The following is a 72,089-nucleotide window of genomic DNA, read 5'->3' on the forward strand; positions in this document are numbered from 1 at the left end:
AAACCCGGTAAAGCTCCTGGCTTTGATGGCATACTCCCCGAGTTTCTCATCAAATCTGGAAAATATATGAGGACATGGCTAGCAAAATTCTTCACCTCAATGCTAAAAACAGGAAATGTACCTCAAGAGCTTAAACATGCCAAGATAATTGCTCTCCTTAAACCAGGAAAACGTGCAGATCTTGTGCAAAGCTACCATCCAATTGCATTACTTAGTGTTATATATAAACTCTTGGAACGAGTACTGATTAATAGGATTGGCCAAACAATACTTTCGGCGATCCCTGTAGAACAAGCTGGCTTTCGTCCCAACCGAAGTTGCGCAGATCAAGTTTTGGCACTCACATCACATATTGAAGCAGGCTTTCAGAAGATGATGAAAACATCTGTGGCTTTCATTGATTTATCAGCAGCTTATGATACCGTCTGGCGGCAAGGCCTACTCTACAAGCTGATGAAGATCATTCCATGCCAACAAATTACGAAGCTTATTGATAACATGATTGGAAACAGAGGATTTCAGGTTATTATGGGAAACAAAACCAGTGGCCAGAAATTCCTCCAAAATGGTCTCCCCCAAGGTTCTGTTCTAGCCCCACTGCTCTTTAGCCTTTACATTGCTGATATGCCAGAAACTGTCAGCAAAAAGTTTGGATATGCTGATGATTGGGCCATTGCAACTAGGCACACTCACTTCGAACCCATGGAAGAAACTCTAACATCTGATTTGTCTGTGCTTGCAGAGTATTTTCGTAAATGGAGGCTTCGACCTAATGCATCAAAAACAGAGGTGACTTGCTTCCATCTCAACAACAGACAATCCAATAGGACTCTGGAAGTCTACTTTGATGGTACACAACTTACCCACAATAAGGAACCAACATATCTGGGAGTTACGCTAGACAGGACCCTGTCGTTTAAATCACATCTCACAAAAACTGCTGCGAAACTGAGAACAAGAAACAACATCATACAAAAGCTTTGTGGAACCACGTGGGGATCATCCGCCACAACTCTACGGACGTCTGTGTTGAGCTTGGTATATTCTGCGGCGGAGTACTGCGCACCAGTATGGTTGAACAGCGCCCATACTAACAAAGTTGATGTCCAACTTAATAGTACTATGCGCATTATTACAGGAACAATCAGGTCTACTCCCACAATCTGGCTGCCTGTCCTAAGTAACATACCACCTCCTAACCTGCGAAGGAAAGTAGCTTTGATCAGAGAATACAACAAGATCCTAGCAAACCCTGGACTACCGGTACACTCTGACATCTCAGACCTCAAAATCAAACGACTTCATTCGAGACATCCACCTCTTGCAGCCGAGATCAATCACATCGGATTCAACATCACCGATTCCTGGAGGGAAGAATGGATACAAAATGCTCCAGCTACATGCCTGAAAATGCCATGCATCGATAAGACAGTTCCAGGGTTTGATCAACCCCGCAAGGTATGGTCAATGCTCAACCGACTCAGGACGGGACACGGAAGATGTGGGGATTCACTTTTTAAATGGCGAATGCTCTCCTCGCCGCTATGCGACTGTGGTGCACCGCGACAAACTATTAAACACATCAGGGAGGAATGCAGCATCAGAGCATATGGAGGGCCATATGAAGACTTCTTGATGGCAACCCCAAAATGTATTGAGTACATACAAGATCTAGATATTTGTTTGTAGATTGGTTCATTGGTTATTTTTGTTCATTTGTAATAACGTATTTGTATGCCATACGCTAAATAATAATAATAGCCAAACAAAGGCACTGGTCATAGTGAAAAATATTCTAGAACCAAGAAGTGTGCAAGACTTCATTGAGGTGTAGCAGGATCCAGTAAAATCAAGCAACTTCTCCAATGTATCTCATGCCTCCAACCACAATAATACAAAACCACTGGTTCTGAGGTATTTTCACCCTTTTAGTGGAATTAAAAACAGACTCCTGGACTTCATTGAAGAAGCTGATGAAACAGTTATTATCCACAGTTTGATCACGTCTTCACTCGATATGGCTATCCCCAACATCAGCTATAGACAGATGAATACAAGACTGGTTACCTATTAACAGTCATTTCAAAAGTATTAAACAAAGATCATATCTGCAGTTCAGTTGTTTCTGAGAAAACTGTACCTGCAAGGAAATTATAAAATACCATGTACTTTTCTTTAAAAATAAAAATGAAATTGTATAATTCTAAGAATTTTGAGTTATCAGATACAACTCCTAACCATTGTCTTTTACCATGTAATTTAAACACTGGTCTTCCTTTGGTATAGTAAAAGAATTTAATCTTGATTTTGTAAATGAGGACTGCTTGTATGATGAGTTTTTGAGTGCAAAATAATGTTGCAAAAATGGTAAAAAAACAGGAAGTACAGAAGAAAGTTGGTGTTATGATATACAGCTTAGTCTAACTGTATATCTACAGGTTATGGTGGTAAATAAATCTCACATCAGGAACAAATCACAGTTTATTAAAAAGATTAACATTACATGCACAACATATTAATTACATAGCTTCTTCGACCATAGTGACCAAGGAGAATACAGAGACAGAAAACGTACCTAACACTAACAAAAGAATATCTTGAATCAATAACATCACATTCTCCCACACTGATTTAGTGGTAGACAAATCAAAAAGTACAAAAAATACAATAGATAAAATACAGCTAAAATATAGGAAGAAAGAAAAGCACAACAAAATTGACAAACACTTTGGACAATATCTTGTGTAATCACAAATTCAGTTTTCAATTTGCCTGTCACTCCTGGTACTCCTAGATACTCCTCTCAAGGAAGGACTAGATGATTCAGCAACATCTTCAGTTTTAGAGATATAAGTATCCCCATTAAAAATTCAATCCCTTTAACAGTCCTTCCCCCACCCCCACCTAAGTGGATTTTCCAAAAACAAAAAATATACGTTTTTTAAAATTTTTATATGATATTCCAAATATCAATTTTCACGTCTGTAATATCTTCTGTTTTTGAGATATACGCATCCTCATAAAAAAATTATTCAACTATTTTTTCACTTCCTTTCACCCCCGTTAAGTGCCTTTTCCAAAAACGAAAAGAATGTGTGTTTCTGTATTTTTAACCCATTCCAGTCTGGGAATTAATATCCTTAACAAACGTTCTGGACTGGGCATTTCTAAGGATATTTAAAACATTATATCTCTGTACCTGTAGGAGATATTTTCACGATTCGTTTTTCTTTGTGCTTGTTTGAGCATCTAGTTTTGAAAAACGCCTCAAACCATGGTTTCCCAAACCTTCTCCCTGGGGACACTACCATATGCCTTTTCTATATTAATGAAAGTCATAATCAGATCCTTTCCCTATTCCCAGTTCTTTTCCATCAGCTGTCTCATGCTAAAGATTCTTCCACTGCTGAAGCCATATTGTTCCTCTTGTAACTCTTCTTCAATATTTCTTCTTCTTTCTAATACCCTTGCTGAATACTTCTAGCTGAATTGTTCGATGTGTGTAGTGTGAATGAGCTTATTTTCATAAAAATTAGAAATGTATTTGCTAGTTATAGGTTTTCACTATGTTTCCTTCTTTTATTATGCGGCCAGTATCCAGTAATCGGGAGACAGTGGGTTCGAGCCCCACTGTCGGTAGCCCTGAAGATGGTTTTCCGTGGTTTCCCATTTTCACACCAGGCAAATGCCGGGGCTGTACTTTAATTAAGGCCACGGCCACTTCCTTCCAATTCCTAGGCCTTTCCTATCCCATCGTCGCCGTAAGACATATCTTTTTCGGTGCGACGTAAAGCAAATAGCATAAAAATAGCTTCTTTTATTATTACTAGTGTTCATTTTAATATTACTATCATGTTCATTTATATTGTCATGTTGTACATTCTAGAATTATTTCTTTTATTACTATCTCCATATTTGCTATTAGTACTAATATTTGTTGTATTTAAAAAAATTATATGTGTGTTAATTATTTTAAATGTTGTGATTGAGTGTAAGAGAGGGCCTTGAGCCCTAACTTTGCCACGAATAAAGACAAATTACTTACTTTCCAGTATATTAACTAGCTGTGATATAAGTGTGATTCCTCTATAGTTACCACAAACTTTCTTGTCCCCTTTCTTAAACACCGGCATTATTATCCCTTTTTTTTCCAGTCTTCTGGTACACATTTGCATTTCCAAATACACATTTTGTAGTCAGTACAACCATTGCATACCAACAGGTCCAACAACCTTTATCATTTCCACACCGATTTCATCCATCCCTGTTGCTTTTCCCATCTTCATCTTTTGTTCTGCTAACTCCACCTCCAGCATTGTTATATCATCCTCTGCTGTTGAGTCCTCACACTGTATTGCTTCTGTCTCCCCTGTACAGTTGTTCACATTCAATAGCTTATCAAAATACTCCTTATGTCTTCTTTTTATCTGTTCTGGGTGTGTTAACAACTTCCCATCTCCCTTTTTCACTAGTTTTGTGATAACTCTTTCTGTCCTCTTACTTCTTATAAGTTCATACTGCATCCTTTTACTGCCACTTACATCCACTTCCATTTTTTTGTGTAAATTCTTCCCAACTCTTCTTTTCTTCTCCTACCACCTTCTTACATCTCATTTGCTGTTGAGATACTTCCTTTTGCTTTCTTCTGTGTGATTTTGAGATATAAGTATCCCCTTGAACAGAATTCAACTCCTTTACTTATTTTCACACACCCCCGTTAAGTCTCTTTTCCGAAAAGAAAAAATGTGTGTTCCTTTATTTTTAAAGGAGATCCCAAAATATCAATTTTCATGTCTGTAACATCTTTAGCTTTTATAAATATTCTCATACAAATAATTCAACTATTTTTCAATTCTTTCACCCCCTTAAGTGGATTTTTCAGAAAGAAAAAAAAGAGTGTTTCTTTATTTTTAAAGGAGATTCCAAATACCAATTTTCATGTCTGTAACATCTTTAGTTTTTGAGATAGAAGTATCCTTATACAAAGAATTCAACTAATTTTTCAATTCATTCACCCCGCCCCCCTTAAGTGGATTTTCCAAAAACAAAATATTACATTTCTTTACTATGAAAGATGATTCCAAATACAAATTTTCATGTCTGTAACGTCTTCAGTTTTTCAGATAAAAGTATCCCCATTAAAAAATTAATTTTTTCACTTCCTTTCACCCTACTCCGTTAAGTGAGCTTTCCATAAACAATAAATATGTATTTCTTTGTTTATAAAGGAGCTTCCAAATACCAATTTATCACAACTGTAACATCTTCAGTTTTTTAGATATGTGTCCTCATAAAAGGAATTCAACTCCTTTTCACACACAGCCCCCAAGGTGATTTTCACCCCAAAAATGTGTGTTTCTTTATTTTTGAAGGAGATTCCAAATACCAATTTTCATGCCTGTAACAACTCTAGTTTTTAATAGATATAAAAAAACACACACACACACACATCCCCCCTTACTTGGATTTTCCTAAATCAAAGGAATACATGTTTCTTTACTTTTAAAGGAGATTCCAAATACCAATTTTCATTACTGCACCATCTTTAGTTTTTCAGATATAAGTATCCTCATACAAATAATTCAAATCATTTTTCAATTCTTTTATCCCCCCTTAAGTGGATTTTCTGAAAAAATACGTATTTCTTTATATTTAAAGGAGATACCAAATACCAATTTTCACGACTGTAACATCTTCAGTTGTTGAGACATCAGTATCCTAATAAAAATAATTCAAGCCCCTTTTCAGTCCTTTTTACCCCTCCTCCAAGTGTTTTTTTTTTCAAAAATAGAATAATACATGTTGCTTTATTTTTAGAAGAGATTAAAAATACCAATTTACACTCTTTTTTTTTTTTTTTTTTTTTGCTAGTGGCTTTATGTCACACCGACACAGATAGGTCTCATGGCGACGATGGGATAGAAAAGGCCTAGGTGTTGGAAGGAAGCAGCCATGGCCTTAATTAAGGTACAGCACCAGCATTTACCTGGTGTAAAAATGGGAAACCACGGAAAACCATCTTCAGGGCTCCCGACAATGGGATTCAAACCCACTATCTCCCAGATGCAAGCTCACAGCTACGTGCCTCTAACCGCATGGCCAACTCGCCTGGTATGTTAAGTTTTTGAGATATATTGCATATATGCTGATTTTTAAAAAATTCACATACTCTTTTTTAGTTCCCCTTAGTGGATTTTCTGAATACAAATTATCTATGTTTCTTTACTTTTACAGAAGATTCCAAATACCAATCTTTAAGTCTGTAACATGTCTGAGAGATACTGTAGATATAATCTTTCTAAAAATTCACCTCTCTTTGCACTCATGTTCACCCCCACCACCCCCCCCCCCCTCCATTAATTGGATTTTCAAAAAAAACCTGTTTCTTTACTTTTAATGGAGATTTCAAATTCCAATTTTCATGTCTGTAACATCTTCATTTAATGAGATATAAGTATCCTCATAAAAAGTATTCAACCCCTTTTCACCTTTTTTTCATCCCCGTTAATGAAATTTTCCTAAAACAAAAAAAAATGTGTGTTTATTTTGAAAGGAGATTCCAAATACCAATTTTTACATCTGAGAACTTTAAAGTTTTTGAGATACAGGTATACTCATTTAAACCATTCAGGTGGTGGTGGTGATTATTGTTTTAAGAGGAAGTACAACTGGGCAACCATCCTCTATATAACACTAATCAGGGAGAAAAAATGGAAGGGATCCGACACTTCGAAAGATGAAGATATCGGCCAAAGAAAGACAAGGGCCACGAAGGGCGTGAAAATGAAAGACTCCCTAGCCCTCGCAAACCTAATAGCGTCGGGGTCGGAAAAGAACAAGAGTTGACCAAGGGAGGTCGGATAGGATAGATGAAAGTGAGGAGCCTGGCACAAGTAAGTGGAAGCAATGCCAGGACTCGGCTAAGGGCCCCGTGGTCGCCACCCCACGCTCCAAAGTTCAGAGCCCCTGAGGCCCCTTTTAGTCGCCTCTTACGACAGGCAGGGGATACCGTGGGTGTTATTCTACTGCCCCCACCCACAGGGGGGTTAAACCATTCACACCCCCCTTTCACCCCTTTAGCAAAGGGATATCAAAAAATCCTCCCTTAGTGAGCACCTACACTCTATTATAAATGTATCCCCAAAATTTCATTTCTTTATGTCCAGTAGTTTTGGCTCGGCGATGATTAATCAGTCGGTCAGTCAGTCAGTCAGTCAGGGCATTATTTTATATATATATATATATATATATACATTACATGGAATATAATAAAATAGTGGGTAAAATAGATGGACTGGTTTCATGGTTAAGATATGTTGATGATATCTTTGTTATTATCGATCAACAAGATGTACAATCTGATGGATTATTAGAATATTTAAATACTTCCGTGGAATGAGGCATACTAGGGAAATAATAATAATAATGTTATTTGCTTTACATCCCACTAACTACTATTTTAAGGTCTTTGGAGACGCCAAGGTGCCGGAATTTAGTCCCGTGGGAGTTCTTTTACGTGCCAGTAAATCTACCGACACGAGGCCGACGTATTTGAGCACCTTCAAATACCACCGGACTGAGCCAGGATTGAACCTGCCAAGTTGGGGTCAGAAGGCCAGCGCCTCAACCGTCTGAGCCACTCAGCCCGGCTACTAGGGAAATGAGGGGTGCGGTAGTTTCCCGTTGCTTTCCTCATGAGCCATAAATTGCCAAGTCCACTGAAATGCATGCACCAACCGAACTTATGAGCAATATTTTCATACCATTCATAACACAGACTGGCTGGATAAGGAATGGTATTACTAGCATCGCTCATACCTCGGTCACTTTCATATTGTCAAAGCCAAGAACAAATTTATTCTGGCCCATACCAGAAGACATAGTGTAAACACTACAACTTGCCAGCAAAGGCATATACAAGATAATTTTTAATTCAAATAAAATTGTCAGGTATTTACAAATTGACATGCCAAACACGTAAGCAGCAATACACTGGACAATCAGGAAAAAGTTTGGCTATAAGATATAAGGAACATGTTACTGCTGTTAAACATAGAGAGGTATTCAGCAATGGTAGAAAATAATAATAAATTCAAAGACATTAATAGTGACATGGAATTAATACATTCGGCCCAAAAAGGTAAATTCACGAACATTTTGGAAAATTTAGAAATTTATCTTGCACGGAAAAATAATTTTGATCAGAGTTAATTGAAAAATTTACAGATGAAAATCCTTTATGTAACCGAGAGTTTATCATTTAGGGAAGAAAAGAAAAACAAAAAAGATTTGAAGATTTTGAATTTATTTAAGAAGTGATTCTCATTTAACACCATCTTAATACAGTCGAACCTGCCCTATCGGACACCTTTATTCAGCGGACACCTCCCTACACAGATATTTTTCCACGGAACCGATTTTATTTTACATGACACATGTAAAATTTAAGCAGACACCTCAAATTCCAACAGTGGACATCACCATTAGTCGTGTCCACTTGTATTAATACGTTTTAGGACATGTTATTTATTTATACGTATTTTTTTTACAATTTATTTTACATCACACCGACACAGATAGGTCTTATGGCGACGATGGGATAGGAAAGGCTTAGGAGTGGGAAGGAAGTGGCCGTGGCCTTAATTAAGGTACAGCCCCAGCATTTTCCTGGTGGACATGTTCTTTACACAGGGCTATGTCATTCTTTCTCTTAAAATAATTCTGCAAGACAACTAAGACCATGGTATTTACACTGTCCATTGTGCTTTTCCTAAGGACTGTTCACCAGGAACAGGTAAATGACTTCCACAAGACAACTCACTAAAGGTGACAATTCATTTACTTCTAGGGAGATCAGCAGTTCATCTACTAGTATGTCTCCTGAGGGCCAATCTTGTTCAGATTTCTTAAGCCAGTCTGGTTACTCCCATCATTTCATTGTCAATAGTTTATCTGTTTGGCATCCTCTTGAAGCAAGATCCGCAAGGTTTAGGTGGCCAGGAATGTGCTGCCACAATTCAGGCTTAGGGTTAGACTCTGGATTTATTTTACCTGGCTGTTTACAAACAGAGTCCAGTTGTCTTGCTTCTGGATCTATGTCAAAACGGGGAGTGGAGTCTGTTCAGAAATTTAAGTCAGTACCTTTCAAATCAAGTGTGCCTAACATAGACTTACACAACCTACCTCCTACTAGTGCAGCAATCAACTCCTGTCAGGGAATGGTGACTGCCTTAATGGCAGCTACTCTTGCTTCAGCTGTCAGAAGACTTATCTTAACCAAACCATTGACCTCCAATCTTAAGAACATAGTTGCAAGATAAGCTAGTTTACTGGCATCATAGAAGATTTGAACACTTACACTGAAGTTGTCGGTAGCATAGTGGAAGCGACAGGGAGTTCCAACATTTTAAGAAGTAAAAGGCCTTGGTACCATGTCAAAAATTCCATTCTATTATCTGTATCAACCACCTCATTCCACTCTTCCAAAGATTTTTTAGCAACAGTCTGGGAATTAACAATGCTATCTCTAATAGGGTCAAAGATCTTCTGGGCTACTCAAAGAACTGTTCTTTTCATCACCTCACCTAGCAAAAAATTGTCCAATCACTTTAATTTCAATGATAATGTATCAGAAATTGTATTCCAGACTAAACCTAATACCACAACCTTTATGAATCCAGTAAAGCTATTGTGGTTGGACTGCCATCACTTTAATGAATTTACCATTTTCCATTACCTTACAAGCCTCACTGGTGAATTGTTTTAATTCAGATACAGACCCAGTACTAGTTACCAGATTATCTACATAAAGGCTTCATTTCAGTTCCAGCATAAACTCACTGTTGTACAGTGAGGTATGCATTGTTTGACTGACATGATAATCAAGAACTGTTCTTAGGATGAAAGGGCTACATTTCAATCTGAACACCAACTGCTGATGTTGAAAACTTCTAACTTTGGCCCTGTCATCCTTATCCCACCAGATGAAACAAACACTGTCTCTGTCTTCTTGTTGAATACTTATTTGCAGGAATGCTTTTTAATATCCTCTCTTTCTCTCTCTCTCTCTCTCTCTCTCTCTCACAGAAGCATAAAATACCAGATGCATTCTTGTAGTGCTGTTCTCCTTAACAACAGCTTGATGAGGTAAATAGTGTCCATAATTTCCCAGTGCCTGCCGTCGTACTTCTCAATTTCAGTTATCCCCATTTGTTCCCACTCAGCTAAAGCAGCATCGTATGAACTAAACAAATTTTATTCATGTCATTTTCTCCTTGTGGTCAACACATTCAGTGATTTAAGAAACAAACTAACTGACATGCCAAACCTTCACAATTTTCACTGATGAGCAACAAATGGAATGATCAAAGAAATCAGTGCAGCTTTGAATTAATTAATTCATAATTTAAAAAATTTACTTTACATCCCATTAACTACTTTTTACAGTTTTTAGAGACGCCGAGGTGCCAGAATTTAGTCCCTCAGGAGTTCTTTTACGTGCCAGTAAATCTAACGACACAGGGCTGACGTATTTGAGCACCTTCAAATACCACCGGACTGAGCCAGGATTGAACCTGCCAAGTTGGGGTCAGAAGGCAAGCGCCTCAACCGTCTGAGCCATTCAGCCCGGCACTAATGAAGTCAGAGTAAATGGTAGCAATTAATTATGATTATAGTTGTAAAGAGTTTTTGAAATTTGCATGAGAAAACAAAAAATTGCTTAGTTTTGCAATGTCAGTTGACAAATACATGTAGATTAGTACCAACAAATGTACCAACTTGTAAATTCTTATTCAAAAGATAGTGGGTTCAAACCCCACAGTCAGCGGCCCTGAAGATGGTTTCCCATTTTTATATCAGGCAAATACTGAGGATGTACCTTAATTAAGGCTACAGTTGCTTCCTTCCCACTCCTAGCACTTTCCTATCCCATCGTTACCGTAAGATCTATCTGTGCCAGTGTAATGCAAAGCAAATTGTAAAAAAAATAAAAAAAAAATAAAACTGTTCTTCCCCATTACATACTGACTGAACTCCCATGTACTTGAGAATGCTGAAAATGTCTGATAACTAAATAAATGAACCTGTAATTGCACCTTTTATAAGGTTTCATTTAAGATAACCAACTGGTATATAATCAAGTTTCAAGGTGTAACTAACACCTGACTAAGAAGTGTCAGGGAAATTATACAAATGAGGCAGAATAAAAATATATCAATAACTATTGCTATTACAGAGGTAGTGGTGATGGCAAGTGCATGTTTTATTTCTTGTGGAAACAGGAAGGTAGAATTAAGAAAATCTAGTATGGTCCAGTAACTTTTAATGATAATTAAACCACATTTTAAAACTTCTACATTCTTTTGAGTGATGTCAGATGGTGCCATATATGAAAGCATACCAGTTTGTGACTGTCTTAAAAGTGCTTACATTAAAACTCCTTTAACTTTAATTTGAAGGCACCTAGATATGATGGTTCTTGTAGAATAACACTGACTCATAATTCATTCTGAACAGCTAACTTACTACTATGTAATCTTATCTGGCTCAAGATGACAGTCAATATCTTTCTTACACCTTCTGCCATTTGTGCTACAGAATATGGCTTGTTGATTTCAGGCACATGGATAAAGACTGTACATGTATCATCAATGCACAGAGATGTATAATATATAAATTCACACAAATACCTGCAAAGAAAAAGAAAGTAAACATGGTGTGAAGTTTGTTGGAATAATCTACTCTTTAATTATGTTGATGCAAGATTAACATACTAAAATGGAAGTTTACATGAAAGCTGGGGAAGTGAAAAAGAAGCATGTTTCATAAGGCTTTAAGAACTGTGAAGGAGTTTTTAAAAAGAGAAGTCAAATGAAACCCCAAATGGTGAAGGGAAATGAGTACAAATTTAAAGAGAGAACTTCAAAGAAGGTAAATTCTTTTAAACTCTCTTAATAAATGTTATGTGTCATCATGAAACTTGCAAATTCACATACAGTCAAAATAATGTTGACAAGTGAAACAAATATTATTAGTACTTTCATTTAAATAATTTTTAGATTTAGCTGAACATATGTATATTTTTAAAAGTAGGAAGTATGCAAGGTATTCTGATCTTATACACCCAGCTTATCTTACAAATACATGTTCTGTATTGCCCATCAGATATTTTTCAAATCACTTCCTATATAAAATTTGATATTACACACAGTTGTGCAATTTAATTTGACTGGAAAAAATAACTTGAAAAGATTATACAGAGCAGTTTCAGTTGAAGTTATGACAGTTTTTCTTTAGATTATGGAATGATCAAATTTCATATTGAAATGGATACTTTTAATTTAATAATAATAATAATAATAATAATAATAATAATAATAATAATAATAATAATAATAATAATAATAATAATACATTTCTTTTTTGCAGCCAATGGCCAAAAAAAGAATTCACATTTATAATAAATTCACATTATTCATCTTTACAAAAGGCTGTTAGTGATTCGTGCCAACAAGTACAAATCATAGCATGATATCTTTCACAGATCTTGCCACAATGTTCACACAGTTCATGACTGGTTGATGGAACTTGTTGGTTCTACACAACTTATAATGAGAGCCATGTATGGTGAAGCATGTAACCAAGTGTGTGAGCTCATATCCTCTTCCTTGCCAGTCTTTGTACATCATTGTGTCCGTCAAGTAAAATTCATTCCATTGCCCTTAATTTCTCTACAAACTGTAGATAAATTGGCACAGTTGGTAGCAGCAGGTGATAACAGAGGCCCTCTACTTTTAGAACCTACATTTCTAACATAAGTCCTCTGGGTTTCTATAGTGTTAAACAGCACAGCAGTTACCTTAATCCTTAGATTGATTTTTTTAGTAGTGGCAACTATTTATTTTCTAGATACATACAAGGTTCGTTGAAAATATTTAAGAAAAAGCTAGGTAAACAATTATAAATAAATATATTCCAGCGATGTGAAAGTCTTTGGATACCATTAGCACTGCCTAATCTCTGGATGATGCAGAGTGAGTGATCGATTGCCTGCAGAAGGTGAAAAAAGAGTATCCTCCTAATTTGACAGTCCTGTTTCTGTCTGAAAAAGATTGGATGAAATACACACAATGAAGCAAAATGTACAAATCAAATCCAAGAATGCTCTTAGAGAGCCAAGTTTCCACACCATTATAAGTGTCCTTATTGTGTTTTGTATATATTTTCAACCAGTTCATGTAATTTCAGTGTTCCGTGTTCTATGAACACAAGACCGTTAGAGCCAGAAGTGGGAACTTTCTAAGCTCTAAGTTCTGCTTGCCAAGTGTACGTTGCATTTCAAGGTAATGTCTATCAACTCAATGATGTGTTTCCATGCAATCACCTATAGGTACATGGTTTTTCGTTATGATGATTGTTATCAGATTCCCCTTAATTTAATTTTCACTAAGAACTGATGATGACTCCAAGGGAGTCGAAACCGGTCTTCTTATAATTTAATATATTTTTGCAATGTGTTGAATGTTGGAACATCCCTCAAACTCTACATCTCCTTCTGTCTTCATACATCATCTGTTCCAGTACAGTCCCCCCATTTGTGTCCTCTCTCCTCCACATCTGATCTTACAGTCTCTGTCCAGCATTTTCTTGGTCTTCCCTGCGGTCTTCTTCCTGTGAGATTATGGTCAAAATATTTTCTGTCAGGTCTTTCCCTGTTCATTTTCATTTTCCCCGTTCTGCGTTTCTTTATGAAACTGGTAATAGGAACCTCAATACCAGCTACTTTCCTATTCACTTCATTTCTGATCTTGTCCTTTCTGGTAGTTTGGTTCATGGTTCTAATGAATCTCATTTCAGTTTCTTGGATTCTGCTGAAGTCTTTGTTTAGTAGGGTACACGTCTCTAAACCATACGTGAGGACTGGTACGAAGTAAGTGTGGTACATGATTGTTTTCGCTTTTTGTGGTATTTTGCAGTCCCAGAGAAGATTTCTGACTTTACTATAGAAGTCTGATGCTTTCTGTGTCCTGCTGAGTATTTCCTGCCTAAAAGTGTTGTATTTCGAGATTGTGCTACTGAGGTACTTGAAGCAAGAAGCTGATTCTATTTTCACTCCTTCTAGGAATATGTTTGAACTTGTTCCTTCCCTGTTGATGGTCATTTTTACTGTCTTTGTTTTGCTCATCTTCAGTCCAAAATTTTTGAATGTATTGTTCCATTCGTTAAGTTTCTTCTGAACTTCAGCTTTTGTCTCTCCCCATAAAAGCACATCATCAGTAAATACCAGGGTGTTTGGTTCACTGCCCATTTTCTTGATAGATTTTATGACCTTGTCCATTACTATTATGAACAGGAGTGGTGATAGGGCACTTCCTTGTTGGAATACTACACATACTACTTCTCAATACTACACATTATAATCTTATAGATTACTTACGCAACATTATATTTAAAAGTGTACATGTTTTTGCTCAACTGAGCCATCATCAGCACTGGAATGACGTAAAATGGGTATTGCTATTGAATAAAATATAAACAATCTGATATTGATATATATTGTTAGGTTTCTAGTGAGATAACTTAATGTAAAACATGCATACCGGTACACTTATTTATAATCATATATTAAAAAATGTATGACTCATACATGAAAAATTACAATGCCAAATTTTGTCACATGGTGAAGGAAGGGAATTCTATATGAATGTTATGGACTCAAAAAGGTTTTGAAAACTGTAAAATTTCTGACTGAAATGAGTTAATGGTTCATGTTTGTGGGTTACTGTAGTCACGTCCTAGTTCGTGAACCCTGGGCAACGGCTGAGTGGCCTAGTAAGTGGTCCTGAGAGTCGGGATACCAGTTGCTATGGAATGGGAGTGGACATCTCGGACATATTCTGAGTCCTAGCCCTCCTTGTGCTCAGGCGACTAGGACTATACAATCCACCAGTGGTCCATAACCCATTAGAGGAGAGATCCTCACTTGGACTATGTGCAAGTAGGGTAGCATCCTGCTTCATGAATTTACGGAGCTCAGAACATTTTAAGCAAGCCTCGGACCTATGGGAGTAACGGAGTTCCACTTCCATTTGACAGGCGAGGGACTCCTTGGAAACAATTTGGCGAATGAAATGGAATTTGATGGGGAGCTATCAATATTAATGGGGCTTATGGAAGAAAGAAAGTAGAACTGGCTGAGTCAGCAAAGAGGATGCATCTGGATGTGCTAGGAGTAAGTGATATTCGGGTAAGGGGAGATAACGAGGAAGAGATAGGAGATTATAAAGTGTACTTGACGGAAGTTAGAAAGGGAAGGGCAGAGTCTGGGGTAGGGCTGTTTATCAGGAATACCATTACACTCAACATAGTTTCTGTTAGGCACGTAAATGAGCGAATGATGTGGGTAGATTTGTCAGTTGGAGGAATTAGGACTAGAATTATGTCCGTGTATTCACCATGTGAGGGTGCAGATGAGGATAAAGTTGACAAGTTTTATGAAGAACTGAGTGACATCGTGGTCAGGGTCAACAGCAAGGATAGAATAGTGCTAATGGGCGATTTCAATGCGAGAGTTGGGAATAGAACTGAAGGATACGAAAGGGTGATTGGTAAATGTGGGGAAGATATGGAAGCTAATGGGAATGGGAAGCATTTGCTGGACATCTGTGCTAGTATGGGTTTAACTGCTATGAAAACATTCCTCAAGCATAAGGCTATTCACCGCTACATGTGGGAGGCTAGGGGTACCAGGTCCATAATGGACTATATCTTAACAGACTTCGAATTCAGGAAATCTGTTAGGAATGTACGAGTTTTTCGCGGATTTTTCAATGATACAGACTACTATCTGATCTGTAGTGAACTAAGTATCTCTAGGCCTAGGGTAGAGAAAGTGAAATCTGTCTGCAAACGAATAAGGGTAGAAAATCTCCAGGACAAGGAAATTAGACAGAAGTACATTGATATGATTAGTGAGAAGTTTCGAACAGTAGACAGTAAGCAGGTTCAGGATATAGAAAGTGAATGGGTGGCATACAGGGATGCTGTAGTAGAAACAGCAAGGGAATGCCTAGGAACAACTGTGTGTAAAGATGGGAAAAGGTGAACAGCTTGGTGGAATGATGAAGTGAGAGCAGCTTGTAAACGTAAAAAAAAGGCTTATCAGAAATGGCTCCAAACAAGGGCCGAGGCAGACAGGGATTTGTATGTAGATGAAAGAAACAGAGCGAAACAAATAGTTGTTGAATCCAAAAAGAAGTCATGGGAAGATTTTGGTAACAACCTGGAAAGGCTAGGTCAAGCAGCAAGGAAACCTTTCTGGACAGAAATAAAGAATCTTAGGAAGGGAGGGAAAAAGGAAATGAACAGTGTTTTGAGTAATTCGGGTGAACTCATGATAGATCCCAGGGAATCACTGGAGAGGTGGAGAGAATATTTTGAACATCTTCTCAATGTAAAAGGAAATCATCCTGGTGGTGTCGTGAACAGCCAAGCTCATGGGGAGGAGGAAAATGATGTTGGTGAAATTATGCTTGAGGAAGTGGAAAGGATGGTAAATAAACTCAATTGTCATAAGGCAGCAGGAATAGATGAAATTAGACCTGAAATGGTGAAGTATAGTGGGAAGGCAGGAATGAAATGGCTTCATAGAGTAGTAAAATTAGCATGAAGTGTTGGTAAGGTACCTTCAGATTGGGCAAAAGCAGTAATTGCACCTATCTATAAGCAAGGGAATAGGAAGGATTGCAACAACTATCGAGGTATCTCATTGATTAGTATACCAGGCAAAGTATTCACTGGCATCTTGGAAGGGAGGGTGCGATCAGTCGTTGAGAGGAAGTTGGATGAAAACCAGTGTGGTTTCAGACCACAGAGAGGCTGTCAGGATCAGATATTCAGTATGCGCCAGGTAACTGAAAAATGCTACGAGAGGAATAGGCAGTTGTGTTTATGTTTCATAGATCTAGAGAAAGCACATGACAGGGTACCGAGGGAAAAGATGTTCGTCACACTGGGGGACTATGGAATTAAAGGTAGATTATTAAAAGCAATCAAAGGCATTTATGCTGACAATTGGGCTTCAGTGAGAATTGATGGTAAAATGAGTTCTTGGTTCAGGGTACTTACAGGGGTTAGACAAGGCTATAATCTTTCACCTTTGCTGTTCGTAGTTTACATGGATCATCTGCTGAAAGGTATAAAATAGCAGGGAGGGATTCAGTTAGGTGGAAATGTAGTAAGCAGCCTGGCCTATGCTGACGACTTGGTCTTAATGGCAGATTGTGCCGAAAGCCTGCAGTCTAATATCTTGGAACTTGAAAATAGGTGCAATGAGTATGGTATGAAAATTAGCCTCTCGAAGACTAAATTGATGTCAGTAGGTAAGAAATTCAACAGAACTGAATGTCAGATTGGTGATACAAAGCTAGAACTGGTCGATAATTTCAAGTATTTAGGTTGTGTGTTCTCCCAGGATGGTAATATACAAGCGAGATTGAATCAAGGTGTCGTAAAGCTAATGCAGTGAGCTCGCAGTTGCGATCAACAGTATTCTGTAAGAAGGAAGTGAGCTCCCAGACAAAACTATCTTTACATCGGTCTGTTTTCAGACCAACTTTGCTTTACGGGAGCGAAAGCTGGGTGGACTCAGGATATCTTATTCATAAGTTAGAAGTAACAGACATGAAAGTAGCAAGAATGATTGCTGGTACAAACAGGTGGGAACAATGGCAGGAGGGTACTCTGAATGAGGAGATAAAGGCTAATTTAGGAATGAACTCGATGGATGAAGCTGTACGCATAAACTGGCTTTGGTGGTGGGGTCATGTGAGGCGAATGGAGGAGGATAGGTTACCTAGGAGAATAGTGGACTCTGCTATGGAGGGTAAGAGAAGTAGAGGTAGACCAAGACGACAATGGTTAGACTCAGTTTCTAACGATTTAAAGATAAGAGGTATAGAACTAAATGAGGCCACAAGACTAGTTGCAAATCGAGGATTGTGGCGACATTTAGTAAGTTCACAGAGGCTTGGAGACTGAACGCTGAAAGGCATAACAGTCTATAATGATAAGAGACGTTTACTGAAATAGAAATTCCAACTGACCTTCCAGCATCGCATGATAAGCAGGCTTTAACATCATGACTGGTTTTGTTAACTTGTTCCACAACTTGCTGTAGATCAAGTCCAGCTTGTTTCTTTTCACATGAGCCTTGACAACACTCACCATTTCCAGGAAACTTTCCACAAGTATCTGATTTGTAATAACCTGATTTGTGGGCACAAGTTTCAATTGTTAATTCTGATGCCATCCATGACACACCCATATGAATAACTAACTGAAAAACAGAGAGACAAATACAAATTTTTAGTTAAAGATTTGGCACTAGTAAGTATAATTTTTAAAACGATTCAAAGAAATAAAAGGCGATAAAACCATCAACCCATAATTAAAAGACAAAAGACTAACTAATCAAGATGAAGACTCAAAAGAAACATGCAAAGAATGACCTGAAAACAATTACTGTATGGATATTATATCTTAACCAGTAAGAGAGGAAGGGTAGGAATGTTTCATTAAGGTGGCAAGGAGCTCTGAAGAATATTACATCTGAGAAGACAATATATGGACACCCAGTCTGCAAGACATCATTAAAAACTGCCCAAGCCACTCGGGAATAAAATCTGGAACTCCCAAGGCTTAAAGTTAAATGTGTGTTTCATGTCCCTTCAATTATTATGGATTTTAAGAGGTGCTAGGGGTGTCAGATTTTGCTCTGAAAAGGAGTTCCTTATTCTACCAATACATCTGCTGACATAGGTCTCTCACATTTATGCATTCTGCAAACTAACTGCACTGGGATTCTTTACTGTCTTATCAATATGAAGGGGATCGAGGTGTGTGTTGGACGATCGAGATAGATAGAATTGTTGTGTATGTTTTGGACGTAATGGTGACTATCAATAAAAGGATTGTTTACTCCATTTAAATCGCTAGGTACATTGGCACAGTTGGTAAAATCCATTGGTTAAATCCGTAAACTAAACCTTCAGAAGACATTAAAATGGAAAGAAACAGTACTATACCAATTTTCAATGTAAATGAAGATGTCACCAGCCTTCCTTCTAGATGGAAAAAATGGAAACATTCAGTTGAATTGTATATTGCCGCAAGAGGAATAACAGATTCAGCTAGAAAACAGGCAATTTACCTACAGTCGGGTGGAGAAGGCTTGCAAGATATATTTTATTCTATCCCTGAACACATCACTGTTCCTACAGGTGAAGCTGTGCATGAATATACTTTAGAATTGTTAGACAAACATTTTTTACCGAAAAGGAAAACCACTAGTTGAGTGGCATATTATGAAGTCTATGAAATAGGATATTAATGAAACATCTAATGCCTTTATATCTAGGTTGTGTCAACAAGTTGTTAAATGTGATTTTACAGATACCACAACAAAAAAAGAATTGGAAGACGTTTATTTGTGACCAGTTTGTAGAGGGTTGCAAATCAGCTGAAGTTAGAAAGAGAATATTGGAAAAATCCTCTGTCACCCTTGATGATTTGGTTGATATTGGACAGGCTCACGAAATGATGAACATGCAGACATCACATTTTGGTAAGGACAACAGTTCTGAGCAAGAGGTGTATAGTATGTCGAATAGGAAGAAATATGGGACTTCACAAAGAAGTATTTCCAATAGTGGCAAAAACAGTGGTGCTCTGCCGAAAACTAGTCATAATAGTTATAAAAATAGAGGAGAAAGGAAATGTTATCGCTGCGGGGAAACAAATCACTTAGCAAGTGACCTCCAGTGCTCTGAAGCCAGGCTTGTAATTTAACGGGGCACTATCGGAAGTGTCGTAGAACAAAAAGGACATATACATTAGAATCGGGGGAGTCAACTGTTGATGACGAAGTTTCTTACGCGGATGACGTCAAAATATGAATATAAATGGTCCGTTATTGGATATTATAAATTTTCCAGCTAATTCATTCCTGGTTGCCAGCGTTTCGCCCCTGTGTGCTAGGCTGGGCTCATCAGTTGGTACCTAGCACACCTACCAAGACGCATGGCCAGTGCATACCATGGAGGTCACTACGTAGGCTAATTGTAGCTACAAGCAGTGCCAATGCACTATGAGAGACTTTGTTTCAGTACCAAAAATTGACGCCTGCTTGGCCATCAGATGATACAGATGTTGATTCCCTTAGGGAATCTGAAATATTTGTTCCGAATGAGTAAATTTATAATACCAATATAAATGGCCCTGGATGTAGTAGTGATTTAGACTACACTTTTCTTACAAAAAAAAAAAAAAACTGGAGACAAAAGAAAAGACAACTTGTCTATCGTCAGGGGTACCCTTCATTTTTATTACTGACTTGGGATCTACTTGTGATATTATTGACCAAAAAACTTAGAAGGAATTTAAAAGGAAGTAGGTAACCGATAAAGTAAAATGACTAAATAGTTCAAAAATACTTTTCACTTATGGTAGAACCGATTCGTTGGATATTTTAGGAGAGTTCGCGGCGGACATAACGCATTCCAGTAGAAAAATGAGTACAAATGTTGTAGTTATTAAAGGTAGGGGACCACCTATTTTGGGACATTCCTTGGCTACAAAACTAGGAATAGTACAAATTTCTGAGCAGGTTAATCAGACGGTGGTTTCTGACACATTGAAGGTGGGCAAAATAAAGAATTTTCAACTTAAATTACCAATCAACCCGAAAGTCCCACCAGTTATTTAACCTCTGCAGTGGGTGCCATTGGCATTGAAACGAAAAACAGCACAACGTATCCTTGAGCTTGAGCAAAATGACAAGGTTGAAGACGGGTTTCCCCTTTTGTACCAATTCCAAAAGGTGACAGCGTTAGATTGTGTGTCGATATGCGAAAGGCAAATAAAGCGGTACTAAAGGCTAGCCATCCCTTACCAACCATGGAAGACCTACACCCTGAAATTAGTGAAAACAAATACTTTTCAAAGTTGGATGTTAGGTCAGCTTTTCACCATGTGGAATTGAATCTGGACTCATGGGAGATTACCACATTTAGCACACATTTAGGCTAATGTTTGGTTTGAATCAGGCAGCTCCTGAGTTTGAAAAGATAATGGAGCATCTGTTAAGGAACAAGATTCCTACAGGAGTTTACGTATTTATTGATGACATTCTGGTGTATGGGGAAACAAAAGAAATACATGATTCAAGATTAAAAAAGATTCTTGAAGTTTTTTGCGAGCACGGTATTGAACTGCATAAGGAATGTGAATATGGTAAAACTTCAATTAAGTTCTTGGGTCACATCATATCAGCAAATGGCATTAGGCCTACCGAAGACAGAGTGGTGGCTCTGAGGAATTGCAGAAGACCACAAAATGTGTCTGAGCTGAGAGGTTTTCTAGGCTTACTGAACTACGTAAGTAGATTTATTCCTAACACATCGACCATGACAGAACCACTGCGACAGCTTACACATAAATCTGCACAGTTTGCATGGAAATACACCAAGAGGCTTTTAAAAAAATAAGAGAAGTACTTACATCTACCTCAGTTTTAGGATATTTCAACCCGAAGGACGAAATGGTAGTGATGGCAGATGCTGGCCCAAAAGGACTTGGTGCGGTGCTGATACAACGGAACAACGAAGGAATCCCACGCATAATTTGCAATGTTAGTCGCAGCCTGTCGGACGTCGAACAATGGTACTCTCAGATGGAGAAAGAAGTACTTGGGATTGTCTGGCGTGTGAGCGTCTAAGGATTTTTCTGACGGGTAAGCAGTTTTGCCTGTATACGGACCATAAACCACTAGAGGTCATTTTTGAAGCTAGATAAACCCTGCGTGAGAAATGAACGTTGGCTTCTGAGACTCCAATCTTTTGACTTCCAAGTTAAGTATGTAAAGGCGAAAAATAACATAGCAGATCCTTTATCACAGTCAAGTGAGAATTCAATCGGTGAAGCCAATAAGTACAATTATCTGATGCACTTGGCTACGTATTTGGCACCAGTTGCATTATCTTTGGAGGAAATAGATGAAGCTTCAAAAATTGATCCCACTCTAAAAATGGTCCGTTCACATTTACAAACAGGGTGATGGGATTGTAATGACGTTGACCTCCTTCCATTTCGGGCGATGATGTTGCAATTATGAGTCATGGACAATATATTACTGAAAGAAACTAAGTTGGTAATTTCAAAAAATTTACAAACTAGGGTCCTTAGTTTGGCACACGAGGATCATCCGGGAATTTTGGAAATGAAAAACAGACTCAGATGTAAAGTATGGTGGCCCGGAATGGACAAAGTAGCCGAATGGACAGTGAGAACATGTCTGGGTTGTCAGATTACAAGGAAACCCGAGAAGCCCAAAAAAAATATCTCCGACAATAATTCCAAAAAAAGCCTTGGGAACGAATAGCTGCTGATATTTTGGGTCCTTTTCCTAATGGGGTACAACTATTGATCGTGATATATTATTTTAGCCGTTTCATGGAAGTGACAAAACTAAGTAGTACTGACTCTAAAAGCATAATAAAGGCCCTAGATGGTACGTTTGCAACATACAGCTATCCTGAGGTTCTCTCAACAGATAACGGCATACACTTCATCAGCGCAGAGATGGAAAATTACCTGCAACAGTGCAAAATTCATCACCACAGAGTTACCCCATTACACCCACAAGCAAATGGCACAGTGGAAAGACAATCTAGGCACAACTCAACGACTACAGATTGCCAGTGCCATGAAATTAGATTGGGAGTTAGAACTAAACAAGTACCTACTGATGTACCGGAACCATGAGCACCAGACCACAGGGGTTAGTCTGGCGGAGTTTTTTTAACAGAAAATTGAGGGACAATATTCCCGGTCTGGTCCCATACAAAACATAAAACATTAGAAGAGGTAGTGGTATGAGACCTTATTCAAAAGTTTAAAAAGCAAGAGTACGCAGACATTCGACGCGGGGCTCGAGAAAATAAATTATCAGTTATCAGAGGGCGACAAGGTTTTGATGCGTAACCCCAAAATAAACAAATTTTCAACCACATTTGGACCTACACCTTTAAAAGTCGTCAAGAAGAATGGCAATACTGTGACAGTAGACTTCGGATGGTAGACAAATAACTCGCAACTCTACCTTCGTCCAGCCTTTTCATGAGCTGTTGTCTGAGGACGAGTCTGAGAGTGTGGAAGAGCAACCAGAGGAACCAGAAAAAGAAGAAAATCAACCAAAGAAGAAGGGAGCCAAAAATCAGGACCAAGACGAAGTCAACGGATAAGAAAACCCCCGGGATTTTTGTCAGACTACAATTTTAAATAAATAACAAATTTTTAAAAAAACGGAGTGATGTACTGTACTATTGATATGAAGGGGATCGAGGTGTGTGTTGGACGATCGAGATAGATAGAATTGTTGTATATGTTTCGGATGTAATGGTGATTACCAGTAAAAGGATTGTTTATTCCGTTTAAATTGCTATTTATTCAGGACAGATTCTCAAACATTCTCAAGCACAGATATTGAATATCTCACCAACTAGTATGAGGTTGATCCCATAATGGTAAGAATCACAAGATTCATCTTCTCAAAGCCACTTCAAAATCATGTTTGAACCAAAACTTAAACACCCCCTTTTAAAAATTATGAATATTATTAAGCATGTCCTAACATCTATAGCAGTGGTGGGCAACTAATTCTTGATACAACAATGGCAGCACAAAAGGTATATTTCATGAAAATTTCTTCATCTGAGATGACATAATCAATTACAGTCTTTTGTAGTCCATCCCACCTGTATCGTGTTATCTTATGGCTCTGTCTCTTCTTGAACCAACTATATTTCACCACCAACCCATTCCTCACACAGAAGTAAAGAAGATGCTCTTCTTCTATATTTCTTCCACCATATCCATGAGGCCCCATTATGTTCTCATATCCTGTTCTATCTGTCCCAATCTGTGTATTCAGATCTCCTATAATGATTACTCTCTCTTTACTATTAAATTTTTCCCCATCATCAAGAAATTGGTTCTTATCCTCTTGACAACAATCAGTTTGAGGTGCATACACCTGTACCAAAGTTTTTTTCTTTTTTTTTCTTCCCCTACATGCACAGTCACCTTTATTATTCTCTCACTAACATACTGAATGTCAGTGACTCCTTCTAGATCATTACTCATGATGAAACCAGTACCATTCCTCATCTCTTTGTCATTTCCATGCCAATACAGTGTATACTGTTTTCTTAATTTCTTCATTCATTTCCCTCTCCACTTGGTTCCACTTAGCCCCAGTATCATTAATTTCCTCCTTGCCATGAGGTCCACTAATTCTTCACATTTTCCTGTGAGACTGAGTAAATTGATGGTCCCAATCCGTGTTAGTCTCTTCTGGGATATTTGCATTTTTGCAAGACCCTGTCTATCATCAGGACATAAACCATCATCCCTGACATGAGTCTGCTAATGCTGGCACCTTCATTTAGTTGATAAATGCTTTCCGAGGCTCTTATGTGTTTTAAAAGGCACTACAAATAAGCTCTTTTAATGGCTTGCTACGCCTAACGTAATTGAGGATTTTCTTTCGGGGTTTACTCCCTTAGCCTTTGAGGATCCCTCCTCATCCCACAAGGCAGTGGGTTCCATCTGTACTACCCCCAGAGGATGGGTTGCCTTCTCCACCAGCTCCACTGTACCGAATCATATTCTCCGCTTTTGCTGCCGTTGAGGTCTTATGAGAAATAAGCTGTATAGATAAAAATTGTAAATGCTACTGGCCCTCTGTCCACATGAGAGAAAACACCATGTGTACTTCAGTCTGAAAAGTGATGATTTTGCTTTCAATAAACAAACTGCAGTCAGAACAATGAATTCCCAAATTGTTTGCAGATGATCAAAATGAGGATGTATACTGTGTCAGCCTTACATACAAAAAACAATTTATATCAATTTATGCTTAATTCCAACACTGCTGCAGACTGAAAAGATTAGTGTTTTAAGGAGCCTAACCAAGAGGTCACTGGCCCTGGAGGAGGAAGATTGAATTTCATAAGGAATGGAGATAGGCTATTTTTTGACAAAAGAATACAAAATTTTTCTACCTTAATTTCAAATAATTGAATGAGAAACTACAGTAAACCATTTTGACATTTTTGTATGCCTACTTGCTTAAATGATGGCATTTCAGGTCAATCCTTGGTAGGCATTTTTAATCAAGGTTGAAGAAAAACTGGTCATTCACCTTACTTTGACAAACTAAAGAATCTATACAAAAAAATGGCAAGATTAAAATAAAATTGAATATAATGAGTAACAATTATTTACAACTGGATTATACTGTTTCCAAAGCTGAGGAACTTTTTCTGCAACACTTTCATAAGCTACAGGAATTTCTTCTATAACTAATTTGATACCAAGTTCTTTCTCGAAATTAAACTTTGAAAGTTCTTTTGCTACTTCCCAGCTTGCATTTATTTTATATTCTCCAAAAATTCCAAATCCAGTAACAACCACAGTTTCAGGAGGTATTTCAGCCATTCCTGCAAAAATAAAAATAACGAGAAAATATTACACACATACTGTACATAAATAACTAAACATAGCTAAAAGAAGGTTCCTTCACTGCATGTTAGTTTAACACTCTAAATACCATGCCCATAAATTCTATGGGCTTCCAATCTTTCAAAATTAACTAATGCCACATCTTCTATGGGCTTGAGCATAAGGTTTCATTTAAAATCCCTGCCTGCCGTTTTTACAGGTTTGGTTATAGCTACATGTTCTTGGTGCTATGTAGTAACAAGTTCTGTCACGAGATAGCATTTGATAGTAGTTCATTACATTTTTCAAAAATAAAGAATTAAGTGCAGAGGGGTGAAGGTTTGAAATGTATCATCTACGACTGCAGTAATGAAGATGTGCGAAAAAGACTAAGACAACAAACTAGAATATAATACATAGAGTGGGTATAGCAGCTTGATTAGTGCTCTGGGCAGAAGCAAGCAACACTATGCCCGTCATGATACAAACACCAGCTAACGACAAGACCTACCTGAAGCTGTCTGAGTAATCTCACATGTGTGTCAAGTTCATCGTTGAAAGAAATGATTTATAGTTTGACTATTTATTGAAGCACGAAGATGCCTGCATTCTGTTTTGCATGCTTTTGTTTGAGCAAAACAAACAAGTGTATCTTATTTCAAGCAAGTTCATTTCTATTATAAGAAGGCTACATATATTAAAGGATGATCTTAATTTTTGCCACTGTAAAGGACAAATTCTCTTCACAGGTTTTCACTAAAAGACAAATTAGCTGACTGGGCAGTGGGTGAATAACTTTGAAGAGAGACAAGTGATATCCCAAGCAGTGAAGAACTTGTCATTATATTTTTCACAAATAAAGAATTAAGTGCAGAGAAGTGAAAGTTGACATGTATCATCTACGACTGCAGTACTAAAGATGGTTGTGAAAAATGCTAAGACAACAAGCTAGAAATGTTCTGTTCAGAACATTTTGAAGAACATTATGAGTGTGTGTCCAACCCTTGTCTCATTTCTCTACAGAAATAATCCCAATGCAGAGCAACTGAGATCAGCATACAGGAAGTGTTCATTGGGATAGATTGACTCATCGACCGTTGAAAAATTGTAAATCATAAGTGAGTGATGTGCTTCTCTTATCTATATACTACGGTTCCTTCTGAAGACAGCACCTCTACTGACCATTATCACTGTACTACAAATTACGAGTCACTCACCAGGTACTCAAAAACAACAGATACAGAGCTTATTATGCAAGGACTGAAAAGAGAAACCATGAGGCAGATGTACACAAAATTAATGCTTATCATAGGACAATGAAACAGAACTAGAAAATACTATAATTATTGGTTCATGTGAATGCAAGAGCTGTTTCAAATCGAGAAATGTGACTATTAACAGATCAATATAAAATTCAATTTATTGTAAATTTTATTTCCAGTCTATGTTATACCAGGCAAGTTGGCTGTGTGGTTAGGGGTGCGCAGCTGTGAGCTTGCATCCGGGAGATAGTGGGTTCGAACCCCACTGTCGGCAGCCCTGAAAATGGTTTTCTGTGGTTTCCCATTTTCACGCCAGGCAAATGCTGGGGCTGTACATTAAGGCCATGTCAGATTCCTTCCCACTCCTAGGCCTTTCCTATTCCATCGTCGCCATAAGACCTATCTGTGTCGGTGCAACATAAGGCAGATTGTAAGAAAAGAAAAAAGGAAAAAGTATGTTATAAAAAGGTTTACGTAGAAAGGTTGCCTTTGAAATGTATGATAATTCATTAAAGAGTGTTTAATTTTCTTGACTGTTTAGATATGCATCCTAATCCATAATCTTGTACTGTAGGCCTACATTCTTCTGTATGTTGATAAATATTGGAGATGTATGGATATCTCCACATCTTTGCGAATAAGTAACACTGTAATTAATTTAATCATTTTCAACAATATATTGCTTCAAGAAGAAGAAAAAAAAAAAACTGCTATGTATTTTGTTTTCTCTATTTTAAGTTACAGTACAATGTGATTCTGTGGGGAACCTCTGCTTAAGAAAAACTTATGTGTCACCCTTTCCATCCGATACTTACATCATCTTAAATAATCTCTAACTGTTACACCTAATGAAAAAGGTCTGTGTGAAAATACCTCATTTTCCCACTCAGTTCTGCATTTGCTTACAAAGTGCTACACCTAATGAAGTACAATTAATACATGGCTGACGCCAGTCAACTTTCTTCAATGATGGCAGCATGATAGCCACTATGTATTATATTCTAGCTCGTTGGGCTAAGAGAAGGCAAAATAGTTTGTGCAGAAGACTATATACACAACTATGATAGTAAAACAGATAAAAATTGGCAATACTACTGGTGTGTTTGAAGGTCAGGTATCGTAAATAATTTTGAGTAGGCCTAAACTGTAATGATTCGAATACAGCTTTTCAAAGTGTAGGCCTAGGCTGTGTGATAAAAATACTGATGAGATGGGAAATGTACCACACCAAGAAACAATGTGCCAGCTTGTGAATTTATTAGTTAGTAGATAAGCTAAATTAATTCATTTGTAGCTTGTATCAGTTTCATAATATGTGTTTAACATTAACAAAGCAACAAATAAGTTGAAATTACTTTTTTTGTGTGTGTGTGTTTTTTGTTTATGAAGCTATAATGAACATAACAATACTCAAACACCATTCAGAATCTCTGATACAGTAAGTGGGATGTAGAAGATTGTACCTTTCAGATGGTGTAATGCAAGTTAAAATACATTTAGTAGGTGCATAAGAGGATTTTTTTAGAAAATCACTAAACTTGCCTGGTTTTTGGGACAAGTACAAAATTGGGATTAGTTCTGGGAATATTAAGTAATAAGCCTGTTTTTAAATCCTTACATGATTGAAGTTCAGACCGGTGTACTCGCTCGCATACAACACAAAGTCCAAACTTGAGAAGTTGAAATCTGCTATGTACGCTCCCATTATAATGCAGGCAGTCACCAAACTTAAGGGGGCACAGTAATAGTTAAATATCAGGTTGGCTGATATACAATGGGCAAGTTTTGAAGGTACTATATTCATCCTTCCAAAATGCCATACTAGGAGGATTGCAGTACAATTTGTATGAGTTGAGTTCTCAACCAACATAGTGGATCCAGCCCAGCTGTTCCCTCCTTAAGAGTATAATACCCAGGACTTTTTTTCTGTCGGTACGCTCCAATATGTGTACCGGTAAACTTTATATTGTAAAACTTGTGGTGAAGATTAGGATTTATTGTTTAAAAGTTGTCTCCACTTAGTTGCTGCCATCATCGCTTGATGTTGAATTATGGCATCAGGAAGTGTTGATAGATTAATCAGATACACTGTAGACTGCATTTGGATTAACTCTTATCCATAGTTATCGAACTATCAAAAGTATATGATATCGATCCAGTTCAATAACACTACTCTTTCAACTGTACGTGCTTGCCGCTTAAATTTGGGAACTTCCTTCTTGTGATAAGCTTCACTTCACTTCCTGTTCACTTTGTGTGCTGTGGTTGCATCTGTTGTGTATTCTGTACGTGAATTGGTTTGTTTCCTATGTTCTTTATCAAATGCAATGAATATAGATAAGAAAAGGTTCCACCTTATCAATACCAATTTTAATTAATCAAGAAAATGCAATGAACTCCTAAATCACTCAGTTCTTCTCTTACGTTCTGGCAGGTAAGACATAAACTTTCTGACAGTGTATCGAGTTAATGTGATGGGCTGAAAACAAGTTTGGGGCAAAATGATGCGATCGAATCGGTAAAAGCTGTAAACGTGGTTGTGGCTAACGAACATGCGGTTGTGAAAGAAAGTCTTTCCGAGTGTTGGATTCCACAGCAAAAAGCTGATTTTGACTGGTAAATCGTGAAAAATATAAAGCTTGGATGTAAAATAAGTCAAGAAGTAATCAGTTTGGGCCCGGACAGAAACAAACAAGGTATGAATATTTCTAAGCCATGCACAAATGTTCAACAGATTACTTCTTTTGGTGGAAATAAAAAATTCAAGTAATTTCACTACAAAAAAAAACCATCCAGATCATAAGAAAATATCCATTCATAAGGCTGCCATTAACATATTAACTGCTACAAAAGAAAAGGTTGGAGACCTCTTTTACTTTTGAACATGACAAAGAGATAATCTTCAAAATCTTCGTAACAGCCTAAAAAATTGGCTAGAAGAGTCAGGCATTCAATGATTTCGAATCTGAAATTGATCTCCAAGGAGTGAATGGTAACACCATAGGTTGAATTCTCCATTTGACCAATGCTTGTATATAGTTAAGCATTTTTGAGCTGAAATGAAGAAAACCCTAAAGAAGAAAATAAATATAATTGCAAAATTTCTTTGTTAATTGACAAGAGCACTGCTATTAGCCAATTATCATCTTTAATAGTATATGTAAGGGCAATGCTTCTTGAGATAGACGAACATATATATTTATTGATATTGTTGAGTTGCAAAATAGGTGTACCCAAGGTATTTTTCCATGTCAGATGAAAGTTTTGAATGAACTGGGCTTCTCTCAAGAATTTTAAAAGAAAACCTTATTGCAGTAGCATGTAATGGAGCCACTGTGATGTCAGGAAAAAAAAAAAAAAAAAAAAAAAAGGCATATTTAAGGAGCAATATCCACATGTCCTGTTTTGGCACTGTTGGAGATGTAGTTACAAAAGACTAAGTTATTTCTTGACAAACTTTATACATTGTATCACCAATCAACTAGAAATGCCACACATCTGAGAAATATTTCTGACAATCTGGACCAGCAACTGTATCACATTGCAAGAATTCTTTTAATCGTTGAGTAGCTTCAAGTTACAGAAGTGTTTCCGCAGTGTGGAGAATTTTTTATTTCTCGTGGTACATTTGGAAAGAGCAAAACAGGATGAGAACAGGAATAAGAGTGAAAGAGTTAGTATGATGAAAAAAAAAAAATCACGACAGTTTATTTTGTTCTTGATCTTGTTCTTATGTGTGACGCTCTTCAAGAGTTGTCAGAACTTAAAGTTGAACTATAAGCACGGGATATGACTTAGAAGGCAGATTCTTGTGTTTGAAGGTAGGACATTTAATAGTGCGTTTTACTATCGTAAAACTTGAAGTGCAATTGAGAATTTGAAATTCAAGGGAGTGACCCTGGAGAAGAGGGAAAAAAAAAAAAGTCAAGCTGCCAATGCAGAAAGCTCTCCTGATACTAAAATGTTCAGTGACAGCTTAACACGATGGATGGAAAACCGTTGTGTAACAAAAGAAGACACATAAACATCAGAATGGACAGAAATACTGTATCCTAAATGTTGGCCAGATAATATTCAGAAGAACACCACTTTTGCTAAAGATGAAGTAGAAAACTTGTGTAGGTGTTTAAGGATTCAAGACAGGCAATTTCTAAGAGGTATCTTGAATTCCTTATTGAGAAGAAAATGCCAGCGTCACTACTACCACCTGTAAAATTCATCATTCCTATTTCTACCTCTGAATGTGGTTTCTCACAAATGCACTTAATATTGACACAAACCAGGGCTTATCTACACCTGACAACTGTGAGTTCGATGTTTATCAAGTTGGTAGGTCCTTCTCTAACAGGTGCCTGAAAAAAAAAAAAAAAAAAAAAGACATGTCGGGAACATCACAGCATGCACAAAATTATTAAACTGTGTAATTAATTGGAAAAAATGTATAAATTTAATTGGTGGTAGGTCATTCTACATTATTATGTTTATATGTAGAGTTTTTAGTCATCCATTTCACATTATCATCTTATTTCTTTGTATCACGGCAATAAAGAACTCTGAACAAACTAATTCTTGAGTAAGGTACTACAACATCACCCGAATTTATAGCTTGCAGTAAATTTCCAGTAGCCGAGATCAGGCGACCGGACACGGCATACTAATTTTAGCCCTTTACTAGCAAAAGGACGTCATCAAGCTTGCAATATTGCTTACCCCACTCCATATTCTGAAGAGACACATACTTTTCAAAGTTTGCTACATGATGCTTTGATTGCCCGTGAAAGTTCTACCTATGTGATTGAACGTTATGAAACAAGATGATGGATATACAGCGATGGATAGGAGAAGGGATAGAAAAGCAAATCTTGCTGGACCATGTGATATGGTAAATGGAGGGAGATTTTGGAGCCTATATACATCCACGACAAGAGCTGGAGAGCATCTATCTATCTATCTATCTATCTGTCGATGCTATCATTACATCGGAGGAGGGTTGTATGTCTTTCTTTTACATCAGAGAATGTCTTACGTGCTGAAGGTCTTACCTTAGTTCACTTCGCATCTGAGTAGAGCACTACTCCAAATTACTCTCATTGAGACCTGGTTATCTCAATGACGAGAGATAAAGTCAACGAGACACCGATTTTGACTTGTCTAGAACAGGAGATATCTTTGATATGTATTTAATTACACTACAATTCTGTAATACAGAATAATACAAGTTTATTCTCTCCATGAACGTAACCCAAGGTGGTTTTTGATATTAAATTTAGGGCTCATTACAACATTATGTAAGGAGTATAATAGGAAGTGTTAAAGTCAGGAAAGTCATTGTCCCATTAGTAGGCTATGCACGAATCAGAAATAGGACTGGTACCTACAATGAGAGATGACGATGCCTGTACGAGAGGTCCATCAAACATCAGCTGCTACATCGAACGTGTCCACATAACAGAATCTACAAATGGTGAGCTAATGGCATAAATTACTTTTTCTTGCTAGTTGCTTTACGTTGCACCGACACAGATAGGTCTTATGGCGATGATGGGATAGGAAAGGGCTAGGAATGGGAAGGAAGCGGCCGTGGCCTTAATTAAGGTACAGCCTGGTGTGAAAATGGGAAACCACGGAAAACCATATTCAGGGCTGCCGACAGTGGGGTTGCATAAATTACTGCAAGTCTCTGTGTAACAGATCATTTTCTTGAAGTTTATTTCATTCAATTTTTCTTTTGTTTCTGTAAGTTCAGATTTTTGTAAATACGCCGTCACGTTATTCATCGTAATAAATAGTTAATTTTAATTAATTTCAGAAATTCTTATTAATGATCCTTGAATTCCAAGTTAGTGTGTACTTAATGGTTAGTGTTCTTTCACCCCACCTCTGGGAGTGTTTATAGTCTCATTTGATCACTGTATGGTAATTACAAACTAATAATCTCATTGGTAAGAAGCTGTAATTTTCAATGTTACCTCATTAACAATAAAAAAGCAAATTTTCTAGTTGATTTTGCACAATTTCTGATATATACTCTTGTTTATAAAAAAACAGAACACCTTAAAAGACTAGAGAGAGGACGTTCATATTCACAGGACATGTACATTAGTATGTTCTGCAGAAACAATTGACATTTCAGTCACCTAGGTTCAGCACGTGTCCTGTTGCCTAGTAGGCACTGGGCCCTCCATGGGCACTGATAACTTGTTCCATGCGTGATGGCATTGATGCGTATAAGGTGCGAATGGCGTCCTGGGGTATAGCCATTCGTGCTGCATTCACCTGGTTCCACAGTTCATCTTTGGTGGTTGGCATTGGGTCACAGCGTCGCACCCGTTGTTTTACCATATCCCACACATTTTCAATTGGCGACAAATCTGGTGATCGTGCAGGCCAGGGCAAGAGTCTGACATCCTATGACAACAAAAAGGCACATGTTCATGAAGCACCGCGTGGTCGCGCATTGTCCTGCTGAAATATGGCGCCTGGAATGTCGTGCAGAAAGGGTATGGATACAGGTCGCAGGATGCAATTCACATAGGTCAAACTGGTCACAGTGCCCTGGACACGTACTAACTGTGATTTGTGGTTGTACCCAATAGCACCCTACACCATAAGGCCTTGAGTTGGTGCTGTATGTCTTGTGCAAATGCAGTCAATGTGATGCCTCTCCCCTGTCCGCGGCGAACCAAAATGCGTCCATCATTTTCAAACAAACAGAACCTGGATTCCTCCGAAAATACTATCTGCTACCATTCCTGTCCCCAGTGATATCATTCCATACACCATTGCAGTCTAACATGTTTATGCATATTAGACATAACAGTAGGCGGAGATGTGGACAACGCGCCGGTAACCCAGACCGCAATAAACGGTGACGCACTGTCACTCCTGATAGTGTACGATGTGTTACACTGTTCCACTGTTGCGCCAGAACTGAGGAGGATGCAGATCTATCCTGCAAGGTCATTCCGATGAGGTGTCGACCTTCTCGGGGGGTGGTCTGTGTGGTGCGACGAGACCCATCTTCAACATAAGATTAATACTGAAGCCTCCACCTTATCAATACATTTATTTACATACTATCATTCACAGTACCGGTTTCAACCCTTTAAGGGTCATCCTCAGCTGACAATTACAAATATAGTTCTTAAAACATCACAGTGGAAAATGTTGTACAATCGTGACATTTGCCCAATTCAACAGACCGTCTAAAATAAATGATACAATTAAAATAGTAAAATAAGTCCTCTCTTCTTAGATTGTAAAAGGGTTACATAGTATAAAAGGACATGTCATTTGCAAATGTTTTAGTTGTTTTGATCTGCATAAAAATTGAAACTTGCAATGCTATGTATGCATTGATAGTAGTATTCTTGAAGTGTCCACTATTTTGCATTAAAACTTATAGCTAATTGCTTAAAACATTTCGAGGGTTTATTCTTGTAATAATTATATTGTTTGTTTCACCATATTTCTCTGCTGGTAGTATGGGCGTCTTGAAGTGACTTGGACACTGTTTTGAAGAATTGGGTAGCTGTCTAGTATTCAATTCGAGGCATATTCAATATATATGTACAAGACTCATAATATATACTAATGCTGAGTTGATAGTAAAATGCATTTTTTGAGAATAAAAATTGTTTTAGCGACATGCTCCTTAATTTGGTGTTGTATAATATTATCAAGTGTCAATTTGTTTTACAATACTTGATATCTTGATTTTGAAAGATAGCATGAAGGCTTCTTCCTTTTATGTTGTAGGCCGTATTTATCTGTAAGTAGAAACGAAGTGTGTGAGAAGTTGCGTCTATTAGGTTTTTTGTTAGAGGTAAAAGAGTGTGTGTTGTACTTACTCTGTATGTTGACACTGTTGTGTATTACACGGCAGCACGCCGAGTACTGTTGCGTGTTTGTCTAGAGCTGCTGCTTGTGGCTGCGGAGGGGAAGTTTGAAGGGGTAGAGGGAGCGGTTACTGGGGGAGTGAGACTGGAGTGGGGGGTGTCTCTGGGCGGTTCTTTTATGTGTATCGGGTGTTGCTTCTTAACTCTTTAGGTAATAGTTTTTTAGAAGGGGGATGACGGCATCAAAAAGAATGTTGGTTTTTTCTGTAATTTCATTCAAATTAAAGTTTGGGTTGACACATTGATCTAGATTTATATAAAATTCTTCCATTATACTGAGTAAGGGGCCTAACATCTAGATCATCAGTCCTCTTCTACAACTGAACTAGCTTGTATCACTTAGATGAGTTTGTTGCCTAATTAAGGTACAGCCCCAGCATTTGCCTGGTATGAAAATGGGAAACCACGGAAAACCATCTTCAGGGCTGCCGATAGTGGGATTCGAACCTACTATCTCCCGGATGCAACTCACAGCCGCGCGCCTCTACGCGCACGGCCAACTCGCCCGGTGGAGATATTCTGCAGTGGACAACAGTTAGCATTTATTCTTGTAATAGAGTACTTTTGTTTTTACTTTAACCAATGGTGAAAAATATCAACTTACCGTATCAGTTTTAGATACATAATGTATACAGGGTTATTCCACTGGGATCTATAAGTTTCCTTGAAATTACCATGTACCTTCTAATCCATAATCCAAAAGGCCTAAATAAGACAACACTTGATATAATCTACTCACTACAACTGACCTACCGAATCCTTGTTGTTTGTTGACAATCTCCACTGCTCATTACATTTTTAAAGGACCAATTAGTAAATGTGACCAGAATAGCCAATGTCACCCATCGGAAGAATATGTCCACTTCTTTTCCTGGCATTAGATTAAACCACATAAATGTGATTATTGTTTCATATAAGAGTGACAAAAGAGAGAAGGTTTTATGTGTGCATATTCATTAATAGTAGCTAGGTTGCTTTTCTGTGCTAAGTGGATTTTGACAGCCTTTTTATGTGCAACAGTTTGCATTTATTCTTGTAATAGAGTACTTCTAAATGTGTTAAAATGTATACGACTCAGTGCGAATCATCTCATATATGGTTGCAGATCCAACAAAAGCATACAATAGTGTTCCCATGGCCAAGGTTTGGGAAACCATGGAAAAAAAGAGACTGGGTATACAATCTGCACAAAGGGTACAATCAACGTATAAAGCACAATCAAAGTGCTTCCCTTGTCTCCTTTACAATGGAAATAGGGAGATGAAGTTTTTACTATTTGCAGATGATATTGTAGTCTGGGGAACAAACAGCAAAGAAGTACAAGAACAACTTCATGCAATGAACAAGAAAATTGAAAAGTATGATATGAAAATCAGCGCAGAGAAAAGTAATACCATGGTAATATAAAGATAAGGGAAAGGCATTGCAAAAATTGGTGGTGAAAGCGTTGAAATTGTTCACCGTTTCACATACCCAGGGAGTGAATTAATGCAGAATACAAAGCTGGACATGGAGATTAGCAAGAGGGTGCAACAGGACAATGTATTCTACCAGAGTGTAAGAAACCTTGTCTGGAATAACGAAGTACCAAGGAACTGTAGAGATAATGTACAAAATGCACTATGCACCCACAGTGGTTTATGCTGCTGAGACCTGGACAATGACAAGTAGCAAGGAGAGTAGAATTCAAGCCAGTGAAATTAAATACCTAAAAAGTGCCAGTTGCACACAAAGTCTTCCACACTCTCGTCATCTTCAAATCGTTGCCCTCCTAGAGCTTCTTTAAGCAGTCCAAACAAATGGAAATCACAGGGCGATAAGTCCGGGCTGTAAGGAGCATGATCAAGTGTAGTCCAGTGCATTTCCTGTAGCTTGGAGACAGAGCTGCAGCATGGGGCCGCACATTGTCGAAGCGGTTGGTCTCGTCTTTTGCAGCGATATGCATCCCTCACCTTGTTCAACAGCTCGCAGTAGTAAGCAGCATTAACTGTGTGACGCTCATGCAAAAAAAATCAATCAGCAAAATGCCTTGCCGATCGAAAAAAATGTTTGCAAGTACCTTGCCAGCTGACAGTCGAGTCTTGGCTTTCGCTAGTGCTGCCTCCCCTTTCCTCCGTCACTCCTTAGACACATGCATCCTTGACAATGCTAATTCACCGAACTGTGCAATCAGTCTCTGGCAAATTTCTGCTGCTGTAACTCCTTCACGAGCAAGAAATTTTATAATTATCCCTTGTGCAGTGGAGGGGTGCGCCTGTTGCTCCGACATCGTGAGCGTTACTGACGAAATGGTGGGAAATATCTAGCAGCATGCTCTCCCCACTCCTAACGGTCCCGCCCAACCATAGCAGAAGTGCAGGGCCAGTCCAACCAACTGTTGATGTTCAGGAACAAAAATCCCATTTATATTTGATCGACCTTCGTATGATAGGAAAGACAGAAGGACAGAGTGAGAAGCAAAGATATTACAAAGGATGGTGGCATCCTGATAGGAATAGACTGAGATGGTTTGGACATGTAAAGAGGACAGAAGAGAAAAGAATACCAAAACTGATGATGGAGATGAATTTTGATGGAAAGAGAGTGAGAAGGAGACTTCATAACAAGGTGGATCAATTCAATAAAGAACAGTGCAAGAAGAAGAAACCTGAACTGGGACAAAATGATGGAAGAGAAATGGTGGAAGGAGAGAGGAAGGTGGAGAAGTGCCATAAATGCCCTGACTCGGCAGGAACTGGATAAGGGCAAAGGAGGAGGATGATGTTTGCAGAATGCCAAATGTTAACTGTATTGTATTGCATTCCTGCATTCAATGAACCTACTGAAAAAATTGTTTGTTCAACCTACAAATGCAGGGCTACAATGACACTCTTACCATGTTAATTTGTATACTTATGATTTTAAAAAGGAAACTTGTTTCTTAAAATTACCTATAGTACTTTTTTGATGTTTTCATTTAACATGTTAATGGTTCTGAAACCTATTTTTTCACTTTTTCTTTTTAAACTATTCCTATTTTGTACATATTTAAGCTTATAAATTAAAAATTACTTAACAGTTCCTGTATTGTTGATGACAATAAATCTGACCACCTGAATCACAACAAAAAGCTGGCCTGTATATATGACATAAAACATTTATATTGTATAATAGATGCTATTCATCCCATCAAACTCTTCAAAAACACATAGATGTAATAAAACAAATTGCAAGGGAAAACAATCACACACCTGAATTAGTAAGCCAATTGTGAAAAAAGCAATGGAACCAAAGAGAAACAAAAGGCATACACAATCATATCATTACACTTCCCAGCTTTCCAAATTTGATTTTATTCACTTCTTTGATTTCTTTCCAATTGGTTCCTCTTCTCCTTCTGTGTTTGCCCTATAATCCTATTCTTTTATAATCTGTATAGACTTTACATATCAAAAAATATTTCTTCTATTTCCTTGTGATGAAGTTCTCTTAAGTATTTCACACATCGAGACCAAAGATCCGTCAGGAATGGCCCCCTTCAACATGTGTGCTTTCTATCCTTCAGATAAAGCTGGGAAGCAGAAACCACATTAGCGAGAGCTTATAAGAAATGGACCGGAAGAACTGGGTTGATGAGGAGAGAGCACATATAAACTACATTGTCATTAAAGACCAGACACCTATAGGTTCTGGCTTAACTGGAGATGTTAAGATGTCGATATGATGCAGGTCCACCCTTCACTGCTCGCTTCTCTGATTTCTTTCTATACTGTAACATATATAAAGCCAAGTGGTTCCTCTTCGCCTTATGTATTTGTCCTGTGATCCTATTCTTCTACAATATCTATAGACTTTATATATATGCTTACAGCCACAAGACCCATACTGTATAGTCATCTCATTCAGTTATTTTCGAGATATAAGCTTGTCTTTGTAATGGATACACATATTTCACATATCAAGACCAAAGATCTGTCAGAATTGGTTCCCTTCAATATGTTTCAGTAGAAGTCTGTAGGTATCTTCTTCCATTCTTCCTGCAACATAACAGTTTTGGGTTTGGGGCAGTCTGGTCCAGCTGTCAGCTGATGCAACTGTTAGGTTCTTCAATCTGCTGAAACTAATTTCGAATGGGTAGTCCAAAGCCCTGATCTCAACCCAACTGAGCATCTCTGGGATTATGCGTAATATCTGAAGCCGTGTCTTTCCAGTTTCAATTTGGTTAATTTATAAATGTTAGGTTCTTCAGGCTGCTGAAACTAACATGGAATAAATAAATTTATAAACTACCTGAAAAAAGAAAACATATGGTAATAGAATTATACCTTAAAAAGAAACAACTTGTAATTTGGGTTGAGATCAGGGCTTTGGGCTGGCCATTCAATTTCATTTGCTCTCATTTCAACAAACAACTTTGTTATAACCTTCACTTTATGAACACATGCATTGATATGTTGAAAATAGAAAGGACAGGTTCCAAATTGTTGCCACAGGGTGAGTAGCATAAAATTATTCAACACTATCAGATAGGGTTTGGCATTAATGGTTAAAGGTAGTAAAACCACTGGACCAAGCCCAAACTACAATAAACAGGTCCAGTGCCTCTTCTGGCAAATTTCACAGTGGGAACAATCACTCCTGTAAGTAACACTCCCCTGGCATTCGCCAGATCCATACACGTCCATCACACTGCCACCTGGGCGACTGTCCTAAATGCAGATCAGTAGTTACCGATTGACTGAACGTGTAGCGTGATTCTTAACTCCACATAATGCTCTTTCGTCATTCTTGAGTCCACAGGCGACTTCCAGGTGTCAATCGAAAGTCTGTGGCCATGGTTTCTGCTAAACGTGGTATCTGAAACTTGCTAGAAATCTCACAGATGGAAAGACAAAACTGGTGGGCACCAATAAACATGCCCCTTTCAGCTCCACCGAGCTCTTTTCATACATCAGTTTTGACCATTGTAGCTATTAAACATTTCTACCAAATGCCCAGGGCCTTCCGTAGGCAAACACGCTTGAGTGACATACAGGATCAGTATATTTTCCTCTCATTAATGGCAATGTAGTATATGTAAAAAGCATGGTGTATGGAGATGAGGAGCCAGTTCTCGTAGTTTTATGTCTTGCAGTTTGCCTTGTCTCTCCTTTCTATTACTCCCTTTCCCATACTGACTTGTCATGTGATTATCCTAGTGTATGTTCCTATTCTTATTTCAAGATTAGCTGAGTGGCTACGATAGCGGAGCCCAAGTTGGTGGGTTTGATGTTGGCTCAGTCCTTCAGCACAAATAAATCAGTCTTGTGTTGGTAGGTTTTACAGTACAATCAAAAATTAGAACAGGACAAAATTATGGCACCTTGGTGTTAGTGGGAAATAAAACAAATAAAATTACAGTTTCCTCATTTGAGCCATCATCTTCCAAAGACTCATACTGTGGAGTCATCTAATTCAGTTAATTCTGAGTTATGCAAACAGCTTGCCTTTGTAATGGATACTGAATACAATAAGAGGTTTTTTTAAAAATCAGATGATTTATCCATAAACACAATATCGTAAAACAGAAAAAATGGACAGTTTCAGATATCCTGGCAAGACGGTGCACATGAAAATTAGTGAGAAAGAAGCTAACAACAGCAGGCGAGAGAAGATGACTGCAGAAGAGGATGCATGTCCTATACAAGGACAAAAGCAATCTCAAGAAAAGATAAACTCAGGCACTATAACACAGTGATCAAACTCGAGTGTCTGTATGCAAGTGAATGCCTCAGAATGACAGGAAAGGCTGGGCTAAGAGTAGCAGAGAAGTATAAGTGCAAGACCCTTTGCAAAATAATGGATCCTAAGATAACAGATGGACAGTATAGACTCTGAGGAAGAGAAGAGCTATACAAGGATAATGAATGGCAGATGGAGTCAATAAGGAAATGAAGAGTGATGTTTTATGGACATCAGTTCAGGACAGATCCACCCAGACTAATGAAACAGATTTTTAATGTGCTGGACAACAGACCTAAAGTCTCGGATAAATAGTTCAAGGAAGTAAGGAAGGAACTCAAGAGCATGGGACAATCAGGAGGACATCTCTAAATGATCAAAATACAGATCAGTGATCAACAACTTCACGGGCTTCTACAATACGCAAAAGCAGAACTGTGGCTGGATAGAAGAGAGAAGACAGGCAGCCAGAGAAAGAATGCAACATTTTCAGGCTGCAAAAGAGGCTTCCAGAAATGCCTTATAGTTACTTAACGTGGTCTCTAATGGCCCTAAACAGAGGCCAAGAAAGATAGAGGGAGCTACTTTGAACCAAACATATTAATTGAAAATGCACAGATTTTCACTGAAGTTTCTAATTTTGATTTATTTACCTTGTTGGAATGCTGATAACTAGCCTCTGCGAAGCCATCAGCAACTAATTCCTAGAACAGGAAACACTTTGTGTCCATTACCAACACAGCTGTTAGAACGGTAGTTTTGTATGATGTGGTCACAGAGTGCAGGTGATTTAATTCATGTTCATTCATGAAAAATGCTGGTGTTTTCAGATATAATATGATTATTTCATATTGTTCTAGAATGTTAAAAGTATCTCCTTTAGGATGATAAGGAAAATTTCCGTACGTGTGTTAAAGAATCATATTTTTATATTCTTATCAAAAAGACCTAAGGCCATACAACCCTCAGCTTGGCATGACGACTACTGACCAGCCTGGTGGCCTCCACATATTAGAATGACTCAGCTTTAGTATTTTCATTCCTTTCATCACTAACCTTACAGCAGTGGATATTCAATCAATCAATCAATCACTACTGATCTGCATTTAGGGCAGTACCCAGGTGGAAGATTCCCTATCTGTTGTTTTCCTAGACTTTTCTTAAATGATCTCAAAGAAATTGGAAATTTATTGAACATCTCCCTTGGTAAGTCATTCCAATCCATAACTTCCCTACCTATAAACGAATATTTGCCCCAATTAGTCCTCTTGAATTCCAGCTTTATCTTCATATTGTGATCTTTCCTACTTTTAAAGACATCACTCAAACATATTCGTCCACTGACGTCATTCCACGCCATCCCTCCACTGACAGCTCAGAACATACCACTTAGACGAGCACCTCGTCTCCTTTCTCCCAAGTCTTCCCAGCCAAAACTTTGCAACATTTTTGTAACGCTACTCTTTTATCGGAAATCACCCAGAACAAATCGAGCTGCTTTTCTTTGAATTTTTTCCAGTTCTTGAATAAAGTAATCCTGGCAAGTGCCCCATACACAGGAACCATACTCTAGTTGGGGTCTTACCAGAGACTTATATGCCCTCTCGTTTACATCCTTACTACAACCCCAAAATACCCGCCTAACCATGTGCAGAGATCTGTACCCTTTATTAACAATCATATTTATGTGATCACCCCAATGAAGATCTTTCCTTGTATTAAGACCTAGGTACTTACAATGATCCCCAAAAGGAACTTTAACCCCATCAACACAGTAATTAAAACTGAGAGGACTTTCCCTACTTGTGAAACACACAACCTGACTTTTAACCCCGTTTATCATCATACCATTGCCTACTGTCCATCTCACAACATTATCGAGGTCATTTTGCAGTTGCTCACAATTTTGTAACTTATTTATTACTCTGTACAGAATAACATCATCTGCAAACAGCCTTATCTCTGATTCCACTTCTTTACACATATCATTGATATATATAAGAAAACATAAAGGTCCAATAATACTGCCTTGAGGAATTCCCCTCTGATTTATTACAGGGTCAGATAAAGCTTTGCCTACTCTAATTCTCTGAGATCTATTTTCTAGAAATATAGCCACCCATTCAGTCACACTTTTTTCTAGTCCAATAACACTCATTTTTCCCAGTAGTCTCCCATGATCTACCCTATCAAATGCCTTAGGTCAATCTCAATACAGTCCATTTAACCTCCTGAATCCAGGATTTCTGCTATATCTTGCTGTGGTGGAGAGCTTCAGTGGAATAACCTTTCCTAAACCCAAACTGCCTTCTGTCAAACCAGTTATTAATGTTGCAAACATGTCTAACACAATCAGAATGAATGCTTTCCCAAAGCTTACATGCAATGCATGTCAAACTGACTGGCCTGTAATTTTCAGCTTTATGTCTATCACCCTTTCCTTTATACACAGGAGCTACTATGGCAACTCTCCATTCATTGGGTATAGCTCCTTCATGCAAACAATAATCAAGTAAGTACTTCAGATATGGTACTACAGTTGAACCTGACTTATACGTACCGGTATATCAAGGGGAAGAGAAAAAACTACTTGTAACTCAGAATTACTTCGAAATCAGACTTTCAGAATACATCACATATTTACTGAAAAACCATTGGAATAGACTTGCGTGTGTAAGTCCTTGCAAATAATAAATAGCCTACATTAAGATAGACAACATTATTTTGAACTTGGTCCAGCCTTAAAGAAATCAAGATAGTTTGGCTTGTTTCACTTTTCTTGCATTAAGAATATATTTTAAGACGGTATTTAATTCCTTGCATCCATCCTGATGAAAGCTTGAAATCAGCAGTGATACTCATCATTTCAGCTAAATCTATCGCCTTTGCCTTCATCATGTCACCAGTAATTGGTAGAGCTGCAGCCCGCCTTTGGTGGAACCATGTAAAAAGTGCTTTTTCCAAATCTACGTACTCTTTCTTGCTGACGGCTGCGCTTTGCTGATTTTGAACCCAGTTTTAAGAACTCATCCAAGATAGCGATTCTTTTACTGATGACTGTACATAGCGTAAGCAATTTCAGTTTTTCTTTTGTGTGGATTAGCGTCCACTTCTCGTATAAATTTTATTTTTCCTTCTTCGGTTCTCCATGGCTAATCAAAAGCAACTGAATGACAAAACTAATGTTCAACAGTGAACACCAGATATTGACACCGTGGACATTTTACTTCTCCGTTGTTCCCATGAAAGAAATTCTCATATTTAAACAAATTTACTGTATTTTCTTTTGTTTCCTCATGGAAAATGCCCAATTTGCTTCTAATGTACCTTAATTTTTGGCGGCATTGTGAAGGTCAAAAACGACAAAGGTAGAGGAGGAGTGAGATAGAGAGCGAAGGGGACTCACTCGGTTGGCCTTTGTTAAGCCGCCAGTAAGTACGGGTCAACAATGTCACTCAGCAACAATCTTTGTGTTCTGTTTCAGCACCAAAACCAGACCGCTATACTTCTGCCTACACCGACAAAAAAGAAACTTCATAAATACAGTAGTTTCTTTTTTTAAAAAGCACGTGCTCATTACACTTACGCAAAACTGAGTTATATTTCACTGATATTTCATATGTATAACAGCGAATTACGTATAAGCGGATTACGTATAAATAAGGTTTAATTAACAGACTTTTAAGTAGCATTTTGCCAGGACCTAAAGGAAATTACGTACAAATACGAATTACGCAGAACAGAGTTACGTATAAAGCAGGTTCAACTGTATATCCCAACCCATTGCCTTTAGTATATTCACAGAAATATTATCAATTCCAGCCCCTTTTCTAGTTTTCAACCTTTGTATCTTACTGTAAATGTCATTCTTATCTTAGGTAAATTTTAATACTTCTTTAGTATTAGACACCTCCTCTATATGGACATTATTCTTGTAACCAACAATCTTTACATACTGCTGACTGAATACTTCTGCCTTTTGAAGATCCTCACACACACACTCCCCTTGTTCATTAATGATTCCTGGAATGTCCTTCTTGGAACCTGTTTCTGCCTTAAAGTACCTCTACATACCCTTCCGTTTTTCACTAAAATTTGTATGACTGCTAATTATGCTTGCCATCATGTTATCCTTAGCCGACTTCTTTGCTAGATTCAATTTCCTAGCAAGTTCTTTCAATTTCTCCTTACTTCCACAGCCATTTCTAACTATTTCTTTCCAACCTGCACCTCCTTCTTAGTCTCTTTACTTCTCTGCTATAATATACTAGTAGTGGACCTTTAACCTCCTTTACCACCTTTAAAGGTACAATCTTATTTTCACATTCCTCAACAATTGCTTTCAACCCATCCCAGAGTCTATTTACATTTTTATTTACTGTTTCCCGTCAATCATAATTACTTTTTTTAAACTCCCCCATGCCTGTTTTATCAGTCATATGGTACAGCCTAATATTCCTAATTTTAATACCTTCCTTTCTTTCACATTTATTTTTAACTACGACAAAAACAGCTTCGTGATCACTAATACCATCTATTACTTCGGTTTCTCTATAGAGCTCATCTGGTTTTACCAGCACCACATCCAAAATATTCTTCCCTCTAGTTGGTTTCATCACTTTCTGAATCAGTTGCCCTTCCCATGTTAATTTATTTGCCATTTGTTGTTCATGCTTCCTGTCTTTCGCATTACGTTCCGATTTGACATTTGGTAAATTGAGATCACCTGCTACTATCACATTCCTTTCCATATCAATTCCAACATAGCTGATTATCTTATCAAATAATTCTGAATCAGTGTCAACGCTACCCTTTCCCGGTCTGTACGCTCCAAAGACATCAAGTAGCCTATTTTCTTTAGAGATGAGCCTTAAACCTAGAATTTCATGTTTGTCATTTTTAACTTTCTCGCAGCTTACAAATTCTTCTTTCACCAGAATGAACACTCCCCCTCCCACCATTTCTATCCTATCTCTACGATACACACTCCAGTTCCGTGAAAATATTTCTGCATCCATTATATCATTTCTCAGCCATGATTGAAATCCTATCACAATATTTGGCGAGTATTTATCTATTAAATTACTTAATTCAATTCCTTTCTTTACAATACTTCTACAGTTGAGCACTAACATTTTTATGTCAACCCTACTTGACTTCCAGATCTCTGTACCCTTATCCCCGCTCCCTAGACAACCCCGTTTCCCTGAATATACCTGTCTATAACCCTTCTAAACAAATTTCCTAACTTATATGTACCACTGCGGTTTAAGAAAAGGCCATCTGAGCGCAGATCCCTATCTCCTACCCACCCATTAGAATCTAGAAATCTCACTCCCAGTTTCCCACATACCCACTCCATTTAAATCCCCAATCACCTTCCAGTCAGTATCCCTCCTACACAGTATTCCACTGATAACAATCTCCTCTTCCTTAAACTTTACCCGTGCTGCATTTACCAGATCCCAAACATCCCCAACTCTGCTGGTACTTACACCTGCTTGTCTTATGTTGTTAGCACCAACGTGAAACACTACCACCTTCTCCTTTCCCTTTCATTCTCTTCTACTTTCCTCAAAATCTGCCTCAACCTAATTCCTGGATAACTCTCTACCCTGGTTCCCTTTCATCCAAACACCTTCCCCGCAAGTCTAGCGATAGAATTCCCCATGACCAGAGCCTCAACCCTACCCACCTCATTTGATCCCCTCCCCTCCTGGTCAGCCCTATCTTCTCTCACTGCTGCAGAAGCTACTTCCTCTTCCCTTTGCTCCCTCCCATGACCCTATTCCACTTGTCTTTTCCTATCCACTACTCTCCATTTCCTACTTTTTCTCTTCCTCCTCCTTCTACACATCTCAGCAACAGTTCCCTGTTTTTCATCTTCCCTCGGTTATTCTACCTGCAGCGACTCTTACCGATTTCTCACAGATACCTGTCATGAAGTCTGATCCTGAATAGAGCCCTTAGCCTGCAATTTCCTTCCCATTAAAACATTAGACAACCTGTCTTCTACAACTCCCCCCTTTCCTTCGCATCCCTCTTTTACACCTACTGTATCCTGTACATTTTTTGAAGGAGACCTACTTTCCTTCCTGTCCTCTGAGAGAATCCTAATTATCTCCTTCAAACTCTCCAACTCCTCCCTCATACTCCTTAATGCCTGGCCACACCCACAGTTCCTACACTTGCACTCCTTAGCGATTATTTATGGAATAATGAGAAGAAAAAGAAAAATAAAATAACTTATTCTGTGCAAAATAAAAATGAAAGGAAAGAAATGTTGTCTATAAAAATGAAAGGAATATTGTCTAGGATAGTCACAAAGACCGCACAACAACAAGGTAATATGAGCTGCTACTACTACACTACAATTCCACTTAGTTGTATAAATTTTCTTTTTCTACAACACCCTAACAGAATGAAAATTGCTGTTAATTACTGAAAACCGAAAGTAATACACAAGAATTAGGCCTACACAATTCTAAACTGCAGTAAAGTCTTAAACCTCTTTAAGCTCTGTCCAGAGAAACTGGTTTCTCAGTTGACTCGTAATCCTTTTGAGTAACAGTCAGGTGTGCTGAGTGTTGCTACCATCTTAATTCAACTACAACTCAAGTAGTGCATTATCACAATGAACTTAGTGTCCAATTCAGCTTGCATCCAGCAGAAGAGAAGCTAAGAAATTAAAATTTCAGGATGACCGACACCTGTACTAAACACAGAGAAGACTGTACAAAATAAAAGCAGACAGTTTACATGTTAGTTCAATTCACCTGATTATAAATATAATTTGACTTGTTGCGGTGAAAATAATAATTAATTGTACAGTGCTGTTTCCCATACTTGTTTGGCAATGAACATAAATAGACTAAAAGGAAATGACAGATTTAAATAATCTAGCAGACAAGATAAAAAAGCACAAAACATCAAAGGCACACTTTAGAAGCTTATCATTTTTTGGAAAACTCAACCTTGCTAAACCGTTCCAGTGAATACAGAAAATTGGTGTAACATATTGTCGCTGCCGGGACAAAACTTCCTATGTGAAATATTTCAGTTAGAACATTGGCCGGTAAGGTTCTGTCATCTAAGGTTCAATATTGTATGCCAGTAGTCAAGGCATTGTCACTCTTCATAATGTATGAGCTGCGGGTCAGTATATCTCCAAAACTATTATCGCATAGGAGATTTTGTCCTGGCAACGACGATAAATGAATCATGAAAAAGTTAAAAACAACTCATCCTATAGACAGATGCTTGATTTGCAATGTCATCACAAAGAGAAGCTTCTTATTATCTTATTTTCAGAAATTAAAACATTTTTTTTTCCTACAAGTTGCTTTACGTCGCACTAACACAGACAGGTCTTATTGCAACGAAGGAACAGGGCAGGGCTAGGAGTGGGAAGCGGCCGTGGCCGTAATTAAGGGCAGTCCCAGCATTTGCCTGGTGTGAAAATGAAAAACCATCTTCAGGGCTGCCAACAGTGGAGTTCGAACCCGCTATCTCCCGAATACTAGCCGTACTTAAGCACTGCTGCTATCGAGCTCGGTAAAATGTACATTTAAAATAAACTACACCAATATATTATACCATGTGCCGCCAATCGAATTTCTAATCATCAATTAGGCCTACCTGTTACAATAATAATTATTTTAAATTAAATAATAAGGAACGTGTAGATAAAATGACTTACTCAGTCAAAACTAAAATATACGAGTTTCCTTAGGATAGAGACGTCGGGTATGTCGCTAGTTTCCTTCTTGTAGGAATAATAAATATTGCACGTCACATGACAAGTTACAGTAGCAAAAGCTTAAGCGACTTTCTTGCTAAAACTGGAGTACACATAAGGATTACAATGCAGTATAATATATCTTACAAGCTTTCTTGCCTTAAATGAGCTAAAAGAGCTGTGTTCAAAACGTTAAGAAAGATTTACGAGCAATTAATAAGTAGGCTAAGCTCAAGGTCCATGTGCTGCCTTTGGGAATGACAACCAGTGTAGCCAACTGGAAATCGTCTTAAACTTCAACTTCTCCCGCTAGGATCGCCTTTCTTAAACACAAATTTTTTAATATCTTCTTATGTTCAGTTGTTGCCTACGAGATATATAAGGCCGGGGCATAGCTAAAAACTTTTTTATTTCAATAATAATAATCTACATTTCAAGCGTGCTTATCGAATATATATATATACAAATAATGCTGATTGCTGTTAAAGATGAGAGTTTCTAAGAAGTACGTATGGCTCACATAATTAAATTGAATTATAAAAGGGAAATATTAATTTAAGGCGTTCGAAGCCCAATTAAATTATGCTAAGGTTGATGATTAGGCATAGGCCTGGAACTAGGCACGCATCCTCTAGCGCTCATCGGCATCCACCCTTCGTCATGTGTACGGATATTCATTCAGCGCAGAAGCTGAGTCGCGCAGTTGTTCCTTGTTAATTTTAAGGAAGGCTACTGGAAGTGGCACAACGTTCTCCCTAACACTGGTCCCCGTGACTCCTTAAAGGCCCCAGTGGGAATAGGGTAAGGAGGGGAAACCACCCACAAGTTTAAGCAAACCAAAATATTTAGTTGGGCCCTTCCAGAGCATGGGACAAGAGGCCAAGATTAAACTTAAGTATTAGAGCGCGACGCAGCAGCTGCATTCCTTGCATTCAACCATGCAAACGTATAAATCACAATAAGAAACGGGACTTACGATTTGAACTTACGGAATAACACATATATTCATTTACATTCGTTGCCATGATACAATCAAAATCAAACAAACAGTTGCGCATTGGCGCTCACACTGACGCGTACGGGAGTTGCACATTAGTGCTAGCATTACAGGCGCGAAGCAGTTGCGCCTTCGCGCTTGTACTGATGCACACGGGGCAGTTGCGCATTGGCGCTCACACTACATACTCACTACATTGACACTGCACCACATTGGAGGTCCCTACACTGCGTCGCAGCCGTCTAGATGTACTGACGGTAGCAGGTGATGTGTTCCACGTAGGTATCGTGTGACCACCGGATCGTGTCCGAGACACGTAGGTTGGACATCATCCTCGAGTAACTCTTGGAGATGCCCAAGCAGTGGAAAGTTCCCGCGTTGGCACTGTCGCAAGAGCCGAGCGATCCCAACACGAAGGCCTTCAAATTGACAGTGTAGCCAGCGTGGCGTAGAATTTGCCAGTCGGATCGAATTTGGCAATCTTGGAGTCGTGAGCCTTCTGTGACGTCGATGATGGCTACGGCGTTAGCTGTTTTATTCACGACGATAAGATCTGGTCACAGAGTCCTTATGTTCTGAGGAACATTGTTTGCCGTTTCAGTCCCGATCACGTCATCAAAGGAGACTACCTGGTTTTTGCAGCAAACACCAGATCTGGCAGGTACCACCTTGCCCAGTCTATCGAGAACCGAGTCGTGTCGCCTCGTGACTGTTGGAAGATGGAGGCGGCATTGGTTGATGACGTGTGCCGTAGTTTCCTCATGCTGGCCACATCTACGGCACCGGCGATCGTTGCCTCCATTGTCGAATCTCCGACACCAATTGAGGGGGAGCACTCCCAGGCGGGCACGGTGAATAAACCGCCAGTCTGCGAATCTGGTGTATCTCCCGGACTGGAGGAAGTGGTTCGATTGCAAGTCCGGGACGAAGCTCGCAGCGCTTTTCCTTGGTCCAGTTTCCGCATGAGTTGATGACGATAGTGCTCCGTCAAGCAGGTTCGGAGAAGTCGTGACATGTTGTGGCGCGATTCTTGATCTGCAATGCTGGTGTTGACGGCTGGGTGGGGAAGGTGGAGTTCCCACCGTCGGAGAGTTTCCGCCCATCCACATTTAAGTCCTGGGATCCTCGCCTGCATCCGACGAGTCGCCGACTTCGCGTAAGACCATAGTGTCCCCACGACCCCTGAGTCCTAGTTAAAGGGCTCCTCCATGGATCCGGAGAGGTAGGTGGCCATGTCCCTCGGAGTCGGTTCCCGCCGAATCCTCTTCTTGACCGCCGTCTGGAGTCTCTCTCGCGGGAGCGTAGCGATGGTTGGTTCGGGGGACGTTAGCATCCGGAACGCGTGGTTGATGGCTGCTACATCCGACACATCCGCTAAGGGTGGTAGCCCGGCGCCACCCAGGCACATCGGGATGTAGACCAGCTCCGGACTAGCGCACTGAGGTAAGATTAGCGCGAGCTTTGCAGCATGATTAATCTTCCTGTCTAGATATTTGAATAGGGATTTCTTGACTCTGGAGGTCCTAAGCGTAAACTCGATATGAAGGGTGATGAAGGTACGCAAAGTGTCAAGCTTCTGCCAGAGAGCCAAGTGACTTGCTGTAATGGCGTCGACCTCCTCTCCAATCCGATGAATCACGTTTGGTCAGCCCTCAGACCAGTTGGAACCCCAAGCTGTTGGTAAGGTTCAGCTTCCTTGAGGACGGTCATGGTTCCCCCGGTGATGGTGAACTCGGTTGCAAGGGCAACCCTCTTCCTCAAGTGCAGCGACGCGCATTTCTTCGGCTTGAATTGCAGGCCAAGCCAGTTAGCTGCATTGCTCACGTTCTCCAGCATGTTCGTCATTGCTTCCGCAGATTTGGCAATGAGAGCGATATCGTCCGCGAAAGCCAGGACGGAGAAGCGGTGAGCACTAATGCAGTATTCCTCGGTGGAAGTGGAAGCTGTTGAGCGCAGGAGACACTCCATGACGATATTAAACAATATCGGTGACAGAGGACATCCTTGTTGGAGTGCCGCGTTGAAGGGGATGGGCACCCTTTGTCCCGCCGTAGAGCGAATCCACAATCAATTCCTACCGATCTGCATTTAGGGCAGTCGCCCAGGTGGCAGATTCCCTATCTGTCGTTTCGCTAGACGTTTCTTAAATGATCGCAACGAAATTGGAAAATTACTGAACATCTCCCTTGGTATGTTATTCAGTCCCTAACTCCTCTTCCTATAAACGAATATTTGCCCCAATTTGTCCTCTTGAATTCCAACTTTATCTTCATATTGTGATCTTTCTTACTTTTAAAGACACCACTCAAACTTCCACTGACAGATCGAAAATTACCACTTAATCGAGCAGGTCGTCTCCTTTCTCCTAAGTCTTTCCAGCCCAAATTTTGCAACATTTTTTGTAACGCTACTCTTTTGTCAGAAATCGCCCAGAACAAATCGAGCTGCTTTTCTTTGGAGTTTTTCCAGTTCTTGAGTCAAGTAATCCTGGTGAGGGTACCATACACTGGAACCATACACTAGTTGGGGTCTTACCAGAGACTTATATGCCCTCTCCTTTACATCCTTACTACAACCCCTAAATGCCCTCATAACCATGTGCAGAGAGATCTGTACCCTTTATTTACAATCATATTTATGTGATTACCCCAATGAAGATCTTACCTTATATTAACACCTAGGTACATGCAATGATCCCCAAAAGGAACTTTAACCCCATCAACACAGTAATTAAAACTGAGAGGACTTTTCCTATTTGTGAAACTCACAACCTGACTTTTAACCCCGTTTATCATCATACCTTTGCCCGCCGTCAATCTCACAACACTATCGAGGTCACCATGCAGCCGCTCACAATCTTGTAACTTATTTATTACTCTGTACAAAATAACATCATCTGCAAACAGCCTTATTTCTGATTTCACTTCTTTACACATATCATTGTTATATATATAAGAAAACATAAAGGTCCAATAATACTGCCTTGAGGGATTCTCCTCTGAATTATTACAGGGTCAGATAAAGCTTTGCCTACTCTAATTCTCTGAGATCTATTTTCTAGAAATATAGCCACCCATTCAGTCACTCTTTTTTCTAGTCCAATAACACTCATTTTTCCCAGTAGTCTCCCATGATCTACCCTATCAAATGCCTTAGGTCAATCGCAATACAGTCCATTTGACCTCCTGAATCCAGGATTTCTGCTATATCTTGCTGTGATGGAGAGCTTCAGTGAAATAACCTTTCCTAAACCCAAACTGCTTCTGTCAAACCAGTTATTAATGTTGCAAACATGTCTAACATAATCAGAATGAATGCTTTCCCAAAGCTTACATGCAATGCATGTCAAACTGACTGGCCTGTAATTTTCAGCTTTAAGTCTATCACCCTTTCCTTTATACACAGGAGCTACTATAGCAACTATTCATTCATTTGGTATAGCTCTTTCATGCAAACAATAACTAAATACGTATTTCAGATATGGTACTAAATCCCAACCCATCGCCTTTAGTGTATCGCCGGAAATCTTATCGATTCCAGCTGCTTTTCTAGTTTTCAACTTTTGTATCTTACTGTAAATGTCATTGTTATCATAGGTAAATTTTAATACTTCTGTAGTATTACTCACATCCCCTATCTGGACATTATCCTTGTAACCAAGAATCTTTACATACTGCTGACTGAATACTTCTGCTTTTTGAAGATCCTCGCATAAACACTCCCCTTTTTCACTTATGATTCCTGGAATGTCCTTCTTTGAACCTATTTCTGCCTTGTAGAGCTGTCGGTGTAGAGGTCCTTCACGATGCTGAGAAATGTGCACCCACTCCGATATCTTCTAGTGCACGAAGGATGGTGGGGTGAGGCTCTGGGCCAAAGGCGTTGGCTAAGTCGAGTCAGGCGATGACCACTTCCTTCCCAGTTCGTCTGGCTTCTACGAGGATTTCTTGGAACACAAACTTATGCTCCTGGCAGCCTTCGGCAGGCATAAATCCCTTCTGTTGTGGGGAGATGATGTCGTTTTCCCATGTGAGTTTTCCAAATCTCGCCGCAATGATGGCGCAGTAGATGTTACCAATTGTGTTAGAGAGCGCGATAGGTTTCCAGTTGGAGAGATCGTCTTGTCACCCTTCTTGTAAATCAAGACACTTCGACTCTTCTTCCAGGTCGCTGGTACTCGCGCGGTCTCCTACAGATGTTAAAGATCGTGGCAAGGCGGACTCCGTTTTTGTCCACCCGCCTTCAGTCGACGTACGTAACGGATTCTGGACCAGGCGGGGTATTGGTTGCCTTCATCCGGGAGAATTTCATCAACATCAGCGGATTCTTGTATCTTCGGGAGAGACCAAGTCGAAGCAGGTTTCGAGTCTCTACTGCAGCCATACCTGGCCCGGTGTAATCCCACGAAGTGCTCTTTCAGCTCTTCATTGATGGCCGTACAGAAGGGGGACTCCTGGTCCAGGATCTTCCTCATGGCTTTACGGCGATCGGAGCGGTAGAGCCGCTGAATCCTGGCAGCCTAGAAGCTGGAATATTTTACTTCTTGCAGCTTAAAATGGCCATAGAAATTTTTACTTAAACTATAGAATACAAAGTACAAACCAAATAAATCTCCGAAATGGGAAGAATCTTAGCTCGGTAATAATGAGGCCAAAATTGCGCGCGGCTCCCAACAGCTGGAAGGTGCTCCCTAAGATATGGGACCGTTATCGGCAAATGAGGGTTGTCCAACATTGGGTACGGAGCTAATGGTGATTGAATAATTTACTGTAATTCTCCATGCGGGTTGAGTTCAAATAACTCCGATATTGTTATTTTATATTACGGACTTAATGGTTTTGTCGTTCTGACGTCCGTTTTGCTTTGATAGTGTGCATGTTGACACTCGGGGGTATTAGTGCGAGACTTGAGTCAGCCAGTAATATATTTTATTTTCAATCTTTGTCGTTCTTTCATTTTTATACGTAGTTGAGTTCGATTAATTGATAGCTTTGTAGGTAGTGTGTTTGGGACAAACAATAAGTAGATGTATCTGTGATAGTAGTCATTGTTAAGTAGGAAAGAATTCTTCAATTCTGTGATTTGTGTATATTTTTCTCTGTGGACTTGTAAGTTTATTAAACGTAACCATTCATAACCTGAAAGTCGGTTTTATAATAATATTTTTCAAGTGATTTACCACTTTTTAATTAACTTCAGTGTTTGGCATTTCTTCTAAATGCGTGATGAATAAGCGTTTCCTGCATTTCGCAGTTTTGTTCCTTCAGAACGACGTAACGTAAGATCCTCGCGGATCGTGTTGTTGTTGGTTCCTTTTGAACAGCTGTTTGGGTGATGCACGTTTAGCATCGGGATTATTTTATCACTTAAGGGCGTCATGAAATGACAAATACATGGTGTAATTTTGTTTCAATTGTGGATGTTGCTGTTAACTTGTAGTGAACACCATGCTTTCCAATAATATTTCGCAACCTATCCAAAACAACTGATAGTCAATTTGGTTCGATTAAGGGTCCATTCGGCGGGTGTTCCGTATCCGAAAGGGTATTCGACTGGTGGATAAAATCAGGTGTTCTACTTGTTGAAGGTCAGATTTTCCACGGATCGTGTGGATAAATTCTCAGTTATCGTTTGGATTAATAGGTGCCCGATTTTTCAGGTTTTCCTTTCATTTTTTTTGTTTCGCCGTCCACTAATTTATGATATTCCTACTTCCACCGAAACAAATTCTTCGATATTGTAAAAGAAAATATAGACGCTATGCAATGTGACTGCGTTGAAACATTTCATAATTACTAATTAATTGTTGATCCAGGATTTATATAAATTATTTTTTGTGCCATTAAGATTTTAATAAAAGTTAGTAAGCACATATTTGCTCCTCATTTCAAGTAGTTAGGCTCTCTTCTGAACCCCATCGTTTCGTTAAGATCGTGACCGAAACATTCCCGCAACGACCCCTAGATTTAAGAGTTCGATATTGCTCTACTGTAGCAGCTATGGCCGACCAACGATTGAACGGTAAGTCAAGGGTTCACTGTGTCGGTGCGACGTAAAGTCACTAGCAAACACAAAAAAAAACTTTCCTCCTTTTTAGTTCAGCTCACGTTTTACGTAGACTCCATCCAACAATTTACAAAATCTTTCATGCTCCTTTAACAATTTTAGTTTCTTTTTCAAGTAATTCCAATATGAATCATCAATACCGGTACCCCAATTTCCCGTGGCTAGTTTTGCAGTAAAAGACTGTGAATAACCGGGTGAGGCATTGTAAGTAACGTTGACTGTCTTATCTTCTTTTACGCCCCAGGAAATGCGAAAAATATTGAAGAGAACCATGTTATTAATATACAGGAGTAAGATACTTTCTTTACAAAGGTTATATTTAACACTTCCTTACAAATTTATAATTTATCAGTAATGATACACTCATCAACTTCACTTTCAATTTCATCGATTTTTTGCACAGATTCTGTTTTGTCGTGGACAGTCATTTATGAGTTACGAGCAGGTCTAAACAGGAAGTTACAAATACTTTTCTAATTTGACCATTTTAATATTTTGCCCCCGTCACCTAATGTACGTATATCAGGGTTATCACTCATGAAAATATCATTTTTAATGGCTTTAAAATCAAGAGCCTCGTTTAATGTTAAGGAAGTACAAATTTTCGGAATATTTTCCTCAGTTATATGCATTTTGAAAATACAGAGACTTTGGCTCTTAAAAATGACGAAAACCTTGTCAAAATCTAATTTGCGTTTAATACTGAAATTACCCTGAACGTCATCGAAGTCCTTGATCCTGTCATATTCTTCCTCGGCTTTCTTTCTTTCTTTCTTTCTTTCTTTCTTTCTTTCTTTCTCTTCCCGTTTTTCAATTTCTTCTTGTCTTTGAATAGGATTTTTGCTCGGCGTTGGAAGATTTTAGACAGATAGGCAGACACATTTTCAAACTTAGGAATAGCGTCGTTTGAGAGTTTTAAATGGTTAGGTTTTACAGTTAAAATAGACTCATCATGTCTTTTAACAGAATCGTCCCTAATTACGAAACTTCGTCGAAGTGTTTTATGCACACAACTGATCTTGCTGCTGGAACGAATTCGGTTCGATGGATGACTGATCCGCTTTTGTTTCCGAAACAAGTCAGTAGGAAATTTAAACACTGAAATATTAGGCTGTTTTGAACTGTAGTTGATACTACAACCAGGATACAACACGACGTGGCCATAATTCACAATGTTCACACAGGATTAAATCATTCAACACCATCGATAGCCTCACTGCTGCGAGGTTCAGATCAGCCTACAAGTCACTGGCGAGAAGTGAAGCGACTGGTGACTTGTGTGACGTAGCACCCGAAGTTGGCTTTGGCTGGACACTCCGCCAGTCACAGATACGAGTTACGAGTACAAAACAACCAAAAACAACACGTAGTTCCTAAATCTTGTCCTCCTCTGTGGTGTAGTGGTTAGTGTGATTAGCTGCCACCCCGGAGGCCCGGGTTCGATTCCCGGCACTGCCACGAAATTTGAAAAGTTGTACGAGGGCTGGAACGGGGTCCACTCAGCCTCGGGAGATCAACTGAGTAGAGGTGGGCTCGATTCCCACCTCAGCCATCCTGGAAGTCGTTTTCCGTGGTTTCCCACTTCTCCTCCAGGCAAAAGCCGGGATAGTACCTAACTTAAGGCCACGCCGCTTCCTTCCCATCCCCCCCCCCCATCAAGGCCCCTCTTCTGCATAGCAGGTGAGGCCGCCTGGGCGAGGTACTGGTCATCCTCCCCAGTTTCATCCCCGACCCAGAGTCTGGAGCTCCAGACCATTGTCCTTGAGGCGGTAGAGGTGGAACCAACCCTGAAGGGTAAGCAGATTAAGAAAGAAAGAAGTTCCTAAATCTGTCGCTCGAAACCGAACGGGTAATAGCTCTTCGCCATACTTTACAGCCACGAGCCGCCACTGCAGGACGCTCCAAGCAAAACTCACCCACTCTACGTACTCACACAATCACTCCCGTACTGAGAATCGCTATCCCATTCTATCCCACAGTCACTCACTCCCACTAATTTCCACTCTCACACTAGGGCTCTAGCACACTATCCCACTCAATTCCACCTTATCCTACTCAATCCCACATTCATTCCACACCCGCACTTGCTACCAGGCTTGTGCACACTTCGACACTCAGTCCACACCCGCACTTACTACTAGGCTCTGGCACTCTATCCCAGGCTCGTTCAGCTGCACTCCCTCTCAGTCTCCCACTCACTTCCAGTTCCAGACTTCCATTCAATCCTTCACTCGCATTCACCTTCCACTCCCACTCCCTCGCACTCAAGCGCTCACTCACCAATTCACTCCCACTCGCTCACTCACTCACTCACACTCACACGCAACCACTAGGCTACGCAGGCCGCCTAGAGTGAAACCCTGTGCCACTGTGAGCCTTGGCCGCTTCACTGGACCGTGATAAGCGCGGGTCTAAACGTCTTTAGCCAGATCATTGGCAGGCTCCCAATAGCAGGCGAGCCACACGTAAAGATCACTTTGACGGCTCCTAGCGACCAAAGGCAGTACTGCACTTAACAGCTTATTAAAATTGTCTTAAAAATTAAGCTGATAAGAACAGACTAAAGTTTTTTATTAAAATATTGAATATTTACATTTCAAAAATGCTTAAAGATAATGTAGGCATTTACAAGCTGATGGTTTTAAGTATATAAAAGGGTTTTTAGAGAAATACATGCATAACGCCACCATGGCACAGCGGGACGCACTCAAACTGTCGACAGAGGGCGGTGCATCAGTAACTTCCGTCCCAACCACCACAGCACAGCGCCACGTTCCTTTAGTCCAGTTAGTGGGGTAGGCCGTGGATTGCACGGGCATGGCTTCCATGTTCCTTCAGATAATTTCTTTGCTCACTGTCGGAGACAAAACTTCACATGCCCTGATGAAGGCCAATGCAATTTCGTTGAAAGCTTGGCTTTATTATTAATAAATATATATATATTGGCTTTAATCCAGTTCATTTATTTCTTTATGTTAATACAATGAGCCACGAAAACTTACGTTCGTTAATTAGTTTTTAGAGTCCTTATTCTTGTAGCTCGTTTGTAGTGATATAATAAGCAGAAAAGTAAAATAGGTGGTCTGAACACCCAGAACTAGGCATACTTCACTTTCGCTATCCAGTTCATTCGTTCCACTCATTCAGGCGGGGGCAGTATGTATCTTCGTCATGTTAAGTGAATGTTGATGCTACTGGAAGTGAGCTAACGTTTCCCCACCCGCAGTTCAGGGACCCCTTAGAGGCCTAAGTGGGAGGAGTAGGTAGGTGGGTTCCGCCCACTTCGATCCTAAAATTATATATAATTAGTTGGGCCCTTCCAGAGCAGTAGGCGCCAGCCTTTGAGTAGTTAAGTTTAGCTTACTTGATACTGCCACTGCCGTAACATTCATTCAACCAGTCAGTTATAATTCATTATATATAACTTGTTTATACTCATTCGTAGTAAGATTAATTTTCATTAGGGGTGAGATATAGTGTAACTCCCCCTAGGCACTAAAGTATAAATTAACAACCATTCAAGAACATACAAGCAGTTCCGCAGTTGCGCTCACATGGACACAATCACAATCACTGACTTTCACACGCAAAGTTCTGCACCCGTTCACTATCGCACAGTTGCGCTTAGCGCTTCCACATATACACTGTTCACTGCATTGAACCGCATCGCGGCCACCTAGGTGTACTGGCGGCATCCTATGACGTGCTCCACGTAGATGTCCCGTGACCACCTGATTGTGTCGGAGACGCAGAAGTTCGCCATTATATTAGAGTACCTCTTTTCGATGCCAAGGGATTGTAGCGGTTTGGCATTCGCTCCGTCCCAAGTACCGAGGGAGCCTAGGAGAAAGGCGTCCAGATTGACGTTGTAGCCTGCGTCTCTGAGGATTTTCGCCGTTGACTCGTATTTGTCAATCTTTGCCGTACGAGCATTTTGGAGCGATTGGTAACTATCTTTGAATGCCACAGCCACATCAACGATGGCTACCGACTTCTTCTCATCGTTGATTACAACTAAGTCCGGCCGTTAGGCCTGAATGTCTTGGGCGACGTCATTAGTTTTCTCAACCCCAATCAGCTCCTCAAATGGCACCCGTTGGTTCTTGCGACATGCCCAAGTCTTGGCAGGGACGGCCTTGGCAAGGCGGTCCAGGATCTCGTCGTGACGTCCCTGCATGGTTCCAAGGTGGGGGCGGCAGTGGTTTAGTATGTGAGCCGTTGTCTCTTCTTGGTATCCACACCTACGGCATCGACGATCGTTGTTCCCCTGCTGGAAACTCTTGCAGCCATTCAGGGGGAGCAATCCAAGACGAGCTCGATGAATAAAAAGCGCCTATCTGCGAACCTCGTGTATCTCCCGGACTGAACGAAATGGTTCGAAGGCAGAGTCCGGGATGAGGTGCCGTGGTCGGGTTTGCCGCTGAGTTTGTGAGTGTAGTGGTCCGTTAAGCAGCTCTTGAGAAGTCCGGCCATGTCACGACGATATTCCTGGTCGGCAATGCTGGAGTTGGGTCCTGGGTAGGGCAGGCGTAGTTCCCATCGCTGAAGTGTGTCGGTCCATCCCCAACGGAGGCCAGGTGTACGGGCCTGAATCCGGTGAGTCGCTGATCTCACGTATGACCATAGCGTACCCACATCCCCGGAGTCTCTGCCAAAAGAGTCTTCCATTGACCCAGAGAGGTAGGTCGCCATGTCCCACGGAGTAGGATCGCTTGCGATCCTCTTCTTTACTGCGGTGCGGAGTCCCTCCTGTGCTAGCGTGGCAATCGTTGGGTCAGATGACGTTAGCAGCCGGAAGCCATGTTTGATGGCTGCTAGGTCTGACACGACTGCTTGAGGTGGTAGTCCGGCGCCACTCTGGTGCATCGGGAGGTAGACTATTTCCGGGCTGGCAGGCTGGGGAGCTTGAGAGTGGCCTTCACAGCGGACTTGACCTTCTTTTCCAAATTCTTGAACAATTTCTTTCTGACCCGCAACGTTCTCAGCGCAAACTCGAACTGGGGGTGAACGAACGTCCGTAGAGCGTCGAGTTTTTGCCAGGGGGCCAGAAGACTTTCTGCTATGGCGTCGACCTCCTTTTCAATCCTGGCAGTGGCGTCAGTGGGCGTTTGATCAACCTTCACCCATGTGGGGACCCAAGATATTGATATGGGTCACCTTCCCGTAGAGTTTCCATGGCTCCACCCGTGATGGTGAAAACGGTGGGGTGGGTGGTCTTCTTTCGCAGGTGTAATGACGCGCATTTCTCTGGTTCGAAACGAAGGCCCAGCCAAATTGCTAAGCTACCCAATCTCTCCAGTAGGAAGTTCATTGCCGCTGCTGATCTGGCGACGAGGGAAATGTCATCAGAAAACGCCAGAATGGAAACGGTGCTCCCTCCAATTGTGTATCAATAGGTGTAGCTGACGGTTGTAACAGAGCGCATGAGGTACTCTATAACAATGTTGAAGAGGATAGGGGACAAGAGGCATCCCTGCCTTACTCCATCATTGAAGGGTATGGGGCGTATCTCTCCCGATGTGGATCGTATCCTCGTAGTGCTGTCCGTATACAGGTTCTTGATGAGGTTAAGAAGGCGGGGTCCCGCGCAGATGTCTTCAAGTGCCTTGACGATGGTCAAATGGGGCAACGATGGAAAGGCATTGGCTAAGTCAAGTCAGCATATAGCGACTTCCTTCCCTGATCTTCTGGCATCCACGAAGATTTCTCTAGAATGAAATTATGCTCAAGGCAGCCTTCGGTCAGCATAAATCCCTTCTGGGCTGGGGAGATGATCCTGTTGACTGCCGCGATTCTCCCCAACTTGGATGCGAGGATGGAGCAGTACAGTTTTCCCACAGTGTTGGATAGAGCGATGGTTCGCCAGTTGGAGAGGTCGTCCTGGTTCCCTTTCTTGTATATTAGAACGGGTTTACTCTCCTTCCAGGACGATGGGACCCTCGAGAACCGAAGACAGATATTGAATATCTTCGCCACTTTTGTGTACCTGACGCCAATGGTGGTAGGAGAGGGCGTCAGGTCCAGACGTGTAGGAGCTCTGGCTAGTTTGGCTGCGACTTCTTCCGGACGGATGTCCTCAAGGGCGGTGCTGTTATCTGTTCTTGGCAATGTTGGTAGTGCATCTGGTACTGCTTTGGTACTGAATCCATCCCCGGCCCTGTGAAGCCCCTCGAAGTACGACTCTAGTTCTTCTCTGAGGGCCTTACATAAGGGAGATTCTTCTTTGAGGATCTGCCTCATGGCCTTCCTCCGATCCACGCGGTGAAGACGTTGGATCCTTGCAGCCTCATTGGCGTCGAATTGCAGTACCCCTCTTCTTTGGCGTCGTTGCAGTGGTTGGCCTCTATTAGGCTGTTGGTTCACTATGGGGCTCGGCTCGTTCTCGGCGGCAGGTTTGTTCTTCACACTTTGAACGGCCTTAGTCAGGTCACCGCAGGCACTCAGGAAGTCCTCCCAGTTGTCTAAGCGCTCGAACACCTCTATCCAAGTCATTTGGAACTGATTGAGGTGACGTCTGTTATCAGTTCGGTCGTCATCGTCATGGTGGGTGTCGGTGTTCCACTGGTGGGTGGCATAATCTGTTTCCGAATAATCGTTGTTAGCGCATTGGGATCCAACGAGGCTGCCATGATCGTCGTCGGCTCTTGGTTCCATTTTTTAGTTACGTGGCGCTATGGTGGTATCTCAGCTGGTTGGGGTGTCGACGCAGTTGGTGTTTCGAATGCCATCATCGTCGCAGGCTGGTTAGGCTCGCTCGGTGTCGATTCCACTGCAGTGGTTGGGACATCAGTGCTGCTGGTGGGCTAGTCAGACGTCGGTTCAGAGGTCGCCTCATTGTTGGTGGCGTGGGTGGTGGGCCACTGCCCCTTCGTCGTTGCGGAGTTCTCTGCCTCTGCGCCGCTGAGGTGGGCTGGTTCAGTAGCTGGTGCTTCCAGGAGGTCGTAGTCAGGAACCAGGTGGTGTTCTGGGGGCTGGTCGACTCTGTCTCAGGTGGCGGGATGTTGTTGCCTGGGGGTGACGGTACTACTGTGGATGGGATTAGCGGGCCAGGATTCGGGGTGTCATGGAAGTGTAGACTAGCAGCGGTAAGGATTTGACTTCGGGGAGGGATACTAGGCGCTGCAGTTCCAGTAGAAGTAGTAGTGCCGCCGTGGATGGTAAGGCGGCATCTCGATGGGATGTCTGCCTCCAGTGGTTCACCTTAGTGCTCCTCCCCACCAGTGTTTCCCGTCCAGCTTCTTTGCATATCGGTTCCTGCTAGTTTCGAACCGATGGCCGCAGCAACCAAACACCACGTCTAGTTCGCTTCCCTTCTCTACATGGAAATTCCGCGTGTTCTTGATAAAGTCTTCGTATCTCTCGAAGGATCGCTGCAGTGCGGTACAGATATGGCATGGCCATTTCTCCTTAGTGAACGGGAGCTCGATGTATAGTATGGTCCCGGTGCGCTCTCCTCTTCTACCTGAAACAGGTGAGAAACTGCAGCATGCACATTATGGGTGTTTGAGTGGGATGAGCTAGGTGTGTTGAGGCTACGCCTGTCTGTAGTGCTATGGGGCACCCTAACTCTTGCCTCCTCAAGGCAACCACTCAAGTTATTCCTGGAGCACATCACACCAATACCACGCACCTCAACGTTTATCGCTCTCACTCCCTACTTGCACACTTATAATACACTCAGTTGCACTATCCCACACAGACTAGCACTCACCCACACACTAAACCCACCCAATCCCACACACATATAAACTTGTCCCACTCGATCCCACACACTTCCACACTAATCCCACTCAATCCTACACACTTCCACACATAGCAAACTCAATCCCACGCTATCCCACACATTTACACAATTATCTCAATCACGCGCACTTACGCAGTTTCCCACTCACTTCCACAATTATTCAACTCGTTCCCACTCACTCCCACACTTTTCAAACTCAATACCACACACTCCCACAATTATCCCACTTGTCAGACTCGATCTCACACACTACATCACTTAATACCGCACTTATCCCACACTTTCCCACTCAGTTCCTGACTTATCCCACTCGATCCGCACTTCCTGGCATTCACCCACTCTATCTCAGAGTCGTCTCGGCTATCCCCACTCAGTCCCGCATTCGCTCTCACTCCCTACTTGTACAATTATCCCACACTCAGTTGCGCTATCCCACACACTAGCACTTACCCACGCACTCACTATAAAGCCCTCCCACTCCCCCTTCTCACGCACTCAGACCCGCTCCTACCACTCACTCTTCCCCTCCCACTCCCACTCTCCCACTCGCTCCCACACTCACACACACTCCACTAAGCCACGCGAGCCGCTAAGGGTGAAACACTGTACTACTGGGGGCCTTGGCCGCCTCAACAGACCGTAATAAGCGCGGGCCCGCAGTGGCTGGATCATAGACTCGCTTCCAGTTGAGAGCGAGCCACATGTTTATCGCATTAACCCGAAAAATTAGCGATCAAAGTCAGTCCTGAATGAACCGTGTGTTTGGTCTCCTCCCGCCTTAAAGGACTTGGTTCCTGTGCTGTGCTCCTAGCGAGCTCATTGAAAATTTACTACCATCATTGTGCGTATTTCTGAATGTCCTAGGCATTGATTGTGTAATAAATGTGTCTCTCCCTGTTCCTCACTTATGGCTCCATGGACAAGGAATTCTTTCCGTCCTGGGGCGTCCCTCCGTATTTGCATTTCTTTCGTATGTCGATCGTCTGCCATGCTCCCTCGCGTGTACTTACCCCCTCCCGGCTTCTCCGAGAGAGGGGCGTGATGACGTTGGTATCGGGACCTACCCCTCCCGGCGAGCCAGTGTGCCTCGCCGGGCGGTGGACCGTCTCACTTACCTGCTGCTCTTTGTGGAGAGCACTACTCTTGGGTCGAACCGAGGACCGTGAGAGGGGCATGGGAGGTAAGATCTACTGGCTTGCTATGTGTTGGTAGGATGATGGGAGGAACTAGGAACTTGTACAGATATGTAACGCCATGTATCTGGTTGTAATTGATAAGGAACGGCTTGGTGCCGAGATTTTTGTGAAAGTAACGTAAAGTAACTTAAAGTGTTGTACGTTTCTTGTAACATGAAAGAGAGATTCCAGAATGTTCTGGACGTGTAGTTGGGAAGTATGCGTGTCATTGTGAGTTCACTGATAGAAGAGTTTTCCTTACCTTGTAACTGGCGAGCTGTATATACGTTGTAGCGCTGTAGAGATTAGTAAGACATTTATTTGGTACCAAGGTGCGCAGCTTACGTTATGTTAAACCTTTTATTAGAGGAGTGGAATTCCTCTTATATTTTACAAGGATGAGAAATGGAAACGGGTTAAAACCCTTCTTTAGTTATGTTATGTTGGTTTTCGTGCGCTTCCGAATTGGTTTGTTTTACTTTGTCTATGAATAAAGTTGTTGTCAAGCTGTTTGAATTGGGACTTGACCTTATCCTCTGGGTTGGACCTTACTTTTATATCCAGATCCCTGGCCCGCTCTCCTTTGGGTCATCCTGCCGGGGGTACGGCACACTGGTGGCAGCCAGGAGCGTGGTTCGATCTGGACTTCCTTTTTTTTTCATTTACTTGCGAAATTTGAGCTCCCAGAGCTCTCTCGTCTCGGTGCTTGTAATTTTGCCTTGTGTGTTGTATCATTTACACGATGTCTGCTCGCGACATTATTTATCCGGGAGCTTTGCGGAAGGAGGAATTGCTGTATGAGTTAGCAATACGTAATTTGGAATCGAAAGGGACAGTTAAGGCCGATGAACTCTTGTTGAGGAACAATTTACATCGGAATGTCTCAGCGCCCTGTTATACCGAAAGCGAGGTCACGAGTTCGGTATCCCTTATTGAGACTAACCTCTCTGATATCGCCTCAGTGATGGCTTTTCTGGAGAGCGACGTCGCTTCGCCCCATCAACTTAAGAGAGTACAGGGTCGTTTGATGCATTATGTTCATCGTGTAGGTGATTTGCTGTCATTAGACTTAAAGGAGGAGGTGTTAAATCAGGTTCAGGATTTACAGGTCAAATCTTCTACGCTTTTAGAGAAAGTTGAGACTTGGCTAGCTGACCCGTCCATCAAGACTAAGCCAGTGTTACCTTCCACTGCGGCGGTGGTAGGCGAGTTAAACCAACCCACTCCTGACCTTGGGCCTGACGGGCAGCGAACTTCCCTCGAGCCGCATTTCTCATCTTTAGAGCGTTCTTCAAAACAGACTACGAGGCAACAGCCACCTTTGTCGCCGCAGGTTTCACCATTTTCGAGTATTCCTCACCCATTGAATAACTTGCTGAAGGACAGCCCGCGCTACTCAGTGAATTCGGCGAGTGATGTGGTTGCATTTCTTCGTTTTCTTGTCGAATTCTTGGATCACGCTCAAGTATTTGGGTTGACGCATGCACAAATTTTACAGGTGATCTATCCGCATACTGTTGGAGTTCTTTCTGATAAGATTGTTAATGCTATATCGGAACAATTATCGTTGCATCAGTTTCATGCCCATATACTAACTCACTTTATCCCCGCTAGGGCTCTTAATTCTTTGGTGCAACAATTCTACTTTCGTGTGCAACGTTTAAATGAGACCTTATCAGAATTTATTTCTGACATTAAATTTTGTGCCAGGGTATTCGCACTTGATTATACGGAGGAGCAGGTGGTTTCGACTATCGTGGAAGGGATTACTCCGTCGTATCGTTCTTGCTTGTGTTTTGTGTCTCAGCCTCGTAACTTTGCCGAGTTGGAAGCTATGGTCGTCTCGGCGGAGGGCATTCGACATGCCGACTCGCTTCGCGATCCTGGACTTTCTTCTGGCCGGGGGGTTTCTGAGCGTGCTGTTACTCGTAAACCCGCCCCGTTAAAAATATGTTTTGGCTGCGGCGCGTCTGATCATCTCCGTAATAAGTGCCCTTCTCGATCTCTTCAGGCACAAGGGCCTAGCCGTGGTTCGAGTACCGAGGGGCCGCCTAGGGTTTCGAAGGTTGTATGTTTTCGCTGTGGGACCCCGGGTCATGTAGCGAGGGATTGCACGAAAGGGCCGAAAGGTATCTGACTAGACCGGCAAAAGGCCAGGGACAGGCTCATTAATTCGCCGTCGCCTAGTCAAAATCATCGTACGACTCCAGGTGAACGTTTGTCATCCTGTCCTGCCGAATGTTTGCAGATAACGACCGAGAATAAGGGGGTAGCTCCATTTGTCAAGGCCGAGATTAATAATGAGCCAGTGACGGCACTCTTAGATACTGGAAGTGTTGTTTCCTTTGTAAGCGAGAAGTGGTTTGGTCTGCATAAATCTGTGTGTAAATTTCCCGTCGTCCACCCGGTTTCCTTTTCCTGTGTGGCTGCTAATTCTTCTAGAGTTGAAGTCTTGGGAGTTGTGAAGTGTAAGATTCGTGTTGCTAATTTTTCGTGGAAATTTCCGTTGTATGTGGCCAAAGATTTACCGTGTCCTGTAATCTTTGGATCTGATTTTTTCGCTTACTCAGGCTTGGTTTTGGATATACAGGAAGGGTCCTGCTGGTTCAAATTTTGTCGTGATGTTCGGATTCCTGTATTGCGGTCTAACTCGAGTTCTTCTTTTGCCGTGGTGCCCTCTGAGGACGAAAAGGGCTCCGATCTTAGCCATTTGCCCGAGGATCAGGCCAAGAGCATTAGGGAGTTGTGTGATGCCTTTCCCGAGGTTCTGACGGAAAAATTGGGGATGACTAACTTGTTGGAGTACAAGATAGAGGTCTCAGATTCTATTCCTGTTAGGAGTCCGCCCTATCGTCTTTCTCCCCCAAAAATGCGAGCATTGAAGGAGATCATCGATAACATGTTGCAGGAGGGAATAATTCGGCCTTCCACGTCAGCTTACTCCTCACCCATATTTCTCGTGCCTAAGCCTCAGGGAGGTTACCGTCCAGTTTTGGATTATAGGTCATTGAATAAGAAGGTGATATTGCAATCTGTTCCGCTCCCAGACTTGCATTCCTGTTTTTCGTGGTTCAGAAAGGCTAGGTATTTTACCGTCCTGGATTTAAACCAGGCATATTATCAAATCCCTTTGGCAGAGGAGTCCCGTCATTTGACAGCCTTCGCAACCGACTGGAACCTCTACGAATTTTGTCGGTTGCCCTTTGGCATTTCCACTGGCGCTGCGGTGCTTAGTAGGCTTCTAGATCAGTTGTTTTCGGATATTAAATTCAGTTATCTTTATCATTACCTCGACGATGTCGTCATCTATTCGGAAACCTTTGAGGAGCACCTTGACCACCTGCGCGAAGTGTTGTCTAGACTGCGTAACGCTGGCCTGACGGTTAAATTGTCGAAGGTTTCCTTTGCAAAGCCGCAGATGTCCTTTTTAGGCCATATAGTGTCATCTAATGGAGTTTCAGTCGACCAGTCTCGCACCCGGGCCATTGATGAGTTCAGACCCCCACAGGACGTTAAAGGCGTCGCCCGCTTCATCGGGATGGTAAACTTCTTCCGTAAGTTTATCCCTAACCTTGCTAAGCGTGCTGGGCCTCTTAACGCCCTCCGGCGTAAAGGGGTGAAGTTTGAATGGGGTACTTCACAACAAGCAGCCTTCGAGGATCTGAAGTTGGCTATAACTAATGCTCCCATACTTGCGATGCCCGATTTTTCCAAAACCTTCATTGTTCAGACCGATGCTTCAGCCTCGGCGGTTGCAGCTGTCTTAATGCAGGAATCCGACCTGGGCCGGCGACCTGTTGCTTACGCTTCCAGGACCTTGACTCCTCTTGAAAGTAAATATTCAGTCTATGAGTTAGAGGGTTTGGCTGTGTTGTTTGCCCTAGAGAGGTTTCGAATGTATTTAGAACATGTAAAATTCGAGCTTGAAACCGATAACCAAGCGTTGAGCTGGGTCCTGGGTAAACCTAGGAAAACGGGCCGTCTAGCTCGGTGGGCCATAAGAATATCGGCGTTTCAGTTCGATGTACGGCACATTCGAGGCTCGGACAATGTTGTGGCCGATTCGCTTAGCCGCATGTTCACTGGTCAGCCTATTCAGGATGATGACTCTTCTGACCCTGAGGTCCTAACTTCTTTACCCCTGGCTGGAGCGATCTTGACTGATGCCCCGTTGTTATACCATGATCTTGCAAAATTCCAAGTGGAAGATCCTATCTTAGGGCCTATTGTCCAGCAGTTGAAAGAAGGCAAGATTGTTAACCCATATGTGTTAAGAAATGGTGTCCTTTGCTGTCCCTCCCGCTCTGATCACAAGATGAAAGTTGTTGTTCCATCGGTATTAGTACCTATGATATTTAAATATTTCCATGAAACTCCTTTGGCTGGTCATCTGGGAGTGTTTAAGACCAGGGAGAAAATTCGCGAAACCTTTATTTGGAAGGGGCTGGATGCTGAAGTCCGTGAGATGGTCAAAGCGTGTAAGATTTGTAGGATGAGCAAGCCTGCCCTTAATACTCGGGTCGGCCTGTTGTCTTCTACCCAGGCTACGCGACCCATGCAACGTCTATTTATAGATTATGTGGGACCCCTCCCCAAGTCAAGGACGGATGGCAATAGATTTATATTTGTTTGTGTCGACGGCTTCACTCGTTTTTCTTGGTTTTTTCCGACGAGGTTAGCCACGGCAGAGTCCACCATAAGGTGTTTAAAAACCATATTTTCTTCTTTTGGTCCGAGCCAGTACTTGGTGTCCGATAATGCGAGGGCGTTCACGTCGAATTTGTTCAGAAAGTTTTGCTTTAGCCTGTCCATTACGCATGTGACAACGTCCCCGTACCACCCCCAACCCTCTTATGCAGAGAGAGTCAACCGCAATTTGCGGGCCGCTCTCATCGCCTTCCATCATGACGATGTTTTGAGATGGGACACTTCGTTGCCATGGCTGGCTTTCGCATTTAATTCTGCTGTACATGAAGCGCATCAGTTTTCTCCTGTGTCTCTTATGTTCTCCTTCGTTCCCAACTCTCCGCTCAGTAATCTCTGGAACATTGATGAACTGTTACCAGAGAGGATTGACCCCCTTAACATCAGGGCAATTTGGAAAAAGGCTAAGGAAAACCTCAAGGTGTCCTATGAGAAGAAGAGAGAACGTTACAATGAGGGGCGCCGACCGACCGATCTCGCTGTAGGAGATAATGTTTTTGTTAAGAATTTCGTGCCTTCCGGGAAGCTCGCTCCTAGATTCCGTGGACCGTATGAAATTATTGATTTCTTAACGCCGGTCACCTTGTTGGTAAAGGATCCGGAGACGGAGAGAGTCTTCCGAGTTCATCTTTCGCAAGTAAAGCCTGCTTAGCGTTTCAGCTACGGGTACCTTGGTTTCATGTGGTATGAAGCTTTAACTTGGTTATCCGGAGAGTTTTGACTCATTTCCATTCTTGTCGGAGATATGCTCTTCCCTTAGTTAGTTTAAGTTTGTTCCTTCCTTTTGTAAGAAAAACAAATCTGGATGTATTATTTATTTATTATGAATGATTTAATGTGAGTCCTCCCGGAGTCCTATCGCACCCGTACTGCTCCCATGCCCCCCGGTCCGGTCCCCTACACTGCATTGGCCCCCTGTACCCTGTACCGGTGGATGGATATCTTTCGACATCTTTGCTGGCCTTCTGCTTTATTTTACAGTGGACTGGAGTATCCACCTACGCCTACTGCTCCATGAGAAGGGCCCCTCGTGGCTGCGATTCCTGGCGATCATTGACTCCAGCCGCCGTGTCTTACGGCTACCGAGTTCAGAAGGATTGGGATTTCCAGCGTCTGAGTTGCCTAAGGAGGCTCCGAGACGGTCCGCTACTGTGGCCGTTGTCCTGCATGCATGCCGCTCAATGTTTGGTTGGGTTGTATCCCAGCTATGATGGTTGCCGGCCCTGATGGCCCACCTTTCCCCTGGCGATTGCTGGGGACATCTTCATTGAACTGAATGTTGCCATATCCCGGGATATACTTGTTAAAGACTCGCTACTTCATTGTGGTGTACAGTAAGAAACTAATTTTTTGATACAGCAAGAATGTAAGGTCAGGGATAGGCTTGGCAAAGACTCGCTACTTCATTATGGTGTATAGTAAGAAAGTAATTTCAGTGCTAATCTTGGCAAGAACTCGCTATTTCGTTTAATGTACAGCAAGAATGTAAATTCAGAGATAATCTTGGACTCACTACGTCATTTTGGTGACCAGCAAGAGTATTAATTTTATATATTATCTGGGCAAAGACTTGTTTCTTCATTTTTATGTGCAGCAAGATGTTACCTTTGTATATAGTTATTTATTGTAAAGCAAGAACACTATTGTATATCCAGCAAGTATTCAAGATAATGAACTTTATGCGGCTGATCTTTATGGAAGGAAAACACTTTGGTCAACCCTGGGTTGGTGTTTTGGGGGGGAGGTCTGAACCGTGTGTTTGGTCTCCTCCCGCCTTAAAGGACTTGGTTCCTGTGCTGTGCTCCTAGCGAGCTCATTGAAAATTTACTACCATCATTGTGCGTATTTCTGAATGTCCTAGGCATTGATTGTGTAATAAATGTGTCTCTCCCTGTTCCTCACTTATGGCTCCATGGACAAGGAATTCTTTCCGTCCTGGGGCGTCCCTCCGTATTTGCATTTCTTTCGTATGTCGATCGTCTGCCATGCTCCCTCGCGTGTACTTACCCCCTCCCGGCTTCTCCGAGAGAGGGGCGTGATGACGTTGGTATCGGGACCTACCCCTCCCGGCGAGCCAGTGTGCCTCGCCGGGCGGTGGACCGTCTCACTTACCTGCTGCTCTTTGTGGAGAGCACTACTCTTGGGTCGAACCGAGGACCGTGAGAGGGGCATGGGAGGTAAGATCTACTGGCTTGCTATGTGTTGGTAGGATGATGGGAGGAACTAGGAACTTGTACAGATATGTAACGCCATGTATCTGGTTGTAATTGATAAGGAACGGCTTGGTGCCGAGATTTTTGTGAAAGTAACGTAAAGTAACTTAAAGTGTTGTACGTTTCTTGTAACATGAAAGAGAGATTCCAGAATGTTCTGGACGTGTAGTTGGGAAGTATGCGTGTCATTGTGAGTTCACTGATAGAAGAGTTTTCCTTACCTTGTAACTGGCGAGCTGTATATACGTTGTAGCGCTGTAGAGATTAGTAAGACATTTATTTGGTACCAAGGTGCGCAGCTTACGTTATGTTAAACCTTTTATTAGAGGAGTGGAATTCCTCTTATATTTTACAAGGATGAGAAATGGAAACGGGTTAAAACCCTTCTTTAGTTATGTTATGTTGGTTTTCGTGCGCTTCCGAATTGGTTTGTTTTACTTTGTCTATGAATAAAGTTGTTGTCAAGCTGTTTGAATTGGGACTTGACATTATCCTCTGGGTTGGACCTTACTTTTATATCCAGATCCCTGGCCCGCTCTCCTTTGGGTCATCCTGGTCACGGCACACTGAACTTACAAGCTTATGGTTTTTCAAAACAGAAATTAAGCTGATAAGAACAGATAAAATGGTTTTATTCAAAATTCTCTGGGTTCTGGGGCGCTCCAGTCGTCGTCGACATCCTCGTCGTCGTTCTTGTTCGCTTCGCGGACGTTGATTGGGGGCTCGCTGGATGAGGCGTTGGTCGGAGTGCCTGCTACATCAGCTTCGGTATGGTGGTGGGATTGCCCTCCGGGGAGGGGTTCCAGGCGTATCAAAATGTAGGTCGGTGTCGCCGTAGCTGGTGAGGCGGCACCTCGCTGGAGCTTCCGAGCTCAATGGTTCTCCCTTGTGTTTCTCTCCCTAATGCTTGTTTGCCTGCTTCTGTGCGTATCTACTCCTAGATGCATGGAACTGCAGGCCATAGCACTCAAATATCACGTCCAGTGTGCCTCTCTGCTCCACGTGAATCTTCTTCACGTGTTTTACGAGATA

The 72,089-nt window shown here is 40.9% G+C and overlaps 1 protein-coding gene across 3 annotated transcripts; it reads right to left on the minus strand.

The window, feature by feature from the left end:
* Positions 1-11,306: 11,306 nt before the first annotated feature.
* Positions 11,307-48,418, minus strand: LOC136873735 (pyroglutamyl-peptidase 1). 3 transcript variants are annotated; one of them, XM_067146897.2, is made up of 5 exons: positions 48,120-48,408; positions 41,074-41,124; positions 25,345-25,559; positions 18,105-18,337; positions 11,307-11,690 (listed from the first exon to the last, which is right to left on the minus strand). In XM_067146897.2, the coding sequence occupies exons 3-5, from the start codon at positions 25,555-25,557 to the stop codon at positions 11,498-11,500; spliced, it is 639 nt and encodes a 212-aa protein (XP_067002998.1). In that variant the 5' UTR covers positions 25,558-25,559; positions 41,074-41,124; positions 48,120-48,408; the 3' UTR covers positions 11,307-11,497. The 3 variants fall into 3 exon arrangements, with proteins under 3 accessions (XP_067002998.1, XP_068084118.1, XP_067002997.1); XM_068228017.1 differs by lacking the exon at positions 41,074-41,124 and having other exon boundaries at positions 48,318-48,418; XM_067146896.2 differs by lacking the exon at positions 41,074-41,124.
* Between the last annotated feature and the right edge of the window lie 23,671 nt (positions 48,419-72,089).

Source organism: Anabrus simplex, chromosome 5 (genome assembly GCF_040414725.1).
Source record: "Anabrus simplex isolate iqAnaSimp1 chromosome 5, ASM4041472v1, whole genome shotgun sequence".
In the NCBI taxonomy this organism is placed as follows: Eukaryota; Metazoa; Arthropoda; class Insecta; order Orthoptera; family Tettigoniidae; genus Anabrus; species Anabrus simplex.

Excerpts from the sequence above, each read along its gene's own strand:
- LOC136873735 (XM_068228017.1), bottom strand. The coding sequence starts at position 25,557 with ATGGCTGAAATACCTCCTGAAACTGTGGTTGTTACTGGATTTGGAATT. Across the intron at positions 18,338-25,344 it reads GGAAACAGTATAATCCAGTT|TTAGTTATTCATATGGGTGT; the intron begins GTAAATAATTGT and ends TCTGTTTTTCAG. Across the intron at positions 11,691-18,104 it reads TTATCATGCGATGCTGGAAG|GTATTTGTGTGAATTTATAT; the intron begins GTCAGTTGGAAT and ends TTTTCTTTGCAG.